This window comes from Sarcophilus harrisii, chromosome 5 (genome assembly GCF_902635505.1).
Source record: "Sarcophilus harrisii chromosome 5, mSarHar1.11, whole genome shotgun sequence".
NCBI classification, from domain to species: Eukaryota; Metazoa; Chordata; class Mammalia; order Dasyuromorphia; family Dasyuridae; genus Sarcophilus; species Sarcophilus harrisii.
The window spans coordinates 150,813,797-150,871,863 of record NC_045430.1 but is presented as its reverse complement, the minus strand read 5'-3'; the positions used below and the strand labels follow the sequence as shown (position 1 = coordinate 150,871,863).

The window sequence follows — 58,067 nt, the reverse complement described above, 5'->3', positions numbered from 1 at the left end:
ATATTTGCTTTTTTTGTTGTTGCCTGTCTCCAAATAGGATTGGGGTACTGTGAATGGAGGGCTGGGCTTGGAATCATTAAGACTCATCTTCATTAGTTCAAATCTGGCCTTGGACACTTACTAGCCATGTGACATGAGCAAATCACTTAACTCTGCCTCAGTTTCCTCATCTATAAAATGAACTGGAGAAGGATATGACAAACTATTCCAGTTTCTTTGCCAAGAAAACCCCAAAGGAGGTTGGGGTTTCTCTTCATCATAAGACCATTGGAATTGTCCTGAATCATCTCATTATTGAAAAGACCCATGTCTATCAGAATTGATCATGGTATAATTTTTTTTTTTTTTTTTGTGGCTATATACCATGATCTCCTGGTTCTACTTACTTCACTTAGTATCAGTTTATATAAGTCTCTCCAGGCCTCTCCGAAATCATCCTGCTGATCATTCCTTATAGAACAATAATATTCCATAACACTCTTATACTATAATTTATTTAGCCACTCTCCACCTGATGAGCTTCCACTCCTCTTCCAGTTTCTTGCCACTACAAAGAGGGTTGCCACAAACATTTTTGTACATGTGGGACCTTTCTCTCCTTTATGATCTCTTTGGGATACAGATCCAGTAGAGATGTTGGTGAATCAAAGGGTATGTCCAGTTTGATAACTCTTTGGGCATAATTCCGTTGAATCAGTTCATAACCCCAACAATGTATTAGTGCCCCAGTTTTTCCATACCCCCTCCAACATTCTTCATTATCTTTTCCTATCATATTAGCCAATCGACAGACATGTAGTACTACCTCAAAGTTGTCTTAATTTGCATTTTTCTCATCAATAGTGATTTAGAGCACCTTTTCATATGACTAGAAATGGTTTCAATTTCTTCATCTGAAAATTGTTCATATCCTTTGACAATATATCAATTGGACAATGGTTTGAATTCTTATAAATTTGGGTCAATTCTCTATATATTTTAGAAATGAGGCCTTTATCAGAACTCTTGAATGTAGAAAAAATTTCCCAGTTTATTGCTTCCCTTCTAATCTTGTCTGCATTGGTTTTGTTTGTAGGAAACCTTTTAAACTTAATATAATCAAAATTATCCATTTTGCATTATATAATGTATTCCAAATTCCTTCCTTATCTACAGATCTGATAGGTAGACTATCTTTGTTCTTCTAATTTGCTTTTAAGATCATTCTTTATGTCTAAATCATGAACCCAATTCAACCTTATATAGGGTGTTAAGTGTGGGTCAATGCCTAATTTCTGCCATATTAATTTCCAGTTTTTCCAGCAATTTTTGTCAAATAGTGAATTCTTATCCCAGAAGCTGGAGTCTTTGGGTTTATCAAATACTAGATTATTATAGTCATTGACTATTGTGTCTTGTGAACCCAACTGATTTCACTGATCAAATACTCTATTTCTTAGCCAGTGTCAAATGGTTTTGATGACTGCTGCTTTATAATATAGTTTTAGGTTTGGCACAGCCAGGCCACCTTTATTTGCATTTTTCCATTAATTCCCTTGAGATTCTTGACCTTTTGACCTTCCAAATGAACTTTGTTATTATTTTTTCTAGCTGTGTAAAATAATTCTTGGGAATTTGATTGGTATGGCACTGAATAATTAGATTAATTTAGGTAGTATTATTTTTATTATATTAGCTCAACCTACCCATGAGCACTTGATATTTTTCCAATTGATTAGATCTGACTTATTTGTGTGGAAAGTGTTTTGTAATTATGTTCAAATAGTTCCTGACTTTGCCTTGGCATATGGACTTTCAAATATTTTATATTATCTACAGTTATTTTAAATGGAATTTCTCTTTGTACCAACAAGAATTTTTTCTTAAAACAACTTTAGCCTAGCCACAGGTTGACTTGGCTGACATAGCTCACAGGTCAATCAGTCTTTATTCCTCTTGTTCTTCACCTTCATCTTGTCTAAAGAGCTATGACTGAGGAAGGGATTTTCCTATATAGCATTTTGTCTCCTGATATCTTTATGCTTTAAGAAAGGGTATGGACAACATTCCTCATTTCTTCTTCAAAAGAAAACCCCCATAAATGCCTCTGGCTCTATCTGACACAAAATCCTTCTCTGAGATTCTGAACTCCTGATGATTCCTGATTTCAGGATCACTAGCTTCAGTTTGGTTCTTCTATTTTGTCCTTTTTCCATGTTAGTTGAGTCATTTGTCTAACTTAGACCTAGCTAGATTTTGCTGTCTGTTGTGATTAGTATTTTGACTTTGACATTTCTCTTTCCACCTCGATCTCCCTTCCTTTGATTTCTTGTCTTTACATTAGTGATCTGGGCTCAAGAGACTGTCCTTTAATCACTTATTGCTTTCTTTTTCCAGCGAGAAGAACATTATATGAATCAAAAGATAATGAAGCAGAGAATATTGCTTTCATTTTGCCATCACCCCTATTTATCCTTCTTGGTAATCTTTATGGCCCAGAAACCTTGAAAATACTACCTTCATCATTAATGAAGTTTCCCTCTGTTTATTATCTCTGTCTAGGTCAATTTTCCTTCAATATAATTATAGCCAGTTATTAAATCTAGACCTTCTTAGGTTAGTAATAATATGATGGATATTTGAGGACACTGACTCTCTTTGACTTAACTGGGAGTTGAGCCCTCTCATCCCCTTCCTTGAGTTACTTCTATTTTTATGTGCCTATAACTATTTCTGGCCTTTGGCTTAGTTTATGAACTCTCTCTCTTACTTTAGGTGAAACTTAGCTAAATCTATTATTTTATGATAGCCTTTGACCACTATTATTTCCTACCCACAGCAGTCATGTGGCTTCAGGACTAGATCCATTGTACTTGCCTTTTGTCATCTCTCTCTAAGGTTTAGGAACCAAGTTCTTTCTCCACCTGTTTCAAAATGCATAGTCCCTATTATACTCTCCACTAAGTTCCTCTTTCTGAAGAATGCCTCCAAGTTTCAGCTCAGTAGCACCTCTCAGATGATTAAGAATACTAACCTCATTTTGTTGATCATAAATCTTTCCTGACTGAGTTGTCTTCTCTAAAGAAAGCTCCAAGATGCATTACCTAAGTCAAGGAGGCAAACTTGGCTTTATGGGTATCACTAAGACCTGGAGAGATAAGTATTATGACTTCAGTATAGCTCCAGAAAGTTGCTCTTTAATAAAAATGAGTCTTGATAGGTAAAAAAGAGAGTGTCTGACAGAATTCAATGAATTCAGTTAAGCAGATGAATATATTCTTGGATGCTAAAAAAAAACTAGTGGATATGATTTTTAATCCTTCAGTAATTTTTGAAAGTAAAAGTACTGGAGGACTGGCAAAGGCACTGATTTTTTCAAAAGAGAAGAAAATGTAGTTTTTATGCCAGTGAGCCTGACTTAGAATGTATTATCAGGAGACTGGTTGACAAACATCTAGAAAAGAAGGTATTGATCATAAAGTGCCAGAGTAGCTTCATCAAAAAGAGGTTATTCCAATCTTAACATTATTTACTTCTTTAAAATGGACACTTATTAAGCTGGTAGATGCCTTGGATATAGTTTACGTATTTTAGCAAAGCATTTGATAAGGTCTTCATGCTATTCTTAAGTAAAAGATGGAATGTGAGCTAGACAATACTTCAGTAAATTTGGAACTTGTTGAATGGTCAGGAACAAAAGAGTCATAAATGGTTTGATTTCAACTTGGAAAACTGTTTCCAATGAAGTGCCCCAGAAATCTGTACTTAGTCTTTGTGCTATTTAACTTTTTAAAAATCAATGACTTGGATGAAAGAATAGAGGATACTATGTTTATCCAATTTGTAAATGATATAAAGTTGGGAGAGTTGAATAATACATTGGATGAAAGTGTCAGTATTCAAGAAAATCTGGTAATATAATGGTATCCAAAGTAAGGGCTGTAGAGTTGGAATGGGGAGGCACTGTGAACTGGTCTCCAAAGGAGCTATGGCTTCATCATAAGGAGTGAATGATTAGTCAGAAGGTATGAAGATATGTATGTTGTAAGTGGAATTTTTTTTCAGGTATAGATTGGACTAAATAGCCACTCACCTTTTCAATGCTGAAATTCTATGACTGAGTGATTTTTTCATGTCAAACTAGTGTTTTACAACATCATAGAATTACAACACCTCAGAGTTAGAAAAAATCACCTAGGTTGTTGCCAGGTAGTTGAACTCATTAATGAATAATAATGATAATGGTGATGATGATGATGATGATAATGATGGCTGTGTGTGTTATCAATGAGTCAACTACTATCTATTAAGGACTGATAGATGATGTGCTAAATGTTGGAAACACAAAGAAAGGCAAAAATATTGTCTCTGCTGTCAAGGAGCTCATATTTTAAAAGGGGAACAACATGCAAAAACTTGTAGTATAAATGGAAGGTAATCTTAGAGGGAAGGTGCATGCACTGTTTGTGTATGTGTGTGTGTGTGTGTGTGTGTGTGTGTGTGTGTGTGTGTGTTAGAGGGGATAGTGAGAAAAGTCTTTTGCAAAAGATGAGATTTAAGCTGAGTCATGAAAAAAACTAGTGAAACCTAAAACTTGAAGAGACAGAAAGCAGGGAAGTTAGTTGTGTGACTTAAATAACTAAAGAATGAAATGTGTAAGTTTCAAAATACAGGTGAGACAATGAAAGGAAAGAGTTAATATGATTTAATAACTGATTAAATATGGTGAGTAAATGAATGTGAGGAAGGAAGATATTTTATAGAGCCAGACAAAATATAAAATTTAGAGGAACAAATGGTACAGCATTTCAAAGAAATGATGATAAAAGTAAGAAGCTGAGAACATAAAGTTATTTGAGGATTTCCATATTTGATAAGATTTTTTTGGGAAAATATGGAAAGGAATTGCATTGAAATTAGGTTTAGATCAACATCTTACACCATATATCACCACAAGCATGAAAATGGATATTTTCCATATCCAAAGAGTAATTCCATAAAAATACAAGGAAAATTACATCAAGGACTTCTTACAGTTATGGTTAAGATTTGTTCAACAAACAAAAGATGCAGGTGATCATAAGAAATATACATGTAATTTTGAGTAACTTAATCTGAGAAGCATTTGCACAAACAAAACCAATAAAACTAAGATAAGAAGGGAAATCATTGACTGGGGGAAAATCTATATATCAGATATTTCTAAGGACATTATATACAAAATAGGGAACACAGAACATATAAGACCAAGAATCATTTTCCAATGGATAAGTTGTCAAAGAATATAAACAAAGGATATTTATGCAAAATAATTGAAAATTATAATGATATTAAAGTTTTTAAAATTTACATGAACTGATGCTGAGTGAAACAAGTAGAACCAGGAATATATTGTACATGATCATAGCAAAATTGTGTGATGATCAGCTATGAAAGACTTCTTGTCAGTGGTTCAGTGATCAAAGCAAATCCCAATAACTTTTGGCTAGAAAACACCATCTGCTTCCAGAGATAGGAGTGTGGAGAATGAATATAAATCAACACATGTCACATTCACTTTTTTCTTTTACTTTTTCCTTTTTTTGTCTCATGGCTTTTCCCTTTTGTTCTGATTTTTCTCTTCCAACATGATTCATAAAGAAATGTATATTTAAAAAAATTAATGTACATGTATAACCAGAAAAAAAGAAAACAATGAAAAAGAAATTGTTCAATGGGTGAGTAGATAGCGGGAGAATGAATTAAATGCCTATAAAAATAAATAAAGATTTTTTAAAATAACTAACAATAAGAAAAATACTCATAAAATAATCGAGTTTTATGTTACATATACAGTGAAGGGGCAAAAATGATAATTGATGAGACTGTCAATACATTGTTGGTAGAGCTATGAGCTGGTCCAACCAATCTGGGGAAAAAAATGGAATTATGCTAAGAATTTGACTCAAATGTTCATACTCTTTGGCTCAGAGATGCCATTGCTAGGCATATGCTTCAAACATATCCTAGTGGGTAGGTGTAATAAAATATTACTTCACTGTAAAATTTTTTTTTTAAAAATAAAGGATTCAGAGAAGCAAGAATGGTTTTATATTAACTAATATAGTGAAGTAAGCAAAGCTTGTAAGACAATATTGATTTCAAAACAACCACAATGTACATGAAAAGAATAAAAACAAATCAAAATAAACAAAACCCCTGAATGCTTTGTAATTAAAATAACTTTATCTCTAAAGGAGAAATGAGAAAATGTGTCCCCTATGTTCACTTTTCAGAGAGATAGGGGACAACAGGTATGTAATATTGCATATACTACCAGGCTTCATAATTATGCTAGTTTTGTTGAATTGTCCTCCTCTTATTTTCTTATTTATTCTTTCATAAAAATGACTGATTCTGTAAGGAAGGAAATTCGGAAATTCAGAAATGAGAATGTAGTAAATACAAAAGGGAGCAACAGTTTTTTTTTTTTTTTTTTTTTTTAACGAAGTTTTTTTTTAAGGGAGGAGGAAACAATAAAAGTATCTCCAAAATTTCTAACTCAGGAGACTGGGCAAATATTGATACCATTGACAGAAACCTTGAAGTCAAAGGGAAGTTAGACACAGCAGCATAGATTTAGAGGTTGAAAGCCCTTTTGAAGGCTTTGACTCTAGTCCCCTTATTTTTCAGGTGAGAAAACTGAGGCGTAGAGGTTAAGTGACTGGGCCAGAGTGTCTGAAGCAGAATTTGAACTCAATTCTTCCTGACTTCAAGTTTATCCTTCCATAAATTACTTAATGCTGCTTAAAGATCTGAGGATATGATATACTCAGCATCACCTGTTATTGTTTAAAAGCTTGAGACACTTCTTAAAACAAGCTTGGCAGATCACTTCTAAACACTTTGCCTTCAATTTTTGATTGATGACAGGATATGACATACATTTAGTAGTAATGGCTACTAGTTTAGCAATTTGAGAAATGCCTAACAGAACTAGAGAGAAAGAAAATATGTACTCTGGATAGTTAAGATTTATCAACAAAATATAAGCAGTTTATTTATAAGCACACGATAACGTGAAACAGATATGATAAGAATAATGTCATAATAGGGGATTTCAACAACAGCATATTCTGGGAGTTTTATGAAAAGCAGAGCATGCAATAAATCTTTGTTTTGTCTTGCCTTGCTGACAATTTTATCTTAAAAGGATAGAGGAAATAAGAAGAGGAACTACTATTCTGGTCCTAATTCCTACTAGCAAGGAGGAACTGGTTTATGAAGTTGAAGTGACAGGAACCTGGGAAAAAGTAACCACGTCATCTTTTGAGTTGGTGATAACTTTGGAAGGGAAGTTGAGGCATACTCGTAAGTACAGTTGACTTTAAAAAGGAAGGCATTTCCCAAAAAGTTTGGAGAATAGACACAATCCCTTGGCCAGAGACAATAAAAAGGAAGCTGGTTCAAGAGGAAGAGGATAATGACAATGTATTAAAAAGGACACATACAAAAGAAGAAAAGAAGGGCACACAGCCAAGAAAACATGGAAAAGTATGGGACAAATCAACAAAAATAATGGGATAAAATTGAAAGTGTATAATGTGTTGTGGATTGAGAAAAGCAGTAAGAAGAGCAAAGATAGATTTTTTTAAAAATAAGGAATGAAACCTAATACTTGGAATGATGGCATAATGTTAACAGCTTTACAGAAAAGATCCAAAAGTATTCACTTTTTGGTTCCCATTCTTTCTATCAAATAGAATGATCTTCACACTAGAAAGAATAAAATAAATTGATTTCACATGATATGAAGTCCAAGACAAATGAGAACATAGCAAGAAACCACATACCCTCAGACCGGGGTGAATTATATCGCAGTACATTGAAAAAAAAAAAAAAAAGGTGCATCTGTAATCAATCAATGAGCTTCAATCAGCCATCTTTGAGAAAATGTAGAAAAATGAAGAAGTGTTGAAAGAATTGAGATGATCAAACATTGTCCCAGTTCTCAAAAGACTGAAAAAGGTGAATTCTAAAAGTTATGAGCTAGTAATCTAGCTGTTGATGATGCAGCAAAATTTATTATTAAATAGACAGGCAAAGATTATTAGGAGCCAGCATGGGTTCACTAAACACATTAATCATAATAAATGAAATTCATTTCTTTTTAACCAGTTTTCAGGCTAATGTATCAAGGAAATTCTGCATTATGCATATGATTTTCAGAAGACATTTGACAAGGTCTACTATGACACCCTGTGGACAAGATGGAGAAATATGGGCTAGATGGTAATACAGTTAGGTGGATTTATAGTTGCTTGTTAACACTGTTAACAGTGGGTCAATGTCAATATGGTAGTGATTCTTAATCTTATGTGTCTGAATTCTTAACTGTTAGTACTCAGAGGCCCTTTTGGAAATATAGTAAAATTTCTAGATCCCTTTTCAGAAGAATATTTTTAAATGCATAAATAACATAAACACCTAAGATTACAAAAGAAACCAGTTTTATTGAAGTATAATTTATAAAAGGAAGACTGTAACTTAACAGTATGCCTAATAACCATCATATTTTTTTTTCTTTTTTTCTGAGGCAATTGGGGTTAAGTGACTTGCCCAGGGTTCACACAGTTAGGAATTATTAAGTGTCTGAGACTAGATTTGAACTCTGGTCCTCCTGACTTCAGTGCTGGTACTCTATCCACTGTGCCACTTGGCTGCCCATAACCATCATATTTTCAAAGAAGCAATAAGAATAAAAATATCTGTGATTTCAATTGATTACAAAATCATTCATAATACTTATAACAGTTTTTGCTTGTCTTTTGTTTCGAAGAAGACTATTGACATCACAAGGTGATGTCTTAACTCTCGTGTGACTTGGATTTAAATGAGACAGATTTATAAAAAGTTGTCAGCTTCACTCTTTCTTCCAGAGTCATTAAAATGCAGAGGCAAAAAAATGATGGGGATGAGTTATGAGAATCCAGGATGTAGTGGGTGACCTTGGTGACTTAGATGTTTAAACAGGCTCTACTACTTTTGTAGCCTTCATAGCCATTGGAACAAATGTTCCAATCTACTCATTCCATCGGAGGAAATCTTCATGTGCTTGGAGTAGACATCCCTCTAACTCACTGGCAGGTTTGAGATTTATCAGTTCCTCTCAGTCTGATTTAGCCCATCTGCCAGAATTGTTTTATCAAGGTGTGGCCACTGGGCATGCTTCTTGAAATTTTTTGGAGTCCAAGTGAGTTGAATTAAGGTGAACATAAAAAGTAGATGATCAGCTCAGAGAAAAGCCCCCCATGAAAGGTGCTAGTCCTCTCTTCTTGTTGCCTATATTTGGATTCAAAGGAAAGTTAGATTTCTTTTAGGATTTAAGGAAAGTAAAGATACATTTTTTTAGTGTCCCATTTCCCAGATATCTTGAAACCTATACTTCATGCTGTGAAATCTATTCCAAATTGAGAAATCCATACTTAGAGTTGAAGGGACATTAAAGATCATCTAATCCTACAATCCTTTTAGAGATAAGGAAACTGAGGTAATAAAAGGTTAAGTGACTTTTTCAGTGTCATACTTTGTCTTTGGCTCTGCCCTATTTAATAGCTATCAATGACTTAAATGAAGTCAGAGAAGTCTTGCTTTTCAAATTTGTGAAAACAGAAGGCCAGAGTCCACTGCCAGTTAAAGACATTTCCTCAGAGAAACTATCAATATTTGCCACCTCCACAATCAATTTAGAAGGGGCTGGAAGATTAAGCTTTTGAATATAAGTTGAATCATGAGAACAGTTATAAAAAAATATACATGTGTTCATCTGAGATTAGAGTATAGTAAAGAATTTGTGGAACTTCAATCTTTGTTGATAGCCTAACCCTCAAAGCATGTTTCTTTTCTCCTTTCTGTGACTCTATTGATTATGGTAAAAGTTCCTACTTTTAATCTAGTGGTTGCTATCTACTTCTGTCTCTCATTTTAGCATCTCATGTCCCTGACTGAATCTTGCTTTTTGCATAACCATTATATGCTTTTGGCTCATCTGTCCCTGAATGGGAAAATTACAACCATACCCTTTCCTTGATCCCTAACCTGGCAGGCTTTGTGTTCTGTATGAGGTTCAAATTCAGATCATTACAAGTTACTTTTTTCTTCAGCCTTGCTTTGGATAAAATACGGGAGGGGGAGGGTTATTGCTGGGAAAAACATAATGGGTAGGTAATGTATTTTATGGCAGAATCAGAATCAGTATCCAAAAAAGATTTTATTGGGCTATAATGTTGGACTGACTTGCAAGACTAAGTGCAATAAAAACTAATATTATGTTCAGAACTTAAGTTCAAAAGTTTAACTGCAAGACTGTCAGAATGAAAGGATTGAAGAGAGCAGTTTAAAGAACAAAAACAGATGGAAAAACCACACACACACACACAAAAACAACCAATGTATTTTCAAATTAATAAAGCATATAGTGATAATATAATTTAAAAGTATGATAGAATAATTCAACTATCAAACATAGCAGCTCAAGTACCAGTAGTAACACAGATATAAATCACTTATGATAACTGATGGGTCATCCTCAAGTGAATACAAACTACAGTGAAAGAAATTAGATAAGAATTGGCAATGCTGAAAAAAAATTAAAGAATAAATAAAATAAAATCTTGAAGAAAAAAATCATGATGATGTTAAACAATATTAAAGAATAAGAATAAATGAAGAAAGTGACCAATATAGAGAATACAAAAGAAAAATTTTTTTAAAATCTTTGAGTTACTCAATAAGTGAACTTGCTACAGTGGAAAATGGAATTGCAGATAATATATAGCAACTGGAAATACAGTTACAAAAACCACTCAGACTGAAACCCTATTAGATCACGTCTGATGGAGGGATAAAAGGAGACACTTGGAAGTTACTGAACAGTTAACAAAGATATACTTAGGGAAGCTAGGTGGTATCATAGTACATAGAGTACTGGACCTGGAGTCAGGAAGACTCATCTCCCTGAATTCAAATCTGACCTCAGACACTTACTAGTTATGTTATCCAGGACAATTTACTTAACACTATTTGCTTCTATTCCTTACTTGTAAAATGAGTTGGGGAAGGACATTGTAAACCATTCTAGTATCTCTGCCAAGAAAACCCAAAATGAGGTCATGAAGAGTTGGAAATGACTGAAAAATGAATTATAATAATGTAGACCTAATCCAGAAAGGATATCTATCATGGTAACATTAGTGTACTAATTAATTCATAGTTCAAGATATACTCCACTGCCTCTATTCTTCATCCTCGTGGAAACATGTATGGGAACCAAGGCAGGGTATAGAGACTTAAAGAATCTTGGATTATTTATCAAATCTACATGGATCTGACTTAATGTAAAAGGGCTTTTTATGGACTTACATGACCAGGAAATTACATAAAAGGCCAGCAGGAAGCTTCATTCAGTAAGGTATTGTTTAAACTTCCTACTTTACTACAGTCTCATCCTCTGGGCTGATTAGATCCCAACTTTATTTTCTTTTAGGGAAAAAAAAGTTGTCCTAATCCATTTTGGGACGAATTCTGGTATATACTATTTCTATTACAACTGTCATCCTAGAGAACTGAAATAAACAAAAGAATATATATTTCAAGATATATTTAAATATTTAAAATAATACTAGAACTGGTGAAAACAAATAAATGGTATCCCCAGGAATATGACAAGAACTTATTCAAGATTTACATGTCTAGACACATTATAGTTAAATTCCAGCATGACAATAATAAGGGGGAAAAATGTTACAAGCCACCAGAAAAACTGTGATACTCACTGAGGAACAATATTTAGAATTACAATGTTTTTAAGGAGGATAAAGAAGGATTTTAGACACCATATCACAACATTTATGACATTAAAAAGGATGAGTAATGAATCAGAATTATCAACCCAACCATACCCTGTAAATGTGAAACAAAAAAATCAATCAGTAACCACTTATTAAATGCTTGCTTTATTCTAGACACTGTGCTAGGTGCTGGGGATAAAAATACAATGAATGAAACAATCCTTACCTCTAAGGAGCTTACCCTTTAATGGAGGAGACAACAAGTACCTTTGTAATTATATGTATATAGACTATAAACATAGAAGAAAAAAACAGACTTTGAAAAAATTACAAAAAGCACTTTAAGGGAGTTATTAAACATCACAAAAGACTATTAACTCAAAGATACTTAAAACAATTACAAGTTACTAGCAAAATATGAGACCTATTCAGAGGACTAAATATTGAGTACAGGCTAGCTCCCTGGAGGGCTTCAGGGTCAGCTAGAGTCAGGATAAATCAAAGTCCTTGGTCTTTAGGGGGAGAAGTGAAGGAGGCAGACAAACTGCCACAAGGCTTGCTAAAGATATCTCCTGAATCCTGGAGTCCAAAGTCACCAGTCTCTCTCCTCCTTGTTCTGCTGTCAAGTGACTCTAACCTCTGTCCTTCTACCCTCCAATCTTTGCCTATGGTTATCTTAACACCAAACATTCAGTAAGCACCAACAGTGAGAAGAGCCATTTAACCAAACTTATGCTAATAGAGTCATTGTCTCACATCGAATAGGTAATTAACTTTAAATGCTCTGTTGTCTAATTCAAGCATACCTTTTTGGAGTTTCAGCCCTCTACCACTAAATCATTATTAAGTTTCAGATAGTTATTTAATAGGGGAAAAAAGGAAACAGAAACCTCCTCTCTTCCAAACTTCCATCTTTCTATCTTGGGTATGACCATCAATTTAGTTACTAAAATTGAGATCCATAACATAATCTTCTATTTTTTATACTTTCTCTAAGCTCTTTCCTATCAAGGTCTGTCAAGCTTAGTTGATTATTTCAAATTCACTCACTTATTTTGCTCTTAGTACAAGTACAGTATCCTTATTCAAGTTCTTATTACCTCTCCTGAACTATAACAATAGCTTCTTTTAAAGAGAAAATTATTTTATGTTGTTAGAAAAATTTTTGTTGAGAAATGGAGCCAAGATGGAGGAGTGAAGCTAGAAAGCTGCTCAAGCTTTCTCGGTTTCCCTCAAAAAACCACATGAAACCAAGGCTCTGAGCAGAGTCTGATGCAATTAAACCACTCTCCAATTCAAGACAGACTGGAAAAACTTCAATAAAAGTCAGTCTTACAGGGGTGAAAAGGCTGTTTAGTTCAGCTAAGATAGATTGTGAGAAAGCCAGTGAAAGGGTCTTAATCACAGCAAATCAGCAAGTAAGACCCTCAATTCTGGCTCAATAGAGGAACAAATCAGTAGTGCAACTTCTAGTCTCACCTTATAAGGCAAACTCTGGGAAACCAGGGAGTTTCTTGAAAAGCACAAGCAAAGCTACTTCCTGTAAATACAAGAGGCCCCTGTGCTCAAAGGCAAGTTTCAGAGCTGCACAAGAATCTTGTGACAGTGCTACCTTTACTTCAGGGGCAGAACTCAATCATAAAAGTAAAAAAAAAAAAAAAAAAAAAAAAAAAAAAAAAAAAAAAAAAAAAAAAGAGGAAATTCCAAAAGAAAATGAAAAATAATGAGCAAGAAACAGAAAAGAACATTGACCATAGAAAGCTACTATGGTGACAGGGAAGACCAAAAGACCAACTTAGACAAGGATAAAATGTCCATAGGAGCAATCTCAAAGTATGATATAAATTCAACAGCTTGGAAAAGGAAGGGAAAAAAAGTGTCTGAAGAAAACAACTCCTTAAAAGTAGAATTAACCAAATGGAAAAAGAGATACAGAAGCTAACTGAAGAAGATCACATTAAAAACTAGAACAAGGCAAATAGAAGCTAATGACTCTCTGAGACAAGAAGAATCAATCAAATAACTAAAAAAGAATAAAAAAATAGAAGAAAATGTGAAAAACCTCATTGGAAAAACAGTCAACCTAGAAAATAAATCCAGAAGAGACAATTTAAAAATTATTGGCTTACCTGAAGGCCACGACCAAAATAAAAACAGAGCCTGTATAGCATTCTTCAAGAGAGCATTAAGGAAAACTGCCCCAATATTCTAGAAACAAAGGAAGAAATATTCATTGAAAGAATCCATCTATCACCTTCAGAAAGAGATCCCAGAAGGAAAATCCCAAGGAACATTGTTGTGAAACTACAAAACTATTATCTCAAGGAAAAAAATAATGCAAACTGCCAGACAAAGCAATTAAAATATCAGGGAGCAACAGTCAGGATTATCCAGGATCTGACAGCTTCTACAATAAAGGATCAGAGGGCCTGGAATACCAAATTTTGGGAGGCAAAGAATTTAGGACTACAACCAAGAATTAACTATCCAATGAGACTGAGTATCATCTTTCAGGGGAGGAGATGGAGTTTTAATGAAGTAAGAGACTTTCAATCATTTCTATTAAAAAAACAGAATTAAACAGAAAATTAGTCTCCAAATAGGACTCAAGAGAAGCATAAAAAGGTAAACATGGGGAAAATATATTACTTAAAAGTTAAACTGTTTACTTCCTTAGATGGAAAAACAATATCTTTAACTCTTGAGCACTGTATATGTCACTGGGGCAGACAGAGGGGGCATCAATAGACTGAAGGTGTAGTTGTGAATGAACTCTGGTGTGATAATATCAAAGAAACAGACATTAAGGGGTAGAAAAAGGTCTGTTTTGGGAAAAGAGGGTTTTTTTTTGTCCCATTTATAATGGGACAACTAATTCATGTGAAGATGTGTAAAAGACCTATTACAATGGAGGAGAAAGAAGGAAGGGGTATGAGCATTGTCTGATACTTGATCTCATCAATTTTGGCTCTAAAAGGTAATAACTTAGTAATTTAGTTGGGTATAGAAATTTATTTTATCCTATAAAGAAATAGGAGGGGGGAAAAGAAAGAAAAGGGAGGGGCAAGATAGAAAGGAGGGCAGAAACACTAGGGAAAAGGTAAGAGAAGGGGAAAAGGAGTGATAAAAAAATAAGGTAGTGGATGGAGTAGGCTTAAAAATACTACTAAGAGAAGGGAGGAGGAATGATAGGAGATAAGGTAGAGGGTGGGGTAGCTAAAAGAGGGATAGATAAAACAATTGTGAGATGGGTTAAAAAATCACAACTTAGGACAGGGTAGAAAGAGAGAACAAAATTATATACAAGGGAGAAAATAGAATAGAGAGAAATATAGAGCTGATAATCATAAATCTTAATGTGAATGGGGCGAACTCTTCCATAAAACAGAAGCAAATAGCAGCATGGATTAAAAAACAACATCCTATAATAAGTTGTATACAATAAACACATTTGACATAGAGAGCCACACATAAAGTAAAGATGAAAGGAAGGAACAGAATTTATTTTACTTCAGCTGAAGTAAAAAGAAAAAGCGGGGATAGCAATTCTGATCTCAGGTAAAGGAAAAATAAAAATAGATCTTATTAAAAGAGACAAGGAAGGAAAGTACATTTTGCAATAGGGTACCATAAACAATGAAGTAGTAAGAATACTAAATGTGTATGAACTAAGTGGTAGAGAAGCCAAATTCCTATAGAAGAGTTTAAGCCAATTATAGGAAAAAACAGATAGTAAAACTATATTAGAGACTGCAACCTTCCCATCTCAGAATCAGAGAAATCTAACTAGAAAAAATAAACAAGAAAGAAATTATGGAGGTTAATAGAATCTTAGAAAACCTAGATATGATAGACCTTTGCAGAAAATTTTCTCTGCAGCAGTACATGGCACCTACACAACAATTGACCATGTATTAGGGCATAAAAACCTCACAAAGAAATACAGAAAGCCAGAAATAGTAACACACACAGACCACCATGAAATTAAATTATTCAATAATGGGGCAGAGAATGACAGACTAAAAACAAATTGGAAATTAAATCTCATTTTAAAAAATGAGTGAGTTAGGGGCAGCTACTTGGTATAGTGGACAGAGCACCAGCTCTGAAGTCAGGAGGACACAAATTCAAATATGGCCTCAGACACTTAATGCTTCCTAGCTCTGTGACCCTGAGCAAGTCACTTAATCCCAGTTGCCTCAAAAAAAAAAATGAGTGGATCAAACAAATACAGTTCATAATTTCTCCAAGAGAATGAAATAATGAGACAACATATCAAAACCTATGGGATGCAGCCAAAGTAATTCTCAGGAGAAATTTTATAACAATTGGAAAAATATGAATTGCTCATGGGTTGGCCGAGATTTTATATATATAGTTTTATAATCCATTGTGCACAATTCCAAAGAATTTTCTAAAATGACTGGACCAGTTCACAATTTCCCCCAAAATGTATATATGCTTTTAACCCAGCCATACCATTATTAGATCTGTACCACCAAAGAAGTCAAAGGAGAAAAAAATCCATATGTTTAAAAAAATTTTATAAGAACTCTTTTAGTGATGGCAAAGAATTGGAAACTGATATAATTAATTGGAATGGCTGCACAGATTGTAGTTTATGATTGTCATGAAATACTATTGTGCTAAAAGAAAAGATGAAGTGCATAGTTTCAGAAAAATTTGGAAAGACATATCAACACATATAAAGCGAAGTGAGCAAAACTTGTAAATATTATACCACAGTAACATCAATATTGTAATGAAAATCATCTGTGAAAGATATAGTAACTCTAATAAATAGAATGATCTACAACATTTTCAAAGGACTCATGGTGAAAATGCTATCCATTTCCAGAGAGAATTGTCAAATTTTGAGTAAATATTGAAGCATATTTTCTTCTACTTTTGGGGGCTTTTTTTCTTTCACACATGGCTAATGTGGAGATATGGTTTTCCTGACTTCATATCTATACTAAGCATCATATTTCTTGACTCTTCTATGGGTGGAGGAAGAGGCAAAGGAAAAATGAATTAAGAATTGAAAAAAATTCTTTTTTTATTCTTTAATAAATTTATTTACTTTTTAATACACATTGCTTTATGAATCATGTTAGGAGAGAAAAATCAGAGCAAAAGGGAAAAACCATGGAAGAGATAAAAAAAAAACCAGAAGAAAAGAAGTGAGCATAGCACATGCTAATTTACATTCAGTTTCCTCAGTTCTTTTTCTGGATGCTGATGGCATTTTCTATCCAAAGTCTATTGGGTTTGCTTTGAGTCATTGAACAACTGAGAAGAACCTAAGTCTTTCATAATTTATCATTGTACATTCTTGCTGTTATTTTGTATGATGTATTCCTGGTTCTTCTTGTTTCACTCAGTATCAGTTTGTGCAAATCATTTCATGACTTTCTAAAATAAACTTGTTCATAATTTTTTTATTGAATTATATTCCATTACCTTTATATACTACAACTTGTTCATCTATTCCCCAGTTGGATGGGCATCTACTCATTTTCTGATTCGTTGCTATCATAAAAAGAGTTACTACAAACATTTTTGCACATGTGGGTTCTTTTCCCTCCTTTAGGAGTAATGGCAGTGCTGGGTCAAAGTGTATGCACAGTTGAACATAATTTCAAATTGCTCTATAGAATGGTCGAATCATTTCACAACTCTACCAACACTGCATTAGAGTTCCATTTTTCCCACATCCCCTCCAACATTTATCATTATCTTTTTCTGTCATCTTACCAATCTGAGAGGTATGAGATGGTACCTCAGAGTTGTTTTAAATTGCATTTCTATAATCAATAGTGATTTAGAGCATTTTTCATATAATTATAGATGGCTTTAATGTCATCATTTGAAAATTGTTCATATCCCTTGACCATTTGTCAATTAGGGAATGACTTGTAGTCTTATAAATTGGACACAGTTCTTTATATATTTTAGAAATGAGACTTTTAATAGGAATACTGGCTGCAAAGATTTTTTCCCCAGCTTTGTATTTCCCTTTTAATCTTGTTTCTATTGGTATTATTTGTGCAAAACATTTTTAATTTAATGTAATCAAAATTGTCCATTTTGCCTTTCATAATGTTTTCTAGTTCTTCTTTGGTCATAAATTCTTCCCTTCTCCACAGATCTAATAGGTAAATTATCCCTTATTTTCTTAATTTTCTTATGGTATAATCCTTTGTGCCCAAATCATGTATCCATTTTGACTTTATTTGGGGTGTGAGTAGGTCTGAGAAGAACCTAGTCTTTCATAGTTGATCATACAGTTTTGCTCTTATTGTGTGTACTGTATTCTTGGTTTTACTTATTTCACTCAGCATCAGTTCATATAAATCTTTCCAAGCCTTTCTAAAACCAGCTTCCTCATCATTTTTTATAGTATAATAATATCCCATTACTTTCATATACTTTCAGCAATCCCCAATTGATGGGTATCTACTCATTTTCCAATTCTTTGCCACCACAAAAAGATTTGCTACAAATATTTTTGCATTTATAGGTCCTTTTCTCTCCTTTATGATTTCCTTGGGATACAGATCCAGTACTATATTGCTGGATCAAAAGATATGTACACTTTTATAGCTCTTTGGGCGTAGTTCCAAGTTGCTCTCAGAATGGTTGGATCATTTCACAACTTAACTAACAATGCATTAGTGTTCTAATTTTTCCACATCTCCTCCAAAATTTATCATTGCCTTTTCCTGTCATCTTAGAAAATCTGAGAGGTATGAGATGGTACCTCAGAATGGTTTTAATTTTCATTTCTCTAGTCAATAATGATTTAGAGGATTTTTCATATGACTATAGATGGCTTTCATTCATAATCTGAAAATTGTTCATATCCCTTGATCATTTATCACTTGGTGAATGACTTATATTCATATAAATTTGATACAAGTGTTTTATATATTTTAGAAAGTAGGCCTTTATCAGAAACTTTGGCTGTAATTTTCACCTGGCTTTGTACTTCTTTTTAATCTTGTTTGGTTTGGTTTTGTTTGTGCAAAACCTTATTAATTTAATGTAATCAAAGTTTTTTCATTTCATAAGGTTTTCTTCATCATGTTTCATAATGTTCTTCTTGGGTCATAAATTCCTCCCTTCTCCAAAGATCTCATAGGTAAATTGTCTCTTTCTCTTCTAATTTGCTTATGGTTTCACCCTTTGTGCCCAAATCATTTACCCATTTTGACCTTATTTTGATATGGTGTATGAGATGTACGGGGCAACATCTCCTTCTGATAATAAATAAGGCAGCAGACAACTATTATTCATTGGTGGCCTTCTTGAGGTAGACTATCAAGTCTGCCCTTTCTCCCTTCTTCTAAATGCCCACAAAGATCATCCTTGTACCCCAGATGTATTTCTTGGGGTTTTCCAGGTACTCCATCAAGGTATCCTCTCCCTAGGTGATGCCTTTGTTCTTGTTGGCATCTGTGTAAAAGAAGACCGGAAATTGGCCGGTCTTGTTGCCAAAGAGCCCGGGCAGGTTGGGGCCGGTCTTGTGCTTACCCCCCTTCTCTACTGTGTGACAATGGGCACACTTTTGCATGAAGATCTTCTTGCCCTTCTCCACGTCCCCCTTGGTGAAATTGGCTGGATCTGCAATATTATGCACTAGCCCCCTTACTCTCTACCGTCCCCTTTTGTTCTTTTAGATGAATTTTTTTTTTTAGCTCTATAATTTTGGGCAGTTTCATTGTTATGGTACTGAACAAGAAGACTAAGTAGAATCATCATTTTCATTATATTAGCTCAGCCTACTCATGAGCAATTGGTATTTTTTCATTTATGTAGATCTGACTTATTTGTGTGAGAAGTTTTTTGTGATTGTGTTCATATAGCAAGTATACACCTAAGTATTTATTTTGTCTACAGTTATTTTAAATGGAATTTCTTTTTCTATCTCTTATTGCTGAGCTTTCTCAGTAATATATAGAAATGCTGATGATTTGTGTGGGTTTATTTTGTGTCCTGCAACTTTGCTAAAGCTGTTAATTATTTTAAGCAGGTTTTGGGATGATTTTCTAAAATTGTCTAAGTATATCATTATATCATCTACAAAGAGGGATATTTCTAGGCAATGGCCTATTCTAATTCCATTAATTTCCTTTTTATCTTATTGCTAAAGCCAATATATCTTGTACAATATTGAAGAATGGTGGTGATAATGAACATACTTGTTTCACCTTGATCTTACTGGGAATGTGTCCAGCTTCTCTCCATTACAAATAATTCTTGCTAATAAACTGGGAAAACATTTTTACAGTTAAAGATTCTATAAAGGCCTCATTTCCAGAATATATAGAAAATTGACTCTGATTTATAAGACATCAAGCCATTCTCCAATTGATAAATGGTCAAAGGATATGAACAGACAATTCTCAGATGAAGAAATTGAAACTACTTCTAGCCATATGAAAAGATGCTCCAAGTCATTATTAATCAGAGAAATGCAAATTAAGACAACTCTGAGATACCACTCCACATCTGTCAGATTGGCTAGAATGACAGGGAAAGATAATGTGGAATGTTGGAGGGGATGTGGGAAAACTGGGACACATTTCCACTATTAGTGGAATTGTGAGTGAATCCAGCCATTCTGGAGAGCAATTTGGAACTATGCTCAAAAAATTATCAAACTGTGCATACCCTTTGACCCAGCAGTGTTTCTACTAGGCTTATATCCCAAAGAGATTTTAAAGAAGGAAAGGGATCTGTATGTGCCAAAATATTTGTGGCAGTCCTTTGTAGTGGCCAGAAACTGGAAACTAGGGATGCCACAATTGGAGAATGGCTGAATAAATTGTGGTATATGAATGTTATAATAGTATTGTTTGGTAAGAAATGACCAACAGGATGATTTCAGAAAGGCCTGGAGAGACTTACATGAACGATGCTGAGTGAAATGAGCAGGACCAGGAGATGATTATATACTTCAACAACAATACTATATGATGATCAATTCTGATGGACGTGGTTCTCTTCAACAATGAGATGAACAAATCGGTTCCAATAGAGCAGTAATGAATTGAACCAGCTACATCCAAAAGAACTCTGGGAAATGATATGAACCTACATAGAATTCCCAATCTCTCTATTTTTGTTTGCCTGCATTTTTGATTTCCTTCACAAGTTAATGGTATACTATTTCAAAGTCCGATTCTTTTTGTACAGCAAAATAACTGTATGGACATGTATACATATATTGTATTTAACATATACTTTAATATATTTAACATGTATTGGTCAACCTGCCATCTGGGGGAAGGAGTGAGGGGAAGAAGGGAAAAAGTTGAAACAAAAGATTTTGCAATTGTCAATGCTGAAAAATTACCCATGCGTATATCTTGTAAATAAAAAGCTGTAATAAAAAAATACAAAAAAAAACCCAAACAATTTTTGCTGATGGTTTTAAATAAAAACTACTTATCATTTTAAGGAAAACTTTTATTCTTATTCTCTCCAGTGTTTTTAACAGGAATGGGTGCTGTATTTTAGCAAAAAAACTTTTTTCTGTATCCATTGAAATTATAATATGATTTCTGTTAGCTTTGTTATTTATTTATAGCAGCATCTAGCCTCTACTACTGAATAGAATTAAGCACTGGTCTTAGTTTTCCCTTTTGAAACAAATGTGTTGGCATGAACAATATATGCAAGAAACTTTTGACAGAAACCAAGAGAGAATCAAACAAACTAAGGACTTTTTCCTCCTCATAATTTGGTAAAGAAAATATAGTAAAATGTCAATGCTTCCCAAACTAACTTAAAGATTAATGTGCTACTAACCAAATATCATAGAATTATAAATTTTATTGCATAAGTGCAAAATGGTAGAGACTTGTGCGATATAATTTATGAGATACGTTTCTTCATCATAACCTTAAACTTAGGAAAAAATGTAACACAATGGAAAAATCTGTAGATTTGGAATCACACTGACTTTGAATGCTGGCTCTACAACTTACTACAACTGACCCTGCCTAAGACATTTAATATCCCTGGGCTTCGGTTTCCTTATCTGTAAATCAAAAAATTGGTCTTAATGACTTTTAATGTGTTTTCTAGCTCAGTCCTATCTTTAACACTGAGCAATAGGATGATGAATCTGAAGTGACTGAGAGATTTTAGGGGGGAAATATAGTCTAGAGTCACTCTCAAAGGTAATATTTGACATCATTAGAGTGGTGACCACCAAGGTATACTAAAGGGCTAGGGCTGAGGACACAACTTAGGGAGATACTCACTTGGAATGGGTTAGAATCAGATGAGAAATCAGCAAAAAATACAGAAAATGTTAAACTAAATAGGAGGAGAATCATGAATAAGAATGCAGCGTCTTGAAAACTAAAGGAGGAGAATGTATCAACTAATGTTGCTGTTCCTGGAGTTAAGAAGAACAGGAAGTCAAATCCAACCAGTCTCTTGTTGGCTTTGTAACCTTGTGCACATCATTTAGCTTCTGTCTGCCTTGGTTTCCTCATTTATAGAATGAGAATAATAATAGCAATTTCTTCCCATGCCTGTCATGAGTATTTATAAAGAGTTAAGCACTAACCTGGTAGCTAGTAGATCCTTTTCTCTATATAAATGCTTCTTATAGCTATTATCATCATTATCATATTAAGAAGAAGGAAATGGTCTATAAAATTTAATGCAGTGGAGTTCAAGAAAAACTAAAAAATGACATTGAATTTGTCAATGATGAGGTTGATGATCATTTTGGATATATTTCACTATAGTAGTAAGGTATAGAAGATAAATAGCAAAGGACCGAGAATTAAGTGGTGGATGAGGAAGAAGAGATAAGTATAATCTATTGTTTTTAGAAACTGGAAAGTAAAGAGCGCAAATTTGGTAGGATGACAACCCTGAGAAGGCAACTGCTAGGATTTTTGTTTGTTTTAAGAACAAGGAACTCACAAGTGAGTGCAATAAAGTAGGTGAGATCATCTAGTAACAATGAGGAAAAAGAAAAAAGGAAGCAGGGAATTTGAAGAGTTTTGAGGTTTAAATCAGTCATGTTTATTGGGGGAATATAGCAATGAATAAATAAATTGAATTAAACTTGAAAGCTAGATTGTAGATGAAACAAACAAAAAAATGTTGAATATCTCTATTCCAAACAAAATCAGATTTACTATGGGTATATATATATTTTTTAAAATGGTAAGATCAGACTTTTACCTTTAGGCAGGTATCTCTGATAATCTTACATTTTAGGGAAAGTGAGCTTTTGCTCACTTGTAACCGTGTAAGTATATTTGAAGGAAGAAGATGAAGAGGTAGAGGGATATTGAATTACTGGTACCTCGGTTCTGTAAATTTCTTAGTTTTGTTTTCCATCTTTTTTTTTCCCTGCACTAAGAGGATAGAATTGAAAGAAGAGATTCTTCCTATTAGGGAAGTCTATTCCATCAAGCTGATGTGATCCTATTATGAAAGGACACAATAGCCATTGAGCAGTTAATTAATCAGCTTTGAGATAAAATGTTTCCAAGATGTCCCAGTGATGTGATGCATGAACCAAATCTGGTAGTAGCTTTGAAATTATGGATTTATTGAAGCAGGATAGTTAATGTACATTTACAATGAGACACCTTGTCAGATTCATGAATAACAAAATAAATTCATGATGTCTGGAATCAAACATGAATAATCATTGCATGAGATTATGCATCTTTGAGTACCATTTAGCTTCTCTCTAAATGCTATAAAAAGACAAATATTGATTTACAGAATATAATACATGCAGGATTGGCAGTTAATTTTTTACATATTCTACCCTGATGGTAGAAAAATATAAGTAAAGATGGCAAACTATATCTGTGGGCCATAAATCCCATAAAGAAGACACATCATACCTCCATAGAGTATCCAATCACCAAAATATCAAAGGCCTGTCTTTGTACACATTCAGGAATCACAAACTACTTTGGGACATTTGGCACAGAAAATCAATTCCTCTTAATATTTAGAATTCATTTTCTGTTTTCAATCAGCCCCAGATAAGATTGTGAAGTCAGTGAAATCAGTCTGATCTTCCCTTTTAGTACTCTGTCCTAAGAACTCTATTATTTCCTCTTCCCTCCCTCCCCCATTTTAAGAGTTCCTTTGATTTCAAGCACTTTGTTCCTTCTTTCCTACAAATATGATTTTTTATCCTTAATTTTAAAAATTAAAGTTTTTCAGTTGATTTTAATGCCAGAGTAATCCCATTGTACTCTATCCTTTGCTCATAATTGAATCCTCCCTTATAATAAAGTCAGCCCAAAGCAACCATATCTGAAAGCATATGTGACATTCTGAACCCCTTAGTTCTCACCTTTCTCTCCTGAGAACAGAAGTATATGTTTTATCTCTTTTCTCTAGTACCAAGATTATTCATTGAAATTAGTTTGCATTCAGTTGCTTTTAATGTCAAAATGTATTCTAAAGATTAATTTATTCATGCCAAAACTAAGATATGAGCAAAAGAGGAGGCTTAATATTTATTTTACTTTAATAAGGAGCCAAGGAATGGACTTCTAATTGTAAACTTTGATTGTACAATTGGGGAGATATTTGGGGAACATAAGGATAAAGATGGATGACAAATTTGGGAGATTGTAACTTTACATTATACAGTAATGTTCAGGGAATTTGGTTGATTTAAAATGAAGACCTTTTAAGAAGCCTTGTTGTTGTTTTTTTGTCTTTTGTTCTTGAAGATGGCACTGACACCAGGGAGGAGATGCTATGACATGCAAATAAATAGGATTTAAGTGAGGGAAGATTGTTTAAAGCCTCACTTTCTACTCCAGAGTCATCTGGGTCCAGTGGCCAGATAGAAATCAAGACAGTTGGAGATGGCCCCGAATGTAGTGAGACACCTTATTCTTTTTAAACTAAAGTCTTTAGCTTTTTAGTTAAATTCTGTTTTTTACCTAACAGGAAAAGGAAGAATGGAGGAAGCAATGAGGATGCTCAGAATATTTGTGTCTTTAAAAATCACCTACTTTTAGTCTCATGGGGTCATATGTCCCTATTTATGCAGCTTTTTAAAAATAATTAATTAATTTAAAACTTAAATACAAAATTTAAATTGGCTAAATAGAAAAATAAAAAAATTGCCATGTATACAGTGGAACATGAGAGGATTCACAATGTGAAACAAAAAATTTCCATTTCAAGAAAGCCTATATAATAAATACTACACATTTTGTTCTATGCTATCCATCTTTTTTTTTTTTTTTTTGCTTCCTTGTAGGTTTTCTTTTGCTCTCTGCTGTGCACTTTTAATTTTATTCTTTCTTTTCTCCTTATCTCCCTTTCACTTGCCCAAGAAGGCTACAATTAAATGCAGATACACTTATACATACATATATATGTACTTTATACACACAAATATCTATAATGATACACATACATACATATGTATATTCATAAATATCTTTGTAAGGCCATGCTATGCTTGTTTTTATTCTATTCCTCTGAAGGTGTATAACATTATCCTTGATAAGTCCAAGTCTTTCCATATTTTTCCATATCCACCAACTCATCATTTCTTCTACCACAGAAATATTCAAACCTTATACTGTATAGTTATTTTAAATAGTCTAAAACAAAATTGATTAATATGGTTAACACATAATATAGTTTCCCTATTTTTCTCTTTTGACTAAATCTATTTTAGCTTTAATTTTGTCTGAGATCAATGGTTACCTGCTTTTTTCTAATAAAAGCTTTAGCTCCAGAAAGTCTTTAACAGGTCTCAGTTTAACTGAGGCAATGGCCAATCAAGTGATTAAGACTAGATAAGAAATGAGGGAGAGAATGGCTTCTTTTACCTAATTAAAAAATATAAATCTGGGAGGGAAGGATCTCAAGGTTTCTGGCCCAAACAAAAATAGTTGCTCTTTACATCTATTTGTGTCAACCAGGGCCCAAACAATGACTAAGTGAGGGTTGGTCTGGGACCTATTGTCAGCCAATCAATGAGAGCCAGAGTGATTTGGGTTCAAGTCATGATCCTTAAGAAAGAAATCTAGTCAGTAATCCCCAAGGTATCTTGTGAGGTTTCAGTGATCAAAATTTACATTTCTTTGGGCAAACTACCTACAAGTAAGGGTATGGCATCCTATGTGAACAGAGGGAAGGGAAGGAAAAGAAGAAAGAAAATAAAATAAAAAGAAAGAAGAAAATAAGAGAGCTGTGTTGCTCAATAGACCACTGCTAGTTGGGTCTCCAGTAGGGCAGTTCCTAAAGTAGTGGGAACACATATAGAGGTTGTGGTTTGTCGTTCATTCTCGAAGAGAACCGTGGCAACAGGGAGATGATGCCATAACATATAAGAGAATTTGGATTTAAATGAGGGAAGGCTGTGCAAAGTCATCAGTATCCATTTCTTCTCCAGAGCCATCTGGGTCCAATTGCAAGATATAGATCAGGATGAATGAAGATAGCCCTAGATGTAGGGAGAGATCCTAGGAAGCATTAGCTAGATCAGTGGTTCTCAAAGTGTGGTCCAGAGAATCCTGGGGTCTCTGAAACCCTTTCAGAGGACCCAAAAATTCAAAATTCATTTTTATTTCTAATATTGTAAATTATCAATAAATATAACCCACATAAATAAAACCTCCTTGGACAGATCCTCAATAATTTTTAATACTATAAAGATAGTAAGAACAAAGTTTGAGAACTCCTGAGCTAGATCATGAAAGAGGTTAATTTTTTATTTAAAAAAAAAAATTAAAATCTTCTGATACTTTCTCCCAGAGTCATTTTGTAATTTGGATCCTTAGGGGCAAATTTCCTGATCCCCTCTGGTACATTAAACCTGGGCATCTGTTGATACACTTAACCAAGTTTTGAAATTCTCAAGGCAAATTTGAGAGGTAAGATTGCCTACAGGTGCAGAATAATGAATTCCAGCTTGATTCCCTATTTATCAAATTAACAATCAGTCTCTTTCTAGATATGCCTAACACATGCATTAATGAGATAATTAAATATGTATACAGCATTTCACACATTCTCTCCTTAAAAACCTCTTTCTTTGTGTTGCTTAGCTGGAAATAGCAGGAACTTCTAACTTTTCTCTAATGAATAATGATTTTATCAAGTTCCTATTCAGAGGTTGAGAGGCCTTAGGCCTCAAATACAATTAGCCTGGTTAGAAAAGGAAGAAAGAAATGACATTGCTATAGGGTATAATTTGAAATAAAATTCCATAGCATTGAACTGACAAGGGACAGTTCAATCTAATTCTCACTGGTGCCTATAAGATAGGTACCTTGGAGAGAAAGTGACCATTTCCTCCTGTAGTCAAAGAGAAGAGAAAAATCCAAGCATAATCTGACATGCAATCTAGAGTTTAGGAAAACAAATTTCAAAGGTTCAGAGAAATGATAAATAGGATACCATAGACTAAAATAATATAGGGAAAGGGAGCTCAAACAGGGCTGGAATATGTTTAAGAAATTCTGAAGACTCAATGGGAAACCTTCAATGAAGAGGAAAAATGGGATTTACTTTAGGATACAAGTATGAATGCACAGAGTTTAGATTAAAAAAAATTGTAAAGATGATCAAAATGCAACCTAGATTCCCAATGATGCGTAGGGCAGAAGAAGATATGCTTCTTAATTGGTGCAGACAATGCTAAGACCTGCACTAGAGGCAGAGGTTGAGCTGGTTTCTTAGGGGAAAGATGGGTATGAGAAATACTTGGGAAGTAACAGACATGTAAGAGAAGTTGGCTACTCTATCAGTACTTGATTTCCATCAAACCTAACTAGAATCTTCAGAAACTTTTTCTTGGGTGAGATCATGACCTCCCTCTTTTTTTTTTTTTTAATTAAATCTTTTTATTTACAAGATATAGGCATGGGTAATTTTTTCAACATTGACAATTGCAAAACCTTTTGTTCCAAATTTTCCCCTCCTTCCTGGTACCACCTCCCCTAGCTGGCAGGTAGTCCAATACATGTTTAATATGTTGAAATACATGTTACATCCAATATATGTTTATATATTTATACAGTTGTCTTGTTGCACAAGAAAAATCATTTCAAGAAGGAAGAAAAAAAAAACCGGGAAAGAAAACACAATGTAAGCAAATAACAGCAGAGTAGAATATTATGTTGTGTTCCACACTCTATTCCCATGGTTTTCTCTCTGGGTATAGATGGCTCTCTTCATCACTGAGCAAGTGGAACTCTCAATGTTGTTGAGAACCATGTCCATCAGAATTGATCCTCATATAATCTTCTTATTTGCTGTGTACAATGATCTCCTGGTTCTGCTCATTTCACTCAGCATCAGTTCATGTAAGTCTCTTCAGGTCCTTCTGAAACCATCCTCTGCTCATTTCTTACAGAATAATAATATTCCATAACATTCATATACCATAACTTATTCAGCCATTCTCCAATTGATGGGCATCCACTCAGTTTCCAGTTTCTGGCCACTACAAAGAGGGCTGCCACAAACATTCTTGCCCATACAGGTCCCTTTCCTTCATTTAAAATCTCTTTGGGATAGTAACACTACCGGATCAAAGGATATGCACAGTTTGATAACTTTTTGAGCTTAGTTCCAAATTGCTCTCCCGAATGGTTGGGTCGATTCACAGGTCCACCAACAATGTATTAGTGTCCCAGTTTTCCCGCATCTCCTCCAACATTTGTCGTCATCTTTTCCTGTCACCTTAGCCAATCTGGCAGGTATGTAGTGGTATCTCAGAGTTGCATGACCTCCCTCTTGGTCTGAGCTGAAATCACGTCTTAACGCCCAGCTAAGAATTTATTCTGTTTGGTATATTTTCTGGCACTGCCCAATTCACTTTTCAATTCAATTCAACATTTCCATTTCACTTTGGTGTGTGCTTGGATAAATAGGTTTGAGAAAAAACAATATCTACCATATTTCTCTCAATAAGGGGTAGGCCCAGGACCCTCCTCCTTTATTCTCTTAGGGATTCATTTTTCCTAAAAGGAGACAAACTTTCCCTCTGGATGTGATTGTCTCCAGTTTCCCTGATAGAACTTACTGATCTCTTAGAGATATTAAAAAGTCCCAGTTACTAGAGGAATCTAGGCTTCTTGGGTTAGGTAGATGACCAAGATCATTTGAATCGTTATAACAACTAAGCAGTTGTGTTTTCATGACTAGTCAAGGCAGAATGTGACTACCAAAGCTGATAAGAAAACTAGGTGGTGCATTAGATAGAGTGCTGAATCTGATGTTAGAAAGACTTTAGTTCAATTCCATCTCAGACACTTAATTAGCGGTGTGACCCTAGGCAAGTCACATTAAACCTTTTTCTTTGATCTCTTTGGGATACAGATCTAGTAACCACGTGGCTGGATCAAACGATATCCACAGTTTTTATAGACTTTGGGCATAGTTCCAAATTGTTTTCCAGAATAGTTGGACCAATTTACTTGTCCACCAATTTATTAATATATCTGTTTTCTCTTATCCTCTCCAGTTCTTGTCATTTCTAATAGATGTAAAGTAGTATTTTAAAATTGTTTCAATTTGCAGTTTTCTAATAAATAGTGATTTAGAGTATTTTTATATGACTATAGGTAGCTTTGATTTCCTCTTCTGAAAACTATTTGTATCCTTTGATTTCATCATTTGGAATGGCTCTTATATTTATAAATTTGACTCAATTATTTATTATTTGAGAAATAAGGCTTTGCTGTACAGAAATTTGGTGTATTTTTAAAAAATATTATTTTATTATCTATTGTATTTTAACATAATATAGTTTACCTGATTATATGTTTCAATTAGATCTAGTTTTGTTTTCACTTTGTCTGGAAGATCATGATTGCCATTTTGGGATTTTTTGAGGTGATTGGTGGATTCTTTCAATCTCTATTTTATTTTCTGGATCTAAGATATTGAACTAGTTTTCCTTTATAATTTCTTGAACTATCATGTCTAGGATTTTTTAAAGCGAGACTATTATTTAAAGGTAGACTATTATTTTTTAACTTATCTCTTCTTGATCTATTTTTCAGGTCATTTTCTTTCTGATGAGATAGTTCACAATTCTATTTTTTCATTCTTTTGACATTGTTTTATTGTTTCTTGATGTATCATGGAATGATTATCTTTCCATCGTCTCATTCTAATTTCTAAGAAATTATTTTTTTCAGTGAGATTTTTTTAACCTCTTTCCATTTGTCTAATTCTTCTTTTTATGGAATTAATTTCTTCAGTTGATTTTTGTATTTCCTTTTTTATTTGTCTTATTCTGCTTTTAAAAGAGTTCTTTTGTTCAATGGAGTTTTGTGCCTCTTTTACCATTAGGACAATTCTGGTTTTTAAGATGGCACTTTTTTCCAGGAATTTTTGTCTCTTTTACCAAGTTATTAATTCTTCATAATTTTTCTTGTAAAACTATCATTTCTCTTCAGAATTTTCCCTGTACTATTCTCATCTCTGTCCTTAATTCTTCAATACATTTTTCTGGCCTTGGATCAATTAGCATTTTTCTGATACTCTTTTCATATTATTATCTTCTTTTGAGTTAGCATCTTTGTCTTCCCTGCCACCATAAGAGCTTTTTATGGTTAAGTTCTTTTTGTGTTGTTAGTTGATTTTTTTTAGCCTATTTCTTGACTTTGAATTCTAATTATTTCCTGTATAATAATACAGGAAAACTGAACCAATGTTCAGTTTTTGGTCATAGTTTTCAGATAGTACAGATTTTTTGTTGTTCTTATGAAATGAATATTTTGTTTTATTATTTCTTGGACTCTTATAACTTCACTAGCTTCTTGCCCAATTCTAATTTTCAAGTTATAATTGTCTTCCTTAAGACTCTGGATCCCCTTTTCTAGTTGGTTGACTTTCTTTTCATAATATTCTTGGTTTTTTTGGATTGCTCTTTTTTTCTTTCTTTTTTATTTGTCCCTCAATCTTTCTCATTTAATTTTTAAAGTCTTTTTTGAGTTCCATAAATTCTTTTTGGCAGGTAACAATTTAATGTGACTCTTTGGGGGTAGGAGAGGTTTTATTTTTACTTTACTACCCTCCTCTGAAGCTGAACCCTGGTCTTCCCTATTCTCATAGTATCTTTCTTTCTTTTTTTTTTTTTTTTTTTTTTTTTTTATTTAATAGCCTTTAATTTACAGGATATATACATTGGTAACTTTACAGCATTAACAATTGCCAAACCTCTTGTTCCAATTTTTCACCTCTTACCCCCCACCCCTCCCCTAAATGGCAGGATGACCAGTAGATGTTAAATATATTAAAATATAACTTAGATACACAATAAGTAGTATCTTTCTATATTTGGATTCTTTCTCCTCTCCTGGTCATTTTTGTTTTTAATAAGAGCTTGTTAGGGCAATCATCTCTAGTCATGGGATGGGCTTTTGGTGGTGCACAATTCTGGCTTCAATTCTTCCTTCAATTTTCCTCTTTGGCCTATAACTCCAAACCAAAAGCTCCATCTTCATGCAAGTGCCCTCAGCCAGAAGTTTCCCTGCCCCAGTGCTTTTGCATTCACCCAGATATGATGGTTTCTTTTCACCCAGATCTGATTCTCAGCAGCACAATTGTGCCTGGCCTTCCTTATCAGAAGAGGTCCCCTCAATCTTCCCGTACTCAAACACTTCACTTCCCACATCATCAAGGAGATGGATGTTCCTCTGTTTGGGACTGAGGTTGCCCTCCAACCCAGGTAGTCCTAGGGCTCTCTGCTTGCCAGGCAAACCTCTATCCTAGGGTTTTTCTTTGGATCGTCTCCAGTTGTACTAGGGAGAACAGTGTTCTATCCCAATTTTTATTTGTTTTTTTTCCCCACAGGTCTACATTTCAGAGATACAATTTTGTTTTGGTTGTGGGTGAAATCTGGAGAGCTTGAAATTTTCTGACCTAATATGAATGTTTTTAGAATATTATTGCTATATAAGAAATGATCAGTGGGATGATTTCAGAGAAGCCTGGAGAAACTTACATGAACTGATACTAAGTGAAGTGAGTAGAACCAGGAAAAAATTCTACACAGCAAAATTGTTGGACTATAATGGACGTGGCTCTTTTCAATAATGAGGTGATTCAGATCAGTTCCAATGATCTTGTGATGAAGAGAACCATTTACCCTCAGAGAGAGGATTGGTAGGAACTGAGTGTGTAGTACAACAACATTTTTACTCTTTTTGCTGTTGTTTGTTTACATTTTGTTTTCTTTCTCATTTTTTCCTTTTTGATCTGATTTTTCGTGTGTAGCACAATAATTGTATAAATATACATATGTTGGATTTAATTTTTAACCTATTTAACATATATTGGATTAGTTTCCATTTAGGGGAGGGAGTGGGATTAAAAAAAGAAAAATTTGGAATACAGGTTTTTGCAAGGGTCATTATTGAAAAATTATCCAGATATATGTTTTGAAAATAAAAAGGTTTAATAAAAAAAAAATGAAAAAAGAAAATTTCTCTCCTACTCTGCCATCTTTCCAGAATCCTCTGCCTTCAGTCTTTTTTTCCCCCCAGTAATTTTTGGAGCTAGATTTTGAGCTCTGCAAGTTTTTGGTGCTTCCAAGGGGGTATTATCCTGGAAGAGGTGTGGTTACTGCCTCCCTAATCTGCACTGTGTACAAGTACTAGTGCTCCTCTCTGTTCTAAAACCGTGACCTAGGTCCTGCTTCCTTATTACTGATCACAAGTGCTTCTCTAAATCCTTGATCTGTGACCCAGATTTATGGGCAGTAGGATTGCCTAGTAGTGCCAACAAGGGCTCTCCATAATCTCTGTCTGATCAGTTGTATGGCCCTCTCCCTTCCTGTCTCTGGGCTGAAAGCTCCCAAAGCTGCTGCTATTGCTATTCTGACTTTCTCCAAGGCGGATGTTCCTTCAGGCCTGTGTCCATCCCTGTGTTACAGAACTCCCCTGAAAATCTTCTAAGGTGTCTTAGCATGGAAAAGGGTTTACCTTTGACTTATTGTTGTTTCTGTCACTACAAAATTTGATTTGAAGTATTATTTTAAAATTGTAGGGAAGTTGATCTGGCTCTGGGCCTGTATTATTCAGACTTGACTCCATTTTTTCTCCCTTTGATAACTTCAATCTGTTTATCTGTACAATTGGTTCAACCAAGCCCCATATGATGTATAGTACATTAGTTTCTACCTTTTTGTCTCCAAAAAATGTGCTGTTAAGAATATTTTGTATGCAATGCAATTTTTCTCTCTGATCTCTTTGGGGTATATGCTAAAAGGGATATTATTGAGTCAAAGAACAAACACAGTTTAGTAACTTTTTGAGCATAATTTGTTTTACAGATTGGTTGGATCAATTCATAGTGCATAAGCTTGCCTGTCTTCCCACAGCTGCTGTAAATATTCTTATTTTCCGTTTTTGTCATCTTTGCCAATCTTATGAGTGTGAGGTAGGACCTCAGAGGTTTTTTTTTTTTTAATTTGCACTTTCTTTCTTATTGCTTTAGAGAATTTTTATATGATTGTTAATGGTTAACTCTTCTTTTGAGAAATCTCAAATATGTCTATTCATATACTCTGACTATTTGTCTATTTGTGAATGTCTCTTGTTCCCTTATGTTTGTATCAGTTCCTTAAAAATCTTGGATATCAAAACTTCATTAAAGAAAATAGTTGCTAGGATGTTTCTTAAGTTAACTATTTCCTCTCCAATGATAACTATTTAATTTTTATGCAAACTTTTTTCTATTTTATCTCTTGTAATCTTCTCTATCCTTTGATTATTCAAGTACTCTTTGCCTATCCATGCAAGTGAACAATCTCTCTAACTTTAATTTGTTTACAATGTATTAATCAGAGAATGACAGGGAAAGATAATGTGGAATGTTGGAGGGGATGTGGGAAAACAGGGACACTGATACATTGTTGGTGGAATTGTGAACACATCCAACCATTCTGGAGAGCAATTTGGAACTATGCTGAAAAAGTTATCAGACTGTGCATACCCTTTGATCCAGCAGTGTTTCTACTGGGCTTATATCCCAAAGAGATCTTAAAGGAGGGAAAGGGACCTGTATGTGCATGGATGTTTGTGGCAGCCCTCTTTGTAGTGGCCAGAAACTGGAAACTGAGTGGATGCCCATCAATTGGAGAATGACTGAATAAATTGTGGTATATGAATATTATGGAATATTATTGTTCTGTAAGAAATGACCAAGGATGATTTCAGAAAGGCCTGGAGAGACTTACATCAATGATGCTGAGTGAAATGAGCAGGACCAGGAGATCATTATATACTTCAACAATAATACTATATGATGATCAATTCTGATGGACCTGGACATCCTCAGCAATAAGATGAACCAAATCAGTTCCAATGAAGCAGTAATGAACTGAACCAGCTACACCCAGTGAAAGAATTCTGGGAGATGACTAAAAACCATTACATTGAATTCCCAATCCCTATATTTTTGCCCACCTGCATTTTTGATTTCCTTCACAGGCTAATTGTACAATATTTCAGAGTCCGATTCTTCTTGTACAGCAAAATAACGGTTTGGTCACATATACTTATTGTGTATCTAATTTATATTTTAATATATTCAACAACCACTGGTCATCCTGCCATCTGGGGGAGAGAGTGGGGGGAAGGAGGGGAAAAATTTGAACAAGAGGTTTGGCAATTGTCAATGCTGTAAAGTTACCCATACACATAACCTGTAAATAAAAGGCTATTAAAAATAAATAATAATAAAAAATTTTGTTTACAATGTGATTAAAAAAACTAGATTGTGAATTAATTTGGAACTTATAGTGGTATATAATGTAAAATATTGATCTCGACCTAATTTTTCTCAGCTCGTTTTCTAATTTTCCCTGTAGTCATTGTCTAATAATAAATATTTACTCCACTAACTAGTCTTTGGGTTTACCAAACATTATGCTATTATGTTTAATTGTTTCTAATTCTTATATACTACATTTGTTCTGCTGATTAACTTTTCTAGCATTTAACTAATACTAAATAATTGAGAATTATTGCTGTGTAGTACAGTTGGAGATCTAATACTACCAGGGCCTCCCTTTTTTCCTATTTTTTTTTTTTATTATTTCAAATGACATTCTTAATCTTTTGTTAATATAGAATTTTTTTAATTATGTAAAGTAAGCTTTTGGTAGTTTGACACGAATGCAGCAAATTAATTTACATAGTATTGCTATTTTATAATACTGACATTACCCAATCATAGACAACAAATATCTTTGCAATTGCTAAGGTTTATTTATATTTGGTAAAAAAAAAATGGTAGTTGAATTCATCTTGTGCTTATGTCTATAGATGGAATAAAGACATTTTATATTTTCTATAATTATTTTGAATGGAATTTCTTTTTCTATGTTCTTCTGATGGATTTAATGGTAATATTCAGAAAGGCTAATGATTTTGGTATGGTTATTCTATATTCTACAACTTTACTTTAGTTACTAATTGTTTTAATTTTTATCTGACTCTCTAGGGTTCTCTATATGGGATGAGTGACAGTGGGAAGTTAAGACTAATACCAAAGTTGTGAGCCTGGGTTACTGGAAGGATTATGGTGATCTCAAAAATAATAGGAAGTTCAACTGAAGGGAAAGTTTGGGGAAAAAGATGAGTTCTGCTGTTGATATGCAGAGCTGTGTCATCCAGTGTGAGATGTCCAAAAGGCAACTGATTTAGAACTCATAGTTCACAGCAGAATCCAGGGCTGGATATATACGTCAAATCAACAATCATGACTGTTAACTATATAGATCTGGGAATAATCCTATGACAGTAATAGGACAATCTGCCAAGGATCTATGATTTCATTGTTGTGAGAATTTACCAATAAAGATCACAATCCCATTTGTAACTTATACAATTAAATTGAAGAACTATCTTAATTACCTACCATGTGCCATGTACTAGATGAGCACAATATAAAGATGAAGCAGGATACAGACTTTGCCCTGAAGAGGTTCAAAATCTAATAGAAGGGGTAAGTAAAGCAACAAATAGATAGCTATAATATAAGCACATAGGAGAAATTTAAACAAAAGAACATGAAAGATTTAAGTATTAACGGATCCCTTCTAACTGGAAGATAATTGAGAAAGGTGGAGATGTTAGAGAGGCCATTTTAAGAATGAGAATGGATTTGCATAACTCAATGAAGTGGGAAAAGGAAGAACAGTCTAGTGTGGCAATAATGTTAAAAGCAGCAGGAAACAGATTATTGGGGACTTTAAATGCAGAGCTAAGGAGTTTCTATTTTACTCAGTAAGCAGAGAAAAGCCATTGGATGGTCAGATTTATGCATTAATAAAATATTCTGGCAGTTAGGTGAAGAATACATTGAAGAAGAGAAAGACTAAATGTATAGAAAATAGTTAGAACTAGAGTATGTATGTTTTTATGTGAGTAGAATACAAGACATTTTTTTTCACAGAGAATTGACAGGATTTGGCACCTGATTGAGAGTGAAAAGACAAAAGACTTAAAGATGATTTTGAACCAATACTATTTATGTCTATGAAAACAGATGGAATAGCCATCTAATTTGCAGGTGACAAGAAACTGGGAGGGATAGTTAATGTATTAGATGACAGAATTGAACTCCAAAAAGATTTTGACAGGCGGAAAGAATATGGGGATTTTAATAAAATAAAATAGTGATGAGATTTCTTCCATCTCTAAATATGTGATGCTGAGAAAGGGTAAATCAACTCTATGGGATGTAGGAAGCTTGACTAAAAAATAATGAAAAACATTTGGGGTTTGTAGTAGACTGCAAACTCAAGTCAAAAAACATATTTGATATTTTTTAGAGACCTAAGATGTTATTTGTATAGAGTTCTCAATGAGAAGCTTCTTCTAACAATTCCTATTGGCACTTGTTCTGAATATATATAATCATAGAGAGCTGTTTGAAAGTACTGAGAGCTTAAGTGATTTGCTCAATACTGCACAGCCAATATGTGCTATTCTACCCTTCAGTGTAAACTTATGCTACATTAATAGAAGACACTTTACCTTCCTAAGCTCTGGTTCCCTCATCAGTAGAATTAAACTTCCTACAGCCCGGTTCAGTTTTATTTATATCTTTGTAACATCAGCACATGGTAAACACTTAATAGTAGGCTTGGTGAATTGAACTGAATTTAATCTTCAAAATGGGGATAATAATATTTATATTATCTCTCTATTTCCACTCCCCCTAAACCTTGATCTCCACACCAGGAAATCATCCTCATTTCTAATAGATTAATTTTTGCCTTTGTTTCTGGAACCAGGCCTTTATCTCAATTCCCAGCCATCAATTCTAAATCTTGCTATAATTCCCCATACTCCTTTATGTGTTTTCTTCCCTCACTTAGAACGTAAGCTCCCTGAGGACAGGGACCTGTGTGTTTGCTTGTATTTGTATCCCTTGAATTTACGGTGGTGCTTCACACATATTAAGTGCTTAATAAATGCTTGTTCTATCTATATACTTTGCAAGTGTATTGTAAGGAAATAATTTTGTTAACTATGAAGTGTTATAAAAAATGGGTTATTGTAAGAGTTTAGTCTGCTCTTTCCCTAAGAAAGAAGTATTGCTCTCTTTATCTGGAAATGATGGAAACTTCATTTTCCTAAATACTTGCCTCTGTCAAAACCTGGCATTGGTTGTAGCTCCTTAGTATTCTAAGTAGAAAGATGCACAGAAATGAGACAAAACTTTGGAGAAGCGATTTACATTGCTTTCATGTGAAGTTGCATTTAAGCTCCACGAGGGTAAACACAGATTCATCTATGCCTTTGTGTTTAGCATAGAAACTGGCAAAAAATAGACCCTAGATGTTGGTTGATTTGTGAGCTAAATTCATTAAAGTCATGCTGATATTTTCATGAATTCTGTTTTGACACTACATTTCAGGAGCTTCTACTGTTCTATAGTCTGCGGAGATGCATTGTGAATATGTGTTTTTGGTCAGTCAGTAGGGCCATAATTAGAAATTTTGATAAGTCAAGTCAACAAGTATTTATTAAGCGCCTACAAAGTGCCGGGAACTATGCTAATATTTTTAAAAAGTAACAAAATAATATATATATACATACACATATATCCTTATTTCTTAATGTATCAAATCACATTTAAATATAAGCAAGTTAAAGTTAAATTTTATTTTAAAAACACCATTGCAAAGGCTATTATTGCATACATTCATAATGAAAGAAAATGCTTAATTTCTATTTGAGGTTAGTGAAAAAGATATACATATATGCGTATTATGTGTCTCTGTGTATGGCTGTGTATGGATGTGAGAGAGAAAAAGAGACAGAGACAGAGACAGAGAGATGTATGTATATATATATATATATAACACATTTTTCCTAATCAAATTCATACACTTCCTGAAATCTATTCATCAGTTCCTTGGCAGTTTGGGAACCCTAGGTTAAGAACTCCTAGGCTAGATTATGTGTTGTAGGATATCTCATTGTACAATCTGTACAATTTGTACATTGTACAATGTACAAAATACAATCTATTGTACTTAAAATGGATCCTGGGCTAATGATGTAATTGATTATACCAGAGATGGGTTTGGAAGAGGAAAGTTTTTACAGCTTTAGTTAGAATTTTGTAAATTGTATCTTTTGTGGATTTATTAAGCAGAAGGTAATGTGTTAAATTTTGAGGATAAAAAGAAAGGCAAAAATCAGTCTTTGCTCTCAAGGAGCTCACTGTCTAATGGGAGACTATAAACAAACATCTATGGGAAAAAAAGTATGGAATCAGGATAATTTGGAAGTAACCCCAGAGATAGAACACTAGCATTAAAGAAGATCAGGAAATACTTCTAGTAGAAGATGGAATTTTAGCCGGGTCTGTGTTGAAAGAAAGAATTTCAGATATGTTAAATAAGCAATGAAAATGCTTGGATTCAGTAGATGGAATGTTGTGGTAAGGAGCCTAATGTCACTGCATCACAGTTTAGGGAAGACGGTTAATTATAAAATGCCTGAGAAGGTAGAAAGGAGTCATGTTACAAAAGACTTTAAAAGTCATAGAGGATTTTATCTTTGCTCTTGGAAGAAATGGGGAGCCATTGAATTTTATGGAATGGGAGGGTAAGATTTTTACTTCAGAAAGATCAGTTTGACAGCTGAGTGAAGGATGAAGTAAAATGAAAAGAGAATTGAGGAAGGAAGACTAATAAGAAGGCTATTAGAGTAGTCTAGGATTTGAGGTGATGAGGGCAGAAGCAGGATGGCTACAGTATTAGAGAAGAGAAAGAGACATATACGAAAAATATTTATTAAGAAAGAAATGCTTAAACTGAATGAGTAATGATGATCTTTATGGAAGATAGCTCTCAATTAATCAAATAACTTTGGCAGTGGATGAAGTAGAGAAATATTTTCCAAAGCAAATAAAGAGATGGTTGAAGTTGTACAGACTATATGCATGGAACTGGAGAATGTAAAAATCAAAGTATTCGTATTTTCTTACTACAGTTGATTTCAGTTCCTATCCTTAAAAAAACTGTCCTCTTTTATTTCTTTAAATGTCAGTGCTGATCTTAAAGATATTACTGAAAAAACACCTGCTGTCTATATAGCTGCTGGGTCCATATGGCTTGGAAAGTGCAAAAATAAGTGTTCATCTATTTTGCTCCAGTTGATTTTGGAAAATTATTTTAATCCATGTTCAAAAATACTGGCATCCTTGAGTTCTTCATCTGCCACTTAGGAACTTAGGATTGGATTTTTGAGTTAAAACATAGTTTTTCATATCACTTGAGTAAAAAAAAATTAGCTGCTTATGATAGTTCAGGATTAATGAGGAAAAGATGAAGAATGAAATTGGATACTTAGATGTAGCAAAGTTTAATCAAAATTAGTTATGCAAATAAGCAAACATTTCTGCTAATGTAATTCTGAAGACTAATAGTTAATGCATACCATGAAATGGCAATCTCATCAGTGAAAGTGAGGCAAATAATTTCTGTTTCTCTTTATTGTAGTTGTCATTTCAAAAAAATAATTGTTTTTAGATAAGACATCACATTTTTGTATTATCATCTCCCCTTTTAAAATATAAGCTGTTTGAGGGAGTAGATTATCTTTGCTCTTGTATTTGTATCCTTCATTCTTTACAATAGCAATGGTAATTAATGCTTAACAAAATGATAGTAAGATAAAAACTTAACGATTTTCATTCATTCATTCAATTCTAGATATCCAAATTAGATGTTAAATTATTAATAATTTTCTAGTTGAAAATTATTGGCAGTATTCAAGGGATGGCTTTTTAAAAAAACAAATTTCTTCTGAAACTTTCTCTAGCTATTTATGACAATTTATTAATCCTGTGCTTTTTTTTTTCAAATGGCAAATAACAATCCATTCCTCATTTCTAATAAAACAGAATAATTAGCACATTTTTAAAAAATTCCAAGCAATTGCTTTGGAGTAAATCAAATCTACAAAGCAAATACAGAGATATTTATTGATTGCCTAATGTGTTCGAAGCTCCACACATAGGTGCTGAGTAGACAGCAGCATTGTCAATAGACACTGTGGCAATCCTAGAAATGAGCTCGATTAGTTCTTTCATACAAAGTACTCAGAAGAAAAAAAAAGCATTCTATTTCTATTATGTCCCAATAATGTACCATTCTTGATCATGGTAACAATAGATATCAAATTTAAAAGGTCTTTTTAATTTTCTGTATCTATTTCTAAATGAGCCAAAGCCATAATTTTGGGAAGACAAAAGAAAATGAGAACCAGCTGTACATGTCAAAACTCTATTGCTTAGATGGATAAGGATCTCAAATTGCATATTTTTTCAACATAGTGTACATTTTTTGAGAGCTCAGTGGATAAGGAATTGAGAAATACATATTTGATTGACGTAGAATAAGGAAAGAACTGTTACTTATTTCTACCATCAAACTTCTGGAACTACCAAAGAAAATGTCATAAACGTTTAATAGTAAATCTGAAGGTTAAGAATAGTGAAAATTTGTATTTAATTTTTCAACAACATGAGACAACTCTCTAAAACTATAAATTACATAGCAAGTACAGATCTGCTTTGGCTGAGGAATACTCACAGGGATCTGAATGAAATGAAAAAATGTTTATTAAGCAAGCACCAATTCTTTCATATATGCCAAACACTGTTCATAATGATGAGCTTACAAATATAAAAAAAAGATAGTACCTGTCCTCAAAGGACAGTTAAATGTCACAGTGGAAGAGTGCCGGCTCTGGATTCAAGAATACTCATTTTCCCATTTAAATCTGGCCTCAGACACTTACTGATTGTCCAGCCTGGGCAAGTCATTTAACCCTGTTTGCCTCAGTTCCTTATCTGCAAAATGAGCTGGGGAAGGGAATGGCAGACTGACTCCAGTATCTATCAAACACCAAATGGATTCACAAAGTCTGAAACACCTGAGCAATAAGAACCTGATTTCAGAGAGTTTAAATTCTAAACTTTTAAAAAGTAATTTTTTTTTAAATTGCCCCCAATTCCATGTCAAGATAATTTTAGCTTTTATTTTTACAAGATTTTCAGTTCCAAATTTTTTTCCTACCTATCTCTGGTAGACAATTTGGTACAGATTATATATGTGTTATAGTTGTGAAAGAAGAAACATACAAAAGAAGAAAAAAAAAGAAAAAAGAATAATGTAAGTGGAAAAAGTATGCTTCAGTCTGCATTCAGAATCCATCAATCCTTTATATGGATGTGGACAGACTTTTCCTTTGAGAGTAATTTGTACTTGTCTTGGATCATTGTGTTGCTGAGAAGAACTGACTCATTCATAGTTGATCATCAGGCAATGTTGCTGATACTATGTTCAATGTGTTCCTTGTTCTTTCACTTTGCATCAGTTCATACAAGTTTTTCCAGGTTTTTCTGAAATCTGCCGGTTCATTATTTATTATTGCACAATAGTATTCCATTTCATTCAATGCCACAGCTTTTTTTAGCCATTTTGCAATTGAAGAGTACCCCCTCAGTTTCCAATATTTTGTTATCTTAAAAAGAAATGTTGTAAATATTTTTGCATGGAAAGATCCTTTTTCTTTTTTTATGTTTTCTTTGGAATACAGACCTAATAGTGGTATTACTGGACCAAAAGATATGCAGTTGGTTGCTCTTTAGGCATAGTTCCACATTGCTCTCCAGAACGATTGGATCACTTCACAACTCCACCAATAGTGCATTAATGTCCCAATTTCCCCATATCCACTCTGACAGTTAAATTTTCCTTTTTTATCACATAACCAATCTGAGGGTGTGAGATGGTACCTCAGAATTGTTTTAATTTTTATTTCTCTAATCAAAAGTGATTTAGAGCACTTTTTCATGTGCTTTGATTTCATCTGAAAACTGCCTGTTCATATTCTTTCACCACTTATCAATTGGGGAATAGCTTGCATTTTTATGCATGCTATTCTCTACATGTTTGAGAAATGAGCCCTTTATCAGAGAGACACCATTGTTAGGATTGTTTTCTAGCTCTCTTGTTTTTCTTCTAATCTTGGTTGCATTGGTTTTGTACAAAAGCTTTTAAATTTAATATTATCAAAATTATCTATTTTTTTATAATGTTTTCTATCTTGTTTGGTCATAGACTTGCAACTCATTTACCTTCTTTAAGAATTTTGATTTTTAAGCCATTCTCCAATTAATAGTCAAAGGATATGAACAGACAATTTTCAGATGATGAAATTGAAGCTATTTCCACTCATATGAAAGAGTGTTCCAAATCACTATTGATCAGAGAAATGCAAATTAAGACAACTCTGAGATACCACTGCACACCTGTCAGATTGGCTAAGAGGGAAAAAGTAATGATGACTGTTTGAGGGGATGTGGGAAAACTGGGACACTGGTGCATTGTTGGTGGAGTTGTGAACAAATCCAACCATTCTGGAGAGCAATCTGGAATTATGCCCCAAAAGTTATCAAACTGTGCATACCCTTTGACCCAGCAGTGCTACTACTGGGTCTATACCCCAAAGAGATACTAAAGAAAGGAAAGGGACCAGTATGTCCCAAAATGTTTGTGGCAGCCCTGTTTGTAGTGGCTAGAAACTGGAAGATGAATGGATGCCCATCAATTGGAGAACGGTTGGGTAAATTGTGGTATATGAATGTTATGGAACATTATTGTTCTGTAAGAAATGACCAGCAGGATGAATACAGAGAGGGTTGGCGAGACTTACATGAACTGATGCTGAGTGAAATGAGCAGAACCAGGAGATCATTATACACTTCAACAATAATACTGTAGGAGGATGTATTCTGATAGAAGTGAATTTCTTCAACAAAGAGAAGATCTAACTCAGTTTCAATTGATCAATGATGGACAGAAGCAGCTACACCCAAAGAAAGAACACTGGGAAATGAATGTAAACTGTTTGCATTTTTTATTTTCTTCCCAGGTTATTTTTATCTTCTGAATCCAATTTTTCCTGTGCAACAAGAGAACCGTTCAGTTCTGCACACATATATTGTATCTAGGCGTGAATAACATGTATAGAACTGCTTGCCATCTGGGGAAGAAGGTGGAGGGGGGGAGGGGAAAAGTCGGAACAGAAGTGAGTGCAAGGGATAATGTTATAAAAAATTACCCAGGCATGGGTTCTGTCAATAAAAAGTTATAATTATTAAAAAACAGAATTTGGATATTATGAAGAATCAAGAGAACATTGTGCACAGCAACAGCAAGATTATACGATGATCAATTGTGATGGACTTGGTTCTTTTCAACAATGAGGTGATTTAAGGCAGTTCCAAAAACATGTGATGAAAAGAACCATCTGCATCCAGAGAGAAAATTATGGAGATGGAATGTGGATCAAATTATAGTATTTTCACCTTTTTTGGTTGTTTTTTCTTTCTTGTGTTTTTCTCTTTTGGTCTTACTTTTCTTGTGTAGCATCACTAATATGGACATATATTCAGAAGAATTGCACATGTTTTACCTATATTGGATTGCTTGCTGTCTAGGGAAAGGGGGGAGAAGAGAAGAGAGGGAGAAAAATTTGGAGATTTTGCAAAAGTGAATATTGAAAACTAACTTTGAATATATTTGGAAAAATAAAATACTATTTAAAGAATTTGAATCCTAGTGCACTTAGTGCAAATATACTTAGTATTAATATTACATCACTGTTTATGGTACCTTTCAGTAAGAGGTAGTTTCCTTCCTTATCTTTTTTAATTAGATGTATTGTTACTTTTGCTTTGTCTAAGATCAGAATTGCTATGCTTTTTTTCTCTTCAGGTGAAGCATAATAGATTTGTCTCTAACCCCTTACTTTTACTCTATGTGTGTCTTTCTACTTTAAGTGTATTTCTTATAAACAACATATTGTAGGATTCTGTTTTTTTGTACACTATGCATTTCCTTTTTATGGGAGACTTCATCTCATTTGCATTCATAGTGATGATTACTACTGTATTTCCCTCCATTTTATTTTTCCTACTCTTTGTTCTCTCTCTCCTTTCATCCTTTCCCTCCTCACCACTGTTTTGCTTATGTCTACTACCTCATCAAATCTACCCTCCACCAGCCCCCTTTATTTGATTTCTTCCCCTCCTTCTTAACTATTGGGAAAGATAGATTTCTACATTTAATTGATTGTATATATTACTTCCTCTACTGTAATAGGTCTTTCATGCCTCTTTGTGGGAAATAATTTACCCCATTCTACGTCTTCCTCCTCTCTATATCTAATATATTCCTCTTTCTCATGCCTTAGTTATTTTTTATGTCATTCCCTCAATTTCAGCTTATACTTATACCTTCTATGTATATTTCTTCTAGCTATACAATTAGTGGTACAATTTTTAAGAATTACAGTCATTTTCCCATGTAGGGATATAAACAACATTGCTCCATTGAATTCATTATTCTGTTTTCCCTTTTTCTCTTTTTTCGCTTCTCTTGGATCTTGATAATGGATATCACATTTTTTGTTCAATTCTGGTTATTTTCTTAAGAAAGTTTGAAATCGGGGGCATCTAGGTGGCGCAGTGAAAAGAGCACCAGCCCTGAAGTCAGGAGGACCTTAGTTCAAAGCTGGCCTCAGACATTTAACACTTCCTAGCTGTGTGACTTTGGGGGGAAAAAAGAAAGAAAGTTTCAAATCCTTCTATTTCATTGAATGACCAATTTATCCTTTGAAGTATTCTGCTTAATTTTGCCAGGTAGATAGATGATTCTTAGTTGTAGTTTTAACTCCTTTACTTTATCCAATATCATGTTCCATGGCCTCAATCTGCTAAATCCTATGCAATTCTAATTGTGTTTCCCTGATATTTGAATTGTTTCTTTCTGGAAACTTGGAGTATTTTTTACTTGACCTGATAATTCTGTATTTGGCTGTAATATTCCTTGGAGTTGGGTGTTATTTTTGCGGGGTGAGGGTATCTGTTTCCTGAGGTGATTGATGAATTCTTTCAATGTCTTTCCCCTTTGGTTCTAGGATATCAGGCAAATTTCTTAAAAGATGTTGTTCATGTCCTTCTTTTGATTATGGCTTTCAGGTATGCCAATGATTCAGTATCTATTTTCCACATCTGCTTTTTTTCCAATTAGGTATTTTACATTTTCTTCTATTTTTTTTTCATTCTTGTGAATTTATTTGATTGATTTTTGATGTTTCATGTAGTCATTAGCTTCCACTTGTCCAATTCTAACTTTTAAGGTGTTGTTTTCCTCGGTTAGCTTTTGTTCTTCTCTTTCTATTTGACCAATTGCACTTTTAAAGGATTCGTTTTCTTCAGTGGAATTTTTTTATCTCTTTTTCCATTTGACCAACTCTACTTTGTAAGCAGTTATTTTCTTTTTTTCCCCAGGCTATTGACTTTCTTTCATAATTCTCTTGCATCACTTTTATTTCTTTCCTTATTTTCTCCTCTATCTTTCTTATAGGATTTTTCAGCTCCTTTTTTGAGTTTTTCCATGAGTTCTTTCTGGGCTTGAGACCACTTACTTAAGATGTATCTGCATATTCTCTCACTTTTGATTTTTTGAAAAGTAGAAAGATAAAAAACTAATCACATAGGCACAGATGATAAGAAGAATAATTTCACCAGGAAAAAGAAGGATAATAGAAGGGGGAAGTTCTAAGAAGGAAAAGAGAAAGAGAGAAAAATATAGAAAGAAAGAGACAGTTTCACCAAGTAGGAATATTGTGTAGTATTTGGCATTTTGGAGCCATTGTGTTTTGTATAAATAATAAATATGGAGGTAGATACTGTATTTAACCTCTAGTACCCCCCTCAAAAAACTTCCAATATTGGAATCCATGTTGAAGCCCTGTGGGATTCTATATCTTAATGTCAATTTTCTAAATTGTTTGTACTTCCCCTATTTTAAGCAAGTATATTTTGTTGTAATAAGAAAACTCAATGAGCTTTAAGGATGATGATAGAAATGGGGCTTTGAATAGAAGTGGGGCTTTGACTAAAGGTTCATTACCATCTCCATTATAGCAGAAAACTAACTACTGTTATCTAGATATCAAGTCCATTTGCATAAGACTTTTCTCGCTGATGAATAAATTTGGCAATGAAAAATAGAAAAGTATGAGAAAGTTTAAGGGCATATTGGATTCACTGAATGTGTTCCCTACATTGGCTATTCCACTCATTAAATCATTCCCAAACTATATATCAATCTTAGCAGATGATTTACCATCATATTTATTGAGATTGAAATTCTCCACTATTAATTCCTCCGTGTATTTCTGTCTCCTTTCCATCTATTTCTACCTCAAATTCTAGAATGAAAAAATCTTCTCAACCTCTAAATGTATCTCTCTATTCACCCATCTATTTATTTTTTTTTTAGAGAAAGGGGTTTCTCTTCTTTTTTGTGAGTCTAACTATCCAATTCACATGCACAGTGGAAGTTTGCCTTAAATCACTACCCCAAATTCAAATCTTCAATCTCTCTCTCTTTCTCTCTCTGTCTCTGTCTCTGTCTGTTTCTCTCTGTCTCTTTCTCTTTCTCTCCCCTTTCCCCCTTGCTCCTTTCCCTCACTTCCCCTCTTTCTCCCCCATATTTTCTTCTGTCCTCAAACATGTTAGCTCTTCACTTTTTGGACAAAAACTTTCTCTCAACTCAAATAATCCTGCAAGCTACTCAAAATTATCCTTTTATTATTCAGTTTCTTTAAAGATTCACTTGTGTTTGTTGCATTTACCTGGAAAACCCTTAATTTTCTACTTTTCTAATTTATATCTACTCTTTATTTTAAAATCTTACTCCCAATTATCAGATTTTGGTCACTCATTTACCTTAAATTCTTATACATATCTTTTCCTGTAATTGAGAGTAACTAGTTTTTTGATACTGTTGGTATGTCCCCCCCTCAGTGTTTTTTCTATATATATCTACAGATTGTCCCTTATTCCCTATACTCTTTGCTCTTTCCCTTGCTAAAGGAACCAGATTAAATATTGACATTCAGATATTGTCTTTCAGCTTGGAGGAAAAGTATTTGTATGTTCAGAAATATTTATAGAAGCTCTTTTTGTAGTGACAAAAAATTAAAAATTGAGTGAATGCCCATCAGTTGGAGAATGATTGAACTAATTGTGGTATATTATTGTGATGCAATAGTTTTGTGCTATAAGAAATGTCAAGCAGGATGATTTTTAAAAAACCTAAAAAGACTTATTGAACTGATGCATAGAGAAGTAAGGAGAACCAGGAGAATATTGTGCACAGTAAGAGAAATTTTGTTAATGAATAGCTATTTTTAGCAATACATTGATCTAAGATAATTCCAAAAAATGCTATCCCCCTCCAGAGAAAGAACAAATGGAATATAAATGCAGATAAAAACATACTGTTAAATTTTTCTTTATTTTTCCTGGGGTTTTTTTGTTTGTGTTTTCTATCACTACATGACCATATGGAAATATATTTTACATGACTATACAAGAATGGCCTATTTCAAATTGCTTGCCTTCTTGATGAGGGTAAAGAGTGAACATTTTAAAAAATTAATGTTAAAGTTGCTTTTACTTGTAATTGGAAAAATACAATATTAAGTAATCAAATAAAATATCATTTGATTAGATACCATTTCCACTTAATTGATATTCACATGAGTTTCTACAATTCTTTATTTTCCTTTATTATTATTATTTCTTCTATTCCCCAGTGTTCTAATCTCTGCCTCTCCCTCTCCCTACCCCTTTCTCTCTCTCCCTGTCCCTGTCCTTGTCTCACTCCCTCTCTCTCCCCTCTCACTTTCTCTCTCTCTCAGTTGTAGTGTGATATCCTTTATCCTGACAAACTTTCTTTAACTCATTTCAAATGCCCTTGTTTTGCCTCTTTAGCAATATTGCAAACTCCTAACACACAGTGAATGTGATTTTATAATCCAAGGATGGTGGTGGGAATATGTTGATAAATATTTAACAACCAGTTTTCTGAAAGAAAGAAAAAACAAATATACAAGACATGCTTTAAAGTTTAACCTGTATTAACATTTTAGCTATCATTTTTTTAGTCTGGACAATTAACAAAACAAAAAAGTCAAGCCCTGATTTGTAGTTTGCTGATTTCTGTCAAAAGTGTTAATCCCCACTCTGAAAACTTAACAAATTGCTTTAGCTGGCTTCAGCATACCCCTAATATCACTTGTACCAAAGAAACAAACACAATACCTGGGACAAGGTTGTGAATAAAGTACTTTACAAATATCATTGGGTAGAAAACATTTACACTACTTCTATGCTATAGAAATTTGCAGGTGCAAATTTACTTGTCTTTTAGAATTAATTTTCCATTTAAAAAAGATTCCTGGAGTTAGTAAATCACACAATGGATATATGACAACCTGAAAAATGCATAATTTAGGTTTTATTTATTTTTAATTAATTTTTTAAATTAGAAATTTCTTTTCTTCCTATCTTATTTCTCTGCTACTTAAAAAATAAGAAATAAAATCAAACTCTTGTAACAAATATGCCTTATCAGGCAAAATAAATTCCCATATTGTCCATGGCTAAATATTATTTCTAATGGATGCTTTCTGTACACACAAGATTTCTGTCAGTCAATTCAAAAGAGCCTCTACATTGAATGGAATGAGATGTCTCCTAAGAACCCTAAGAGAAAATTAACAGAATAAGATGCAATCAAAGATGATTAAAAGCACTGAATCAGTATTTCTGATTACAAGAACAAATCTACAGGAAGAAAGTATTGCCTTTAATTAAATGCCTAGATGTCTCTACTTTTATAAGCACTGAATCTAATTCCATTTGACTTGGATATAGGAGCAGTCACACAATAAGTCTCCTTGATTAATTTTACTGTAATTATTACTACCAAGGAGAACAAAAATCTCCAAGATAAAATGAAGAAATTAGCTCAGGAAAAGAACAATATGAAAAAATATTAAATAGTCATTGGACATATATAAATATGGTTAGAGGATATCATTTTTATCTATCCTACCAATATCATTAGCTGAGTTATTTGTATATCAGCATTGAGACATCCAACAAAAATTGTAATTGTTTAGTCTGCTATGTTGGTTGGTCTGATGATGATGGACAGCTCAGTCATTCAGTAATAGAGAATGTGGAAAACTGAAAGACTTCAGGCAGCTAAGTGATTGAATGGACAGAGAGCTTGCTGGAACTAGAGTCAGGAAGACTTGAGTTCAAAGAAAGCTTAAAAGCTATAGGTCTCTGAGTCAGTTACTTAACCCCTGTCTGTTTCAATTTCATCAGTTGTTAAATGGGGATAATAATAACATTTACTATTAGGATTATCGTAAGGATCAGATGAGAAAAAATTTGTAGAGCACTTATCACAGTGTCTGGAACATAGAAGACATTTAATATTTACTTCATTCATTCATTTCTTCCTTCTGATATAATAAGAAGAGGATCTTAGGAAGCAAATTCAGTATATAGTCAGTTTGTTTAACAGAGGTGGATTATTCTTCAGATCCCCATCACCCCTTCTGTAGTTCTGCCCTATTGGGGGTCTCTAGGGAGATGATAGCTGCCTAAGAAAAGAAAGAGCACAAAGATTAATCCTTTGCCTACTTCCTAGTGTTTGCCTTGTCAGCTCAAACACATTTAAGGAGTCTAGGGAGAGAAGGGACTTACCATGAGGATCCATGCCATAATGCTCCAATGTAGTAATATTCCAAATGCCACCAGAAGACTTATAGTACTAGTTAGCACCCCTTATCATGTTTTCCTTATGAACAAATTAGGTTATTTGATAAATGTTTAGCAGAGTATTAGAACCCTAAAGTCCTTTAAAAGTCACTTAGCCCAATCCCTTCATTTTGGAGTTAAGAAAACCAGACCCAGAGTGATTAGATAACTTGTCTGAGGTGATCACAGATCTCAATTATAGTTCAGTTAGGACAAGGGCACTGTTCTACTTTATACCAATCTTCTGTTCTTTCTGCTACAATGTGTCAAGGTACAATAGCCCCTCTCTTCTGAATATAGCTTAATGAAGTACATAGAGCAAATCTTTCACAAATATTTGTTTAAATGAATGAATGGAAAGAGGTTGAGTAACAATAATCAGAAAACCTTCTGGTCTCATTTACAAAGAAATCATATTGCAAAGCCTAGAAAACTTCCAAATGTTAGGGTTTTGTTTTGTTTTTCAGGTTACTAGGAAATTCAGATCCTAGAATAATTTACAAAAATCTGGTTAAAATTTTGAAACCTCCCTCATCCCTCCCTAATTATACAGTCTTTTATGCTAAAGGAATTCTGAGATCCAGAGAAAAGTAACTGATTACATTATACAGAAGCTGTCCAAACATCTATTATTCTCTACACAGGGTGTGCTTGGTCAGAGTTATATTATTAGTTTCATATTTAATTTTTGGTGATTGTCTACTTGGGATCTCTGAGTTTGAATAACTGACAAACATTCATAAGAATTAACAAGTGTTTCATTTCTCCCTGCCCCTGTGATATTTTACATAAATAAAAGATGGAGAAAGATGCAACCTAAATAATTACTTCCAAGATAATTGAGAATTGGCCTAAACAGCAAGAAAAAACATCTGATTAGATAGGATTCTTGTTATATTCCAGTGAAGCTGGAATGCCAAGGGTCTGGGACTTTTCAAATACTATCTGCCATATCCTAGCTCAGAAATTCCAAGAAACTCATCTTTGGCTTAAGATTTCTATACCCTCCTAAAATATAAATTCCCTGATAAAATTATGTGCTGGACTGGTTTTTAATAGTTGTTTACAGCTTAGCAAATCCTTCACTCAAAAAACACATATTAAATGTCTTCTATGTACAATTAATTCCCATAGAGGACGGATAATAATAAATGAGAAAGAATCACTGCTTTTAAGGAGCTTCTAATCTAATAGCAGATGGTAAAATATATATGCAAATACAAATTTGCATAGGATAAATACATATAAGAAGAAAAAAATATTATGAATTTGAGTGATGAGATCACTAGTGACTAGAGAAAACAGGGAGCCTTAATTGAGGATTTGGCCTCTGAACTTGGGTTTTCTGGATCTTTTCCTGACAGTAGATTTTGTTGAGGTGAAGATACCAGAGGGCAAAAGGCAATGTCTGCCTGAGATGGGGAGATGTATCATGTATTGAAGGTACAAAATGAGGAGGCTGAACAAATGTAACATTTTAGTTTAAGCAAGTCCCAGTGGACACATATACTTTAAATATCAATAATAATTGCCATTTATTTAGCACTTTAAGGCTTGAAAAATTACTTAGCATTAATTAATTTGAAGCTCACAACAACTCTATAAGATTGGTAATATAACTGTTTTCAACTGAGGCTCAGGGAGGTTTAGTGCTTGACCATAGTCACTCAGAGGCAGCGGCAGAATCTGAATTCAGGTCTTCCTCATTCTGTACTCCCATCCGTGCTATCCACTTCACAGCACTTTAAAATCCAGACTCTAGCTACTAAGTTGTCTTACAACAATGTCTTTATTTCATAAACATTTCTTGAGTATTTTTCATGTCTTTTGAAAATCAAGCAGTGTATTTTCTAAGTTTATAATTTCTTTTTCTTTCCAAGCAAATTTAAAAATCTGGTTTTCAGGGAAATTAGGAAATCAACTAAATACTGCAGGGAAGGCAACGACCCCTGTAGTTACAGAATAAATATCCAGATCTAAAATATTTGCAACCTTGTCATTTTGATACAGGGCAGTTCAGTTAATAATGAATATTTTGTTATATATTTCCACAATATTCTATAAATTCTTGACAGGAAGTGAACTTCATGAACATTCTCATTGATGGAAACCTTACAAATATACCAGAAATCAGGTAAAATATATATGTATATTTAAAGAAAACCAACAACTTGCACTCTAAGTGACACAAGCACAGACAGAAAACTACCAACTGAAGACCTAATGGTTAAGAACAACAGCTTATTTTCTTTCAAAGTTGCCTTTTTCTTTTGAGGCCCTCCTCCTGGACATTTCCCCTCCTTTGGGGAAGATTGCAATACTGTTGTTGTTTCTCAAGGCTTCTCAGAAAAAGAGAGGGAGTTGGGAAAGAGTATTACTGATTTTTTACCACAAAGAGGAAAACTTTCAGGATGTATAAAAAAGAGAGGCAGCAAGAAAGACACTGCAAAACTGCTAGGTAACTGTAGGAAAAAAGAGAATTATCTTGTTAATACATAGTGGTCTGCATGCCATTTCCCCTACTGGAGTGTGAGCTCTTAGACATTTGTCTTTCTTTGTATCTCAGCACTTAGCACATGCCTGGCACATAGTAGGTACTTAATATATGCTTACTGATTGAATGACTGATTGAAAAGAGAATAGGACAAAGAGTGGCTTAGAATTTGGGTATTTAGGAATATATCTCAGATGGGAATCTAAGGCATAAAAGAGAAAGATTAGTTTTCTCACAATAAGTGAAATATTCTGGAAGAGTAAAGAGAGTGTTAGGAAGACCAAAAAGGAATTAGAATAAATCAGGAAGTATTTATGGCGTGTCTGCCATGTGGAAGGCCCCATATGAGCATGGCAGAGAGATATAGTGAAAACAAAGTCCCTGTCTTCAAAGATTTTTCAATGTATTTGGGGAAATATGTGTGGGGGGAGGAAGGGGGTAGGCACATGACAGCTGTCTTCACATACTTGATGAGTTAGCATGTATAAGATGGAAATAAAACCCAACTTATTTTACTTAGTCACAAAGAAAAACAGGAATAGTGGTTAGAAACTGCATAGAGGCAAACTTAGGTATGATTTAAAGAAAAACTATGAAGGATTACCTGAATGTGTTACTGAACCTGAATTTGATTACTTTGGAAAGTCATTAATTTCCCTTCATTAGAGGTTTTTAAGCAAAGGCTGGACATTGAGATAAATTGCAGAGGGGATTCTTGTGTAAGTATGGGAGTAGATCAGTGGTCTCCCAAGTGGGGTGAATGTATCCCAAAAATGTGTAAAACAATCCTTGGGAATATATCATATAGGAACCACCAATCAGAAGACAGAGTATATTCTATCTTTGCAGTAGGATCTTCCTTAAATATAATACCATCTCTCTCCACTCCTCCCGGAGAGAGCAGAAATGCTTTTACTGGGGGGAGAGAGACAGAAGGGGGGGAGGAAGGAGGGAGAGAGAAAGGGAGAGAGGGAGAGAAAAAGTGTGAAGGGAGGTATGTGGAGGAAGAGTTCTCAATGGTCTCCTTGCAACTGTTGCTTGTACCCATTCATGGTTATAACCATTCCAGGTGATCACTTACTGGCCTTCCTCACTTTAATAGAAATACCTGATTCTTTGGCCTCATACCTGGACCCAGGTAAGACTGAGTTGACCTTGTTTCTTGGTGTCTCTCTACTGGAGAGATTTGACAATGTAGAATAGTCAGTTAACCTATGTTGCTCTTCACAGACAACATTACACCTGTTTGTTTAGCAGGGGGTTCCCAATAGTCCCTATTCTTCTTTTCACTCATCAGTGCATGCTTATATGGTCCTATCTAAGAAAGGAGTTAGCAACAAGGAAAGAATTTATAGAATTAGAAAACTGGGGAAGAGATAAAAAATAATGAGAAATTCCATTTGATTCAGAACAAAGGAATGAAATGGCCAAGACTCCATCTCCCTTGACACCAGGATTCAAGAAAGAAAAAGGCTAACAAGAAACATATCATGGTTGATGAATGAACCAATAAGGCAGAGTGTGGACATTAAAAAAAGATGGATGTTGTTGAAGACAAATTTAGGGCAAATGATCATGAATGTCATGGAGATGGACATAGTAAACACATGTTGAAAAAAATGCAATGTAAATGATGGAAAACTGGAGTCTGTAGAGTGAAATATCAATGAAACTTGCTTTTTAAAGCAAAAAAAAAATCCTATTTAATGTGTTCAGACAAAAAGAGATTTAAAAAGTACAAAAGGAATATTTAAAATATTCTGTCTGTGTGCTGTGTTCCCAGCACTAAAGCTTATATTATCTCTTTAGTTTACCCTTAGAGTTAGCTCTGCTAGTCTTCTATATTTAAATATTCAATAAATAGGTCATTATGATATATAATAAGGAAAAATCAGGTTCATATTGCATTTTAAGGCCTCCAAAATAATTACTTCACAACAACCCAGTAAAATCATCAAGTATTGTGGCCCCACTTAACAGATGGAAAAACTGAGGCTAGGAGAAATGACTTCCTGACAGTCACAAAGTTACTGTAAGAAATAAGATGTTACTTTATTTAAATCCAGAGTTCTTATCCATTCCAAAATGTTTTCTTTATTAAAGTCAGCTTATTATTTAAATAATCAAAAGAAGTCTACTTCCTTTTACACATGTTTATATTTTCTAGTTTGTTTTCCTTTATTTTTGTTTCCTAATTGTTTTGACCTCATCTGATAGCATTGTCTTACACTGACACCTACTGGGCAGGTGAGATAATAATTAATACCTAGCTAGTTGATGCTTTTTCTGACTTAAAACACACACACACATACACACACACACACACACACACACACACACACACACACACACTCACACACACACACATCCTTCTCATCTGAGACCACCACATTTTTATAGAGCTCTTTTTGAAAAGTATTACTGAAGATTTTTTCCCCACTCTCTTTTACTAAAGTCTCAGAATATAAGTTCTTTGAGGGCAGAGATAATTTCTAACTAAAATTCTAAGAAGCCTCTATCAGATAGTAGGATTCCATTCAATAAACATCTGAAGATAATGATTTAAGTATTACAATCATTTAATATGATATTAAACCCATGGACAACCTTGTTCAGAATTCTCAGAAATGTTGGATAGCACATGTAAAGTGAACACTACAAAATGAGCAATAGGGATTTCCATGGGACACCATCCAATATATAGGAGTGGTGTGACGGTGGATAGTTGTAGACTTGACCCATCAGATCAAGATATACACACATGACTGGTGTATTTAAATATCTAGGATTTAATGGAGATCTTTCCAAAATTCAGCAGATATATAGATAGCTGACTACTGTTAGTTATGTCACACTGTGGAAGAGAGAACTTTATTTTCATGAAATGATTGAAAAAAGAACTGGATTCTGATTCATGAAATTTGGAGTCTATACTCAATGTTAGCTAGCCACATGATGCTGAGTAAGTGATTTTACCTTTATAGGTCTCAGTTTCCCCATTTAGAAGGATTGGTTCACCAAAGTGTTGTCAGGGACTAAAAGTCTATGTTTCTAAAACAGAAGAAATCTGAAAAATATTCATAAAGATTTTAAAGTTCTGGGGGAAAACTTAGAATATAGTTGATCTTTCCTTTATAGTTTAAGGCAATGGTTACAATGTTGTAAAAGGAATGGAGATTTGGGAAGAGAATAACTGGCTACATACTTAGTGCCCAAGAGCAACCTTTAGTTTCTACCTTAGATAGCCCTCTACACTCAAACTCAAATAGATGTCAAACTCAAATAGAAAGGGGTTGCAAAACCATACTAAGGAACTCTATGGAGAACATGTGAATTTATTTTTTTATTTTTATTTTTATTTATTTTTTATTTAATAGCCTTTTATTTACAGGTTATATGCATGGGTAACTTTACAGCATTAACAATTGCCAAACCTCTTGTTCCAATTTTTCACCTCTTACCCCACCCCCTCCCCCAGATGGCAGGATGACCAGTAGATGTTAAATATATTAAAATATAAATTAGATACACAATAAGTATACATGATAAAACCGTTATTTTGCTGTACAAAAAGAATCAGACTCTGAAATATTGTACAATTAGCTTGTGAAGGAAATCAAAAATGCAGGTGGGCATAAATATAGGGATTGGGAATTCAATGTAATGGTTTTTAGTTATCTCCCAGAGTTCTTTCTCTGGGCGTAGCTGGTTCAGTTCATTACTGCTCCATTGGAAATGATTTGGTTGATCTCGTTTCTGAGGATGGCCAGGTGCATCAGAACTGGTCATCATATAGTATTGTTGTTGAAGTGTATAATGATCTCCTGGTACTGCTCATTTCACTCAGCATCAGTTCGTGTAAGTCTCTCCAGGCCTTTCTGAAATCATCCTGTTGGTCATTTCTTACAGAACAGTAATATTCCATAATATTCATATACCACAATTTATTCAGCCATTCTCCAACTGATGGGCTTCCATTAAGTTTCCAGTTTCTAGCCACTACAAAAAGGGCTGCCACAAACATTCGTGCACATACAGGTCCCTTTCCCTTCTTTATAATCTCTTTGGGATATAAGCCCAGTAGTAACACTGCTGGATCAAAGGGTATGCACAGTTTGATAACTTTTTGAGCATAAGGGAACATGTGAATTTAGAAAACCACATATTAACATCTATGTTTTCTTTTATTTACATTTTATTTTGTTAAATATTTTTCAATTATATTTTAATCTGGTTTGGGCAATACTCAGGAGTGTTGAGGACTATATTGCATGTTTTTTAAACCTCTTCTCTACAATATTTTTGTTGTAAAGCATCTCTTGAACTGAGAAAAAATATATATATATATTTTTACTTTTCAAATTAATACTACCTCTCATCTCATATCTTTTAGGTGATAGTGTAAGAGAGATAAAATAATTATCACTATCCCTATTTTATAGAAAAGAAATTGAGATTCAATTAAATGACTTTTCCAAGATTCCCTAGTAAACTGCAAGTCAAAAATCTAAATTCAGGTTTGTCTGCTGTTGTTGGGTTTTATCCCTTCCCCATGTACATTATTGTTTCCATTGTGTCACATATGAATTCAAGTCTCTGGTCCCAGAAAAATTAGATTTCATATTTCTGAAGAAAATTATAGGTGAATTTTCAGAAACAAAGTTAACAGGAGTTCTCAAACTTGTTGCAGTGGCAGAATTCTGTAATTGAAATAAAACTTTGTTCAAATCTTTATGGTAAACAAACAAGTTAATTGAATTTTCAAAATTATCTATGACTGTCTCTCTAATAAACTTTTTGATTCAAATAATCCAGTATTTTAAAAGGCACCATTATATCATTGTTCAGTGGAAATAGGGATGTACTGGAACTCAGAACTCTAGGGTTCCAATACTAGTTCTGCCCCTTACTATTTGTGTGATTTGGTTCTAGTCATTTAATGTTTCTGAATCTCAGTTTATCTTTTAAATAATGTTAGACAAAGGACAAGTAAGAAACTTTTCACTTTATAACAAAAGTCCTAAAAATATAGGAATTTGTTTTAATAAATGGATTTATCTTATTTTCTGTACTCTTATCCTTATCTAATTGAGTCTCCTATGTTTCTGTTTGTTAAAATAAATTAAGTCTTAATCCCTTTTTCCTTTTTTCCACTTCTCTTAGTGGGATCAGATAACCTAGGTTCTAAGGAGTAGAAGAAGTTATCTAGAGATCAGAAACATGGTAAAAGAGATGAGTTGATCTCATAAGTTAAGTATATTTATGTCCTTGACTCTTCCTACACTATTATTTATTTATTTTATATTAGAGAATTTGTTTTTATATGAGAATCTTGTCTTTTTTTTTTTTTTTTTTTTTTTTTTTGCTGAGGCAATTGGGGTTAAGTGACTTGCCCAGGGTCACATATCTAGGAAGTGCTAAGTGTCTAAGATCAGATTTGAACTCAGCCCTGACTTCAGGTTAGTGCTCTATCCACTGTACCACCTAACTGCCCCTCTTGTCTCCTATTTCATTGAAAAAACTGAAGACATTGTTTTATCTTTCTCCATCCC

General features: G+C 33.8%; 1 pseudogene; it reads right to left on the bottom strand.

Moving 5' to 3' along the window:
- Nucleotides 1–19,098: 19,098 nt before the first annotated feature.
- LOC100927280 lies at nt 19,099–49,980 on the bottom strand (annotated as a pseudogene).
- Nucleotides 49,981–58,067: the final 8,087 nt, after the last annotated feature.